This window comes from Alnus glutinosa, chromosome 11 (genome assembly GCF_958979055.1).
Source record: "Alnus glutinosa chromosome 11, dhAlnGlut1.1, whole genome shotgun sequence".
NCBI lineage: Eukaryota > Viridiplantae > Streptophyta > Magnoliopsida > Fagales > Betulaceae > Alnus > Alnus glutinosa.
In genome coordinates, this window is record NC_084896.1 from 10,593,401 (window position 1) to 10,665,489 (window position 72,089).

At 36.9% G+C, this 72,089-nt stretch overlaps 5 protein-coding genes across 7 annotated transcripts; 2 read left to right on the forward strand and 3 right to left on the reverse strand.

Annotated features, from left to right (window-relative positions):
* Window positions 1-11,178: 11,178 nt before the first annotated feature.
* LOC133881099 (uncharacterized) lies at window positions 11,179-11,711 on the reverse strand. Its single transcript, XM_062320061.1, has 2 exons — window positions 11,435-11,711; window positions 11,179-11,351 (listed from the first exon to the last, which is right to left on the reverse strand). The coding sequence occupies exons 1-2, from the start codon at window positions 11,709-11,711 to the stop codon at window positions 11,179-11,181; spliced, it is 450 nt and encodes a 149-aa protein (XP_062176045.1).
* A 1,298-nt stretch (window positions 11,712-13,009) lies between these two features.
* On the reverse strand, window positions 13,010-14,369 carry LOC133881858 (probable 3-hydroxyisobutyrate dehydrogenase-like 3, mitochondrial). Its single transcript, XM_062320903.1, has one exon. It carries the CDS (start codon window positions 14,307-14,309, stop codon window positions 13,389-13,391), a length of 921 nt encoding a protein of 306 aa, XP_062176887.1. The 5' UTR covers window positions 14,310-14,369; the 3' UTR covers window positions 13,010-13,388.
* Window positions 14,370-23,916: 9,547 nt separating this feature from the next.
* LOC133881100 (protein kinase STUNTED-like) lies at window positions 23,917-28,238 on the forward strand. Its single transcript, XM_062320062.1, has 7 exons — window positions 23,917-23,921; window positions 24,723-25,149; window positions 26,006-26,113; window positions 26,727-26,797; window positions 26,889-27,024; window positions 27,245-27,394; window positions 28,161-28,238. Exons 1-7 carry the CDS (start codon window positions 23,917-23,919, stop codon window positions 28,236-28,238), a joined length of 975 nt encoding a protein of 324 aa, XP_062176046.1.
* A 1,259-nt stretch (window positions 28,239-29,497) lies between these two features.
* On the forward strand, window positions 29,498-30,868 carry LOC133881101 (3-ketoacyl-CoA synthase 7). Its single transcript, XM_062320063.1, has one exon. It carries the CDS (start codon window positions 29,498-29,500, stop codon window positions 30,866-30,868), a length of 1,371 nt encoding a protein of 456 aa, XP_062176047.1.
* Window positions 30,869-30,989: 121 nt separating this feature from the next.
* LOC133882786 (pentatricopeptide repeat-containing protein At1g10910, chloroplastic) lies at window positions 30,990-52,537 on the reverse strand. Of its 3 annotated transcripts, none has more exons than XM_062322006.1 (10): window positions 52,096-52,537; window positions 50,500-50,584; window positions 47,283-47,546; window positions 46,122-46,424; window positions 36,912-36,992; window positions 35,874-35,973; window positions 34,453-34,772; window positions 33,998-34,174; window positions 33,783-33,911; window positions 30,990-31,433 (listed from the first exon to the last, which is right to left on the reverse strand). In XM_062322006.1, the coding sequence occupies exons 1-10, from the start codon at window positions 52,407-52,409 to the stop codon at window positions 31,218-31,220; spliced, it is 1,989 nt and encodes a 662-aa protein (XP_062177990.1). In that variant the 5' UTR covers window positions 52,410-52,537; the 3' UTR covers window positions 30,990-31,217. The 3 variants fall into 3 exon arrangements, with proteins under 3 accessions (XP_062177990.1, XP_062177989.1, XP_062177991.1); XM_062322005.1 differs by having other exon boundaries at window positions 36,912-37,016; XM_062322007.1 differs by lacking the exon at window positions 33,783-33,911 and having other exon boundaries at window positions 36,912-37,016.
* Between the last annotated feature and the right edge of the window lie 19,552 nt (window positions 52,538-72,089).

Sequence of the window (72,089 nt, forward strand, 5' to 3'; positions counted from 1 at the left end):
CAGAAGACAAAGATAGTACAAAGACAATAGCATTCATATACCCGATGCAGCAATTGTATCTTACACTTAGGGGTGGGTATCGGAGGTATCCGGAACGGTAGGGGGTTTTCCGCCTACAGTCCCAAGGAAGTCGGTGAAGTCGGTAATTTCACCGACTTCCTTCAGACGAGATTTATTTCGACCGTTACCATCATCGGAAACCGGCGACGGTAATTGGTTAGAGGTTTGCTTTATTGTTACTGTTAGTTTGTTTTTACAAAAAAACAAATGAGAGAGATGAAAATAAGGGACTTTGCTGTTAGACCGACGAGAAAAATGGCTTCTACATTGTCGGTTCGTGAGGCGGCAAGACTACGATTACGGTGGTGGTGGCGACGGCAGCAATGGGCTGGCAACCATTGGTTGATCTGGTTTATGACTTATCGCTTTGAAAGAGCAAATGAGAGACGAAAATGAGAGACATCAACTCCTGAGATGTTCACAAAATAAACCTGGTTCCAAACTTATAGAGACTCCCAAGAGAGGTAGAAAATGGAACAAAAGCTCTTGGTGGGACGACCATGATCTACGGCAAAGATGGTTTATGGGTCATATAACTATTACACGGTGAGCTGTGAGCAAGAGCACGTACACCTTAATCATGTTTTTCATAACAATGTGTCAAAGACAAGTCCCATTATGCAGTAGTGTCAGCTAGTTTTATAGGCTATCATTATTCATTGTAGCAAAAGATATTGATAGAAAGGAAGTGAAAAGGCATAAATATATTTTTTTAAGAATTTTTATGAGGCTGACTGTCAAGTGTCAACTAGCTTTATAAGCTATTATTGTTTGTAGCAAAAGATGGAGGGAAAAGTCTACAAAAAAAAAAAAAAAATTGTATAAACTGCGTAGATTTTTTTTTTTTTTTTTTTAAGCATTTTTATGAGGCAAGTGGCATTAGTTGAAATTTGAAAATATGAGATTCAAATTGGTTGCCACTCTACATGATAAGAAAGAAAACAAGAGGCTACCTACAGTCCTACACTATATGGTTATTGGTTGCAGGCAGGCACAATGCTCCAAAGACGCAGGCACACTGCTCCAAGAGTCCACACAGTCATCGACTTGTGGTGCTTTACATTTGTGTCAAACAAAAAGTAATTTAAAAGCAATAAATAAATAAAATACTTTAATACTTGTATCATACTTCACTAAAATAATTAAACAAAAAACAATTTAAAAGTTCCCAAAAAAAATAAAATTTATTAAAGAAAACTAACACAAATTAAATAGTAAGTAGCATCCTTTAATACAATCTTATCAATAATCAAATTAAACAAAACAACTTGATTTTATTCCTTCCATGTGATATATGCAATAATCAAATAAATCAAAACATAAGCATAGCAAAATTTTACAAACTAAATATTATGTAAAAATAATAATAATTGCATAAAAATACCTCGAACTAACAAAGAGACATCTTTCGACAAAGTATATCCTTCAAGCCTTAATCCGCATCATATGTGATGGAATTGGATATTATTTCTACCACAATAAATTTTTTAAAGAATTAATAAAATCAATTAATAATTTGAACAATTAACAAAATATGAAATTTATTTTGTTACCATTACTTGAGTCAAGTTTGTAGCTCTCTTCATCTTCAATGTTGAAGAAGTATGACTCAATAGCACTAATGGGAGAAGATCTCAACCAATTTTGAGTACATACAAGAGCCTCAACTGTTTTTGGAGCCAAAGAACTTCGATAAGGATCTATCACGCGACCACCAATGCTAAATGCTGACTCAGAAGCAACCGTGGTAATTGGAATTGCCAATACATCTCGCGCTACCTCAACAAGAATTGGAAACTTCGTCGAATTTACCTTCCACCACATTAAAATATCAAAGTTTTCACTGGGTGTCTCAACATCCTCCAAAAAATATTGTTCTATTTCTGTCTTACATTCCGTCAAATTTCGAGACGCCCGAAATGAATGAAAATTCTATAAAAAAGTAGTTCTAGACCTAGAACTACCAACTAATGTTGTATCACTTCGCACTTCATCATTTGATAACATAGACCCATTTCCAACATTTTTAGAACCACAAGCATAGTGCTCATATAACCGACCCAATACCCACTTCAGTTGAGAGTCAATTCTTTCCGCTTTCTCAGCCCCAAAACTAAGCCGGAACCAATATTCCAAACCAGCCATCTTGTAACGTGGATCAAGCAAACTAGCCACAAACAACAACGGGTTAATCTTCTCAATATCTCCCCAATACTTATCATATTTTACTTTCATTTTGTCCGCCATGGTATTTAACAACGGATCACTACTTTCAGAATATTCTGTCAAACATGAATAAACAGAACAAAGTACATCGAAATATAAGTTAGAAGTTGAATGCAAGGAACCAGAGATTTGCATTGTGACATCATAAAACACTTGCAAGAACTTAATAAAGTGACGAATATTATACGAATCATCATCAGTCAGAGAACCCAACCCCCTTTTTTCCCGCACCATCCTCATACAGATAGTTTTAAAAAATGTCCATCTTCGTCTATCATAAGTTCAAATGCCCTTTGGTACTTTTCTACCACCTCCAACATCATATAAGTAGAGTTCCATCTAGTGGGAACATCAAGTGTCAAGGAAGCATTACACTCAACGTTTTTTCTTTCTACACAAGACTTAAAAAGATCTAATCTTTGGGGAGAAGACTTCACATATTTCACCTTATTCCGAATCTTTATGATTGAATCGTCAACATTTTTCAAACCCTCATGCACAATTAGATTAAGAATATGTGCAGAACACCTCAAATGAATAAACTCATGACGACAAACAACATCCTTATTGGCCACAATTCTTTTTTTAAACCAATCAATTGCAGTATCATTAGCACTTGCATTGTCAACTGATATTGTTAATATCTTATGAATCCCCCATTCAACCAAACACTCTTCTAATTCCCTTGCAATTGTTTGCCCCTTATGATCTGGCACTTGACAAAATGCTAATATCCTTTTGTGATATGTCCAATTAGTATCAATGAAATGTCCAGTAACACACATATAATTCATATTCTGAATTGAAGTCCATGTGTCAGTGGTCAAGCAAACCCTTTGGCCAGTTGTAAAAAACGTGTTCTTCAATATGTTTTTATCCCTCATATACAGTTTGACACAATCCTTCATCACTGTATATCGAGAAGGAACCTTAAATCGAGGCTCAAGAACCCTGAGTAGTTTCTGAAATCCTTTTCCCTCCACGGTCATAAAAGGCATTTCATCAACAATAATAATTTCGCAAATTGCCTCCCTAATAACCTTCTCAGAATACTTGGCAATCATGAGGCTGTTACCACCACCACTCTGCTCGACCCCAAAAGTGAACTTAGATTGAGACCTATCCTGTTTAGATTTTAGGCTCTTGTACTTTTGGCATGAGTTCACATGATACAACATAGATGAGGTGCCATTGATTTTTGGATGACATTTATAAGGAGTCCCACAGTAATTGCAATGTGCCACAGGATCATCATCAGGGGTACTTTTATCTCTAGTGAAATGGTCCCATGCTGCAGATTTGTTTGAAACATTTCTTTTTTTCCTAGGGAGTGGTGGTCGTCCACCACGACCAAGACCACTAGCTGGCATAGATCCAGGAGCAGATGTTTCTACGTCTTCAATCTCTATGGGAGTCACTGGAGTGTCCTCAATCTCTATTGGAGTCACTGGAGTGTGCAGAAGAGAAAATAGATTATAAGAAGCATTACCCAATGAAGGTAAGCCTAGAGGTGAATCCATCTGTAATGAATGAAAGCTAAAAATTAATATTATTCCTTATTAATTATTATGGTAAACCAACTTGATGCATTATGGTGGTTTCATGATTTGAGTCATCAAAGTGAAATTTTTTTCTAGCAAATAATCATACAACCTAATCTATATATATATAAAACAATTGTCTAATAATAATGATATGATACTCCAAATAAATTATTAGTTTAATTATAATTTTTTTTTAAATAGAATAATGATCTCTAAAAAATATGTCAGACAAAAGTTTTTAACTAATAGAGTAATAGTCTAATAAATGGTCAGTTAATTTGAATTTAAAAATAAATAAATAAACTGTTGATTTGAATCAGTGTTTGGTGTTCTATATAAATTCTATAATTTTTTTAAGAGAAACCGATCAGCTGTGAAATTATCATGAAAAAAAAAAGGAAAAAAAATTTCCAGTGAAACAGTAATTGAGATTGACAGTTTCAAATTAACCCTGCATCGAGATAAACTGTGTTCCAAATTTATAATTTTTTTAAGAGAAACTGATCACCAATAAAATTATCATGAAAGAAAAAGAGAAAAAAAAATTGCAGTGTAATAATGATTGAAATTGACACACTGTTCCAAATGATCGCACGTCTTGGACTTTGGATGATGCAGATGTAGCAAATACTAATCGTATATCGGTATATGGGAGACAGTAGCATTAGTGGAAGAAAGATGTTAATTATTTCAAACTGTGTCCTTTCAATTATTTTTAATGCGTGTCATGGATTATTTTTTTTTTAAGTTGCGTGTTATGGATTGGTGCACGTCTAAGACGTCTTTGACAAGTGAAAACTGAAAAGTGAAAACCTCACTTTTCCTACACTAGACGTACAAGCATTGTGTGGCACACTGCTTCAAAAGTTGGAGTCCAAAGTCCAACTTCTAGATAGGCTAGACTAAGACCTAAAATTTACAACAAAAAAGAAAAAGAAATAAAGCTTAAAAGTTAAAAAAAAAAAAAAAAAAGAATAAATAATGCATAAAAGAACAAGCTTGTTTACCTTTCAAAACAAATCACTGCGTCTGCACGATTCGCTCAGCAAGAAATTGAGAGAGAATGAGTATCAAAACTCAGAGTTTGACGATGGCAACGATGGCAATAGCGAGAGAGAAAAAGAGAATCAGCCTTCCAGGTTAAGTTAGGTTTTTTAGTTCTTTCATGTGATATTGTGATGAATATATAGGATGAAAGAAGTTGAACGAAGAAGGCGTCTCCGAGTCTACGTCTGTTTTGTATTTTTTTTGTAAATACGTCTGTTTTGTAGTTTTTTTGTAAAAATATATATTTTTTAATGGAAATAAAATTGTTTGTTTAAGTTGTAGTTTTTTTGTTAATATATATATATATATATATATATTTATGGAAATAAAATTGTCTGTTTAGGTTGTAGTTTTTTTGTTAATATATATATATATATATATTTTTTTATGTAAATAGAATTGTCTGTTTAAGTTGTAGTTTTTTTGTTAATATATATTTTTTTTAATGGAAATAAAATGGTCGGTTCGGGTCGGTGCGAAAACCGACCAGATGAAACTTATTTCGCCTACCGACCGTACCGATGTCGGTAGGCGAAATAAGTACCGCCTACCGGCCGCCTGTTGTCGGTGCTAGCGCGGTGACGGCCAGTGGACGGCAGGCGGCCGATTTGCACAGTGTTACTTACCCTCTCACAAGTAACCCAACGTGAACACCTCCCAACCAAGTCTCCTACTTGAAAAAGTCTTATGTGGATTCATTTACCTTAGGGCTCCTCCTTAAGATAAACTTCAATCAATAGTACAACAACAACACAACGGCAAAAGCTTGAGAGCTAGCGGATCTTCACAATTTCTCCCTAAACACCATCTCTAAGGTATAAAGAATTCAATACCGAATTCTGTAAAGAATACAGAATTTACCATTATTATGAGGTTAGTTGTGAACTCAATTCCCTATATCTTCTCCATATTATCGTACTTTTACTTTTATGTTTTTATTTAGTTTCAATTACAAAACAAAAATCAAATATCTTTTGTGAATTAAATTAGAGTAAATTTCAATAACTTAATAACAACCCACAATCCTTAAGGTTTGGCACTTTCACATAGACCCTATCCTGCAAAGGTTTGTTCTATTGCGTGTAGTTTATTTTATTATGTATACGCTCACGACCACATCAATTTTTGGACAAGTATAGTATATCTACCAAACTCCTGTTATCAACCAAGATCATATGGACATTATGGTTTGCTACTGTCAAGGTGACCACTAAAGCATTGTTGTAGGGCCAAGAAATCCCCACATAATCGTCATCCAAGAATCCTATCACGAAGGATTATTTCTTCTAGAACTTTGAAGGCCTCTCTACTGCATATACTTCTTGATTCTTAGCCTAACAGGCTATGCCTTTATGGCCGAGTTGGATTTGCCTCATCTTGCAAACCCTCCGAATATAGTTTGGATCACGGCTATAACCTCCTAATTGTCCGGCTCTCAACATCGCTGACTCCTGCTCCTTTCCCTCCTCCGGTCATCCCTTCTTCCTTCGTTGTCTCAGGGGACATTGTCCAGTCCCCTATCATCATGCCGAAGAAGCCCCACGAGCGATAATCCCAGGGTTTATATTACCTGGTTTGATAATTTTGAGGCTGGTGGTCTCGAGGTTGGTTGTGGAACGGAACCAACTTACCGTTTTTAATGAACTTTCCAATTAGTAATCTCAAAGCTATGCACCCTTTGGTATGGTGGCCTGCTGCTTCATGGAAGTCATAATACTTGTCTTTGTTATAAGGAGGGGGATTACCTGATATCTTCGGAGGTCAACGAAACTCCGAGTCCTTCTTTATTTCCATGAGGATTTTTGCTACCCTGGTTTTGAGAGGTGTGAAGTTGTAATCTTAGAACTTTTTAACCGGCTTTGGCTCCTCCTTGCCTGCCTTCTTGAACTCCTTCTTCTTCTCCGGGTCTGTTTCCTAGGGCCTCCTTGAACTAACCATTTCCTTAAGAGTTTCTTCCTGGTTGATGAACTATTCCACCTTATCCATTAGTCCTTGCAAGGTACTTGTTTCTTTTCTAGCCAACTTTTTCATTAGCAATCCCTCTGGTGGCAATCCTTGGTAAAGGGCCGCGAAAATCATGTCATCAATAGGATCTTCCACCTTAATCTTCTCGGAGTTGAACCAAGCCATGAAGTCGTTGAGATTCTCGTTGCTACTTTGCTAAAGTGTCAGTAAGTATCCCAAAGGCTTTTTGCGTGTCTGCACGGCCATAAATTGCACCAAGGACTCCTACCCAACCGGTCAAATTTATCAACGGATCCCGGGGATTGTATTCTGAACCAGCCCCAGGCATTCCCTGATAATGTCAAAGGGAAAGCCCAAAAAGCTACTTCATCCAAGGTTCAATGAAGATCAAGATGGACCCTGAAGTTTTCCAAACGTTCAATGGGATCTCCTAGACCGGTACTTTGGATTTGGAGGACTTTTAACTTTTCAAGCAAATGATAGTCAGCCACAAGCCGGCTGAAGGGTGTACTAGTGCCCATTAAGAGTCAATCCACCAAAGCAGCCTTGCCCTTATCTATTCTCTCCACCTCCCGGGCCATGCTAGTGCACTTCGTTTCTAGATCAACAACTTTTCTACCCAAAGCCCCGGCATCTCCTCCTTGATTCATCCTTCTCCCTATGCTCTTCCCGGTTAATCTCATAATGAGATTGTTCAGGGATTCTGAGCAGCAGCTCTGTGTTTTCTCATGTCAAAACTGCTATCTGGGCTTCCAACGCTGCCATCTAGTTCTGATTTCCACCGCCCAGATGAGGGAACAGTGGAGGAGGTTGCGGATTGTTTTGGCCTTCCAGAGCCGGATTTGGCTGAATGGCTAGCTTTGGTATTTGTCTTCTTGGCCGGGTTACTCAACCGTCAAAGTTGGTGGTCACTGCCATAACAGATATATTTTAATGAGAACGTAAAGACATTCTCACAAATAGTGCCAAACTATTGGTATAGTTTTCGGTATTGTGTGAACTAGCTAAAATTGTTAGTACAATTTTTGGTATGGTGTGAACTGGCGATCCTTAATATTCTTCATGTCCTTGGAATTCTAGTTTCATTGCAAAAACCAACACCTTCAAGAGAACGCATCAAGGTTGCCGGCGAATCTCACTCTGATGCCTAAGTAAGTTTCTAATAAAAAAGAATGTTAAAGCACAATAATTTTGTCTTCGGTTTATACCTGGTATAAGGGCCTATTTATAAGTTGAGAGGTGGAGGCTAAACTGCATTAGGGTTTTGTGCTCCCCTCTTGACCTAGGAGCATCATCTGCGTTTGGCCTTGGCTAGGAATCCCCCTCATCCCCAAACGGTGATTCTTTCCTTACTTATCTTACAGCAAGATTCTAGGCAGCTAATTCGAGATTCAATTTGGTCTCGAATTTCCAAGAACTCAGTGCGATCCCAGATTTTCTGGGATCGCATATTGCTGCCCATGGTTAACTGTGTTGGTCACCAGGGCAGTACTTTCTTGGTGCTCCAGGTTATCCAAATCCCATACCTGTGGACCCATGTCTCGCAGATTCGGAGTCCGCAATCATCAACGAACCAATGTTGACTCAGGGGCTCGTAATCTTCAAACAAGATTCCTCCACGAATTTCATGCTTTATTTTGATTCTTAATTTTTTTTTTTGATAAGTAAATAGAGTTTTATTGAAAGCGTAAGGCTCCCCTAAGTACACTGGAAGTATACACAAGGAAATACCTAAGAAGGCAGAGAAAAACGAACAAGAAAATCAGAATAGCTAATCGACAATGGTGACAAAAAGGCCACCGTCCAAAGATATAGCATACGAAGGAACGAGGCAACAATATCCTCCAAGGAATTCTCCATGTCTTCGAAACATCTAAGGTTTCATCCTTCCAAACACACCAAAGAATACAAATGGGCACCATCTTCCAAACCGCAACACTCCTTAGCCTTCCAGCCTTCCACCATCAGGCAAATAAGTTGATAACTCTTCTAGGCATAACCCAAGACATACCAAACTAAGAAAAAACAAGATTCCACAAAGTGGAAGCCACATCACAGTGAAGAAGAAGGTGGTCCACAGATTCCCCATCTCTCTTGCACAAGTAGCATCTATTCACAATGATGATCTTCCGCTTCCTGAGATTATCCACTGTTAGAATCTTTCCTAGGGCCACCGTCCACGCAAAAAAAGCCGCCTTCGGAGGAGCTTGAGTCCACCACACACTCTTCCAAGGAAAGCGTCTACCTACAAAGCCAACCAAGGAGCTAAAGTAGGACTTGACCTTGAACACACCTTTCTTGGAAGTGACTCAACATAGACTATATGCACAATCTCAACTCACCGAGGCTAATCGTTGCACCTGAAAGAATGAGGCAAAGAAATCCACTACCCAATCATGCGTCTTTCTAACAAAGCTCACGTCCTACTGAATAGAGCCGCCCAAAATCTCCATATTATCCACAACGGAAGCATCCTTCTCTTGAGCAATACAAAAAAGAACAAGAAAAGCTTCCTTTAACACCGTATCCCCACACCGCAGATCATGCCAAAATCTTGTCCTAGCCCCATCCCCCACTTCAAATTTAGTAAAACTAGAGAAAATCTCCCACCCTTTCCTAATATTCTTCCATAACCCCACCCCAAAGGGACCTACAGGCTCGCTGGAGCACCACCTACCCCACAAACTGCCAAACTTGGATTCCACCACAACTCTCCACCAAGCATCTCTTTCAATTCCATATCGCCACAACCATTTGCCTAACAAAGCACGGTTGAACATCAACAAATTCTGAATACCCAATCCCCCTTATGAGATTGGGTTGCAAACCTTTGACCAACTTACCAATTGAAATTTTAACTCTTCACCCATCCCACCCCAAAGAAAATCCCGTTGTAACTTCTCTATGCGAGAAGCAACACTCCCCGGGATAGGGAACAGAGACAATAAATAAGTAGGCACATTAGCAAGAGTACTATTAATAAGGGTGATTCTACCACCCTTAGAGAGGTATAACCTTTGCCAACTAGCTAGTCGATGGTCTATCTTCTCGATAACCCCGTCCCAAATATGAGTGGACTTATAGGAAGCTCCCAAAGGAAGACCAAGAGACATCAGCGGCAAAGAAGCAATCCCACACCCTAGAATGTCGGCTAGCCTTTCCACTTGATCAACGTTCCCCATAGGAATTAAATTTGACTTTGCTAAATTAACCTTCAAGCCCGAAGCAACCTCAAACAGGAGGAAGAGACTCCGTAAATGATGCAACTGAGAAGAATGAGCACTACAAAAAATCAGAGTGTCATATGCAAACAGAAGATGCAAAAAATCGGCATTACCAATTTTAAAACCTTCCAACAAACCCCCACTAACCACAGCAAAAATCATGCAACTCAAAGCTTCTATCACAAACACAAACAAAAGGGGAGACAGAGGGTCCCCTTGTCTCAAACCACAAGAGCTACTGAAGAACCCATAAGGAGATCCATTGACAAACACCGAAAACCACGCAGAAGAAATGCAATGACCAATCCAAGAACACCATTTATCCCTGAAACCACACCATTTCAGCATATACAATAGAAAGTCCCAATTTACGTGATCGTATGCTTTCTCCAAATCCATTTTACACATGACACCTGGTTCCCCCAATCTAATTCTACTATCAAGGCATTCATTTGCAATAAGGATCGGATCGAGGATCTGCCTCCCTTTAATGAATGCACTTTGATATTTGGAAATGACCTTCTCAAACACCGATTTCAATCTGTTTGCTAGAACTTTAGCAATAATTTTGTAAACACCTCCCACAAGACTTATAGGCTGAAAATCTTTGAGGGAAATTGCACTAGAAGCCTTTGGAATAAGCGAAATGAAAGAAGTATTCAGGCTTTTCTCAAACCAACCTTTCACATGAAAGTCATGAAAAACCGCCATAATGCTCGAGCTTAAAACCTTCCAGCATGCTTGGAAAAAAGCCATAGAAAACCCATCAGGACCCGGAGCCTTGTCACCATTCAAAGCTTACACTAACTTCCTAATCTCTTCCTCCTCGAAAGTTCTCTCCAACCAGCTGGCTTCAAACTCCAGAATAGAATCAAAGGATAACCCATCCACCATAGGCCTCCACCGCAACGGCTTAGAAAATAACTTTTGATAATACTGGACCACATGCTCACCTATTTCTGACTGGTTAGAAGAAAGAGAATCTCCAATCAATAAAGAGTCTATAGTGTTGTACCTTCTATTAGAGTTGGCTATGGAATGGAAGAATTTAGTACATTTATCCCCTTCCTTTAGCCACATCACCCTTGATTTCTGCCTCCAACTAACTTCCTCTAAAATTCTATCTCGTTGACAATCTCCGTCTTCTTTAGAATCTCCTCCTCAACAAGAGCCCTACTACTTTCAATAGAATCAAATGCCTGAAGTTCATCAAACAACTTCCTCTTGTTCCTCTCTACACTACCAAACACCTCTTCATCCATATCTTCAAATCCTGCTTCAAAGCCTTGAGTTTACATGCAAGGATATAACTAGGAGTATCTTCAAATGAATAAGAATCCCACCACTGTTTTACCCTCTCCACAAAACCATCCGCTTTAAGCCACATATTCTCAAATTTGAAAGGCCTTTTCCCCCTAGAGATGTTGACGCAATTGAGAAGAATCAGAAAGTGGTCTGAATAAAGGCGAGGAAGCCTCTTCTGAGAAACCATAGGGAACCAGGCTTCCCAATCTGGGGAGACTAGAAAGCGATCAATCCTATACCAAACGAGAGGATCAATCCTGAGCGACCAAGTACAAGTGCCCCCAGCAAGAGGAAGGTCGAAAAGACCCTGATCTAAGATGTAATCAGAGAAATCTCTCATAGCAGACAAACTACCATCTCCAAATCTTTCACTAGGGAACCGAGTAACATTAAAATCGCCCCCTTTACACCAAGGTTCAGGGTTTGTCGAGAAGTTTTGTGCGAAGCTTATGGGGCTGCAATCATGTGGATTGGTGCTGTTTAGATTCTTATGGGGCCTCAGGGGGCATCTTGATCATGTGGGATAAAAAGGTAGTGGAGAAGATTGATGTTTGTGTGGGGAATTTCATTCTTGCAGTTTCTTTCAGGAATGTAATGGATTGTTTTGTCTGGGCCTTGGCAGGTGTTTATGGTCCAAATTCTGATTCTGATAGGAGACTTCTTTGGGATGAGTTGGCTGAGATTCTCAGTTGGTAATTTTAGAAGTTCATTGTGAGAAATGAGAATTCTCCAAAATTGTTATATGTAAAATTTATAAACTTTGTTGTATTTTAGAGACGATCTTCCAACAACGTGATTGCAAATTCTTGTCGATAGAAGACAAATATATATTGTCTTAAATATAGCATTATGAAATGTATGCACAACATTTTTAGCTAAATTATTATTCATCATGATTTTTGGTCATTGTAACAAGAACCCTCTTGCATAATTATGCGTGTGATTTACAAATCTTTTACAAACTTGTTGAGTTCACTACTTGATGACATGTTTTCCATGTGTTTAACTCGCTAAGTGTTGAACTTATGCTTTGTCTTTTATACCTGTAAAACACTTTTGTTTTAGAGTGGACTATTCCCTAGACGATGGAAACTGGGAATTAGAGCAAGAAGAGGTTGTTGGACAATCTCTGGTTGGTTTTAGAGGAGAGTTTTTTTTTTTTTTTTTTTTTTTTTTTTTTTTTTTTTAAATAATAATTAAAAAAATTTAATCTTGGTTTTAGAGGAGTTAGACACTCTTTTAAATGACGACTTGTGGGTAGGATCATTCCCCCCCGACAAGCTTGCCTGCTTGCCTTTCATCTCCTTTGTAAGTATCTCTAGCCAACCCCTAGTGTCTGGTTAACTGTACTAACACTCGTACAATAATAATAATAAACATTTTGAAAAATATCAACAACCAGTTTTTTTAATCCAGCTTGTACATGAAAAATCAATGATGAAATTTTCATTGCCTCTTAGAGAAAATGTCGTTCCACCCTATCATCTGGCTTACTCATTTCTCAATTCACCAACATATGGAATTGCTTCCCTTGATATCTTTTTTTCTTTTAAATTGTGCATAATTTCATGGTGGAGGACATCTTCAAAGCAATTGATCTTGCATACCCTCTAATCACAAATCCCAAAAGAAAAAAGGAAAACAAACAGACATCCACTACCATGTCCACATTGAAATTTTTGAACAATCTTAATACAAAACGGGGTTCTAACAATTTCACAATGCCTCTCTCTTTCCATTTACTTGTAGATTCTCAAATCTTGGCTAAACAAAGTTTAAGAAACCCGTTGTCCAGCAGGACAAAATACACACCAAAACACATCCATTATTTTCATCAAACACCTTGGAGTCTTAGACCCATTACAAAACCACCCAATCAAAACGATCAAAACATGTTTCAAGCACTTGTACATGCTAAATTGCCAATCTCTCTGACAGACCCTTAACTCCGAAAAAGACCAGAGCCCAAAACACTGCTCCAAAGGTTAGGTTGTGTGATTGGGTTGTGCTTGTGATCTCACTTGCCATTGATCCTCTCGATAACAGTGATTAAACCCTGAGTGCCAAGCTTCCCATCCCCATTAGCCACCATCCCAGAAAACAACTGCTTACACAATGCAGCCCCGGGCAACGCCACCACCTTCTCATCCTCGCCTTCCTCCACAACGTCCACACCCATCCCCAAGTCCTTCACCAAATACTCCGCAAACCCACCCGGCCTAAAATCCCTCCCGATCATCCTCTCCCCAAACAACTCCATTACCATCGACCCTGCCGCCCCGCCCCTCACCGCCTCCATAAACTGCCTAACACCCAGACCCGCTCGCTCTGCAAACATCAACCCTTCACTCAGCCCCAACAAGTTCGCTCCCACCGTTATCTGGTTGGCTATCTTGCAACTATGGCCGCACCCCGCTTCACCCACATACGTAACCCTCCCCAAAATCTCAAACAATGGTGTCAACCACTTCACAACTCCACCATCACCACCGGCAAATATAGCTAATTTCCCATCTCTAGCGCCAATGTCACCCCCAGACACCGGCGCGTCGACAGCCCAGCAAGCTTTCTCGCGCGAAGCCGCGAAAATCTCTCGGGCGAGCGCAGGGTGACTGCTGGTGGTGTCGATCATGACGGAGCTGGGGTTTAGGCCAGAGAGAAGACCGTCTGAACCAAGGACAATTTCTCGAACATCTGATGGGTGTCCCAGCATGGTGAAGACGACGTCTGTTCGTTGAGCGAGATCACGTGGCGAAGAGGCGAGGCGGGCGCCTTGGGATTGTAGAGAGAGTGATTTGGAAGGTGTGCGGGCGTAGATGGTGAGGGAGTAGCCGGCGGAGAGGAGGCGAGAGGCCATGGCGGCCCCCATTACGCCTATGCCTATCCATCCAATACGGGTTTGGGAGGGAGCGATGGGGCTTGGATGAGGGGTTCCCATGTTGCTGGTGGATGAACCTGCTTATGGATTGTGGCCCTCTCCCTCTATAGCAAGTAAAAGAGACTCTTCTTATACCATATATACAGGCCACTTTTATTTTTATTTTTTATTTTTTATTTTTTTAAGTAGACTCTAAAGCTCTTAAAAAGTAATTTAACCTAGAGAATAATGACATTTATCTCACTATTATTTCACTTTGTTGATGCGTTCGTGCTAGCTAATCTATTTTTGTTTTTCTTTGTGTAACATGAGTTGATTTAAGGGTTCATTAGCATTGCTATATTAGCAAGGTAAGACGACGATGGTAAGATAAAAGTGTAACTTCTATTATTACTCATTTAAGGTTGTGCATATGAAAAATAATTAAACAAAATAACTATAAGTGAGATAAAAGTGAGATAAATGTATACTATATAACATTACTTAATAACTATTAAGAGAAATGTTATATATCATACTAATATTCCATTATGATGATGTGGCAGGATAGAGTAGTATTTGAATCTGCCCTTGTTTTTTTTTTTAAAAAAAAAAAAAATCAATTTTTACAGTCTACTGAACCGATCACGTCAGCATAGTAGAATATTTTTGTGGTACATAGAATTACATTCTCTTGCCTTCTTTTTTCTTTGAGTAATTCTATATACTACACCACTATTTTACTATGCTGATATAACATTGTCAGTTCACCCTTAGATCGGCTATTGCTAAAAAAAAAAAAAAAAAAAAAAAAATAGTGAAATATTGGTAATGCCATGTTAGCATAATGCCATAGTGTAGTATATATATGCAGCATTTTTATTTTTATTTTTCTTTGTACTTCCTTTGATCTATTAATCAATACTCTTGCTTGATGGGACTACGTCATCTAACCAATAAGGAAAAAAAAAAACATTGACGGGGATTAATTGATTTAGCGCTCAACGGTAAAAACTAAAAGACGAACATTGTTAGGAGAGAGGGGAACAATGCAACCCACCTTCTTGCTAGGTTTGCCACTAACCAGGAACTTAATTAACCAAGTCTGGGTGGATTCTTTTCCATCGTGTATCTCAGGATCTATTTGTCATGAACTTCATTTGTCTAATATCTAATGAAATTACAAGTTCCTTTCTAAAAAAAAAAGACGAACATTGTTAAACACGAAAATGGCGGACTCTGCTATAATTATAGACATGTGGTCGGAGAGCATTAATATATATATGTGAGATGGATGGAGCTAATTCCGGCGTAATAATATTATAGTGGCTGTCGATCCGATCCCTCACAAATTAAACTCCAGTGATCGAGACTCAGAAATGGAGAGTCCACGAGAGAGGCTGTGTTGGTAGTGATAGACGCCAACAGGATTAAAGGAAGCCAGCTGGAGGCACTCAACTGGGCTCTCAAAACCGTCGTCCGCTCAAAAGATACCGTCATTGCTTTAGGAGTTCTTGATTGTTTCAGGAAGGCTTCTTGCTTTCCGTTTCTCATGGGCCTCGGCATCTCCGGACTCTGTAAGCTTTCCGTTTCTTCGTTTATTTAATTTTATTTTATTTCGAATACGTGAGGTACGTACTCAAGCTTATCGATCACTACGCTAACTAGATAATTTGTTTAAACTTGACTCATTTATTTTTCGAGCGAATTTAAACTTAATCACGAGCTGTTAAGTTAAGTTATTCATTCATTAATTATATAAATTAGTATATATCATGATTATTATTATTTTTTTCGTAAATTCATACTAATTAATAGTTAATTAGTTATTGTTAATATTTTATCATTTGAGTTAATTAAACAAATTAACATGAATCTTAAATAATCTAATCTTGAGTTTGTACATATGTTTTATAGTATATAACTATGTATATAAATTCATTATGCTCACACACATCTATTTATACAACTCATAATAACAATAATTCAAGCGACTGCATCAACTGAGTCTCTGAGAGGCTGAAAATCATGGCTTATATCGGGCCCCTGTGGCGCCTATGGCAACGTCACTTTTTTTTCTTTTTTTCTTTTTTTTTTTAAAAAAAATCTAATAATAATAATAATACTAATACTAAAAGAAGAGTTGACGCTACATTTAAAATAAAAAAAAATAATAATAAAAAAAAAAAAGCATTTTTGGTTCATGTAGTTTGGAGTTTTGACAAATAACTCATTGAGTTTTAAAAAGTAATTAATCACTCTATGGGATAAGGGGAAAAAATAAAAAACCAAAAAATAAAAAAATTAGGCATTAAATTTCCTTTAATGTGTCTGTATGATGTAATCCTAATCTATAAGGATTCCATCTAAATATGGGTAGTAAGAGAATTAGAGTCTTCTATTAGGGAGAAGACAAGTAATAGTTACATTAAATAAAACTCTCTTTCGAGAGGAGTAGAAGTCCTATACTCATGTGTAGAAGTAGAGAATTCTATCTAGATAGAATTACACTTCTACGTTAGTTTTTTCTAAGCTTAATTGTTTATTTAAGGAAGCAAGCACATAAATAAAACCAGGTTGAATATTATTAAGTAAAATACAGTCTTCTGCGTTTATGAGAGTTTTTTGGCTCACTTGAAACAATCAATTTATCTTTTCCTGTGTTTTGTGTCAGTTGGTTCGCATCAATTGGTATCAGAGCCAAGCTTTTCTCTTGATTAGCAAGTAAATTGTTAACCCAAGAGGCCCGATTTCCCTCAAAAGAAACTAGAAAATCTAGAACATAGGAAAATCTAAGAGCAAGAGTTGGGTGAATCGAGATTTTCCACTACAAACCCGACCAACAACACACTCGGTGACACAAGAAAGACAACAAGGAGCAATGGACCAACGAATGGGACATGTGGAGCAGCTAGTGAAGCCTTTAACTGATGGGCAACAGGAAATTCGTGATAATCAACGGGAGATGCGTGAGCGCATGACAGAGATCTATGATCTTCTGTCCAAACAATAAAAAAGGGAAAATTCACAACAAGAGAAAGGCGAGAATTTAAGTGGAAAATATCATGAGACCGAAGGGGAAAATTCCATCCATGGGGGCGTCCACCAACAATCACGATAAGGCATGTGAAGCTAAAATTTCCACGGTTTAACAGGGAGGAAGACCCAGTATTAGAAGTAGAAGTAGTATTACCTAAATCAGGATCAGATGTTTGGCATGTAACATCATAAATGGTCTTATTTTTCTAGCGTGCAGAGTAAACTCTCAACTCTTTCACGGGCAGTGCAAATGGCTTATCAATAGGTTCAATAGGAGGCTCATTAGTAAGTTGTTGTTGCACTTGCCCTGGCATAGGAATAGGGACATGTAACGGAGTCAAAAAAATCATCTTCAATCTTACTCTTCCCTTGAAAAGGAGTTTGGGATGAAGAAAAGTATGAATGTATTTCAAATAAAGTGACATCCATGGAGACAAAGTATTTTCTCGATTGTGGGTAATAACATTTGTACCCCTTATGAGTAGGAGAATAGCCCACAAAGACACATTTGACGGCTCGAGGGTCTAACTTACCCCGAGCAGGACCATGAATATGGACAAAGCAAATACAACAAAAAAACTTTTGAAGAGACACATTTTGAAGTAGAAAGAGGTGGAGACAACACCTCAAAATGTATTTTGAAATCTAATACTTGAGAAAAGGCATCCTACTAATGAGATAGATAGTAGTGAGTAAGGTGTCCTCCCAGTAAGATTTGGGAACATGCGTGTCAAGCATTAGGGAACGAGTTACCTCTAGAAGATGCCGATTTTTCTATTCAGCAATACCATTCTGCTGGGGAGTATCGACACAAGTGGTTTGGTGCAGAACGCCTTGCTCTCGAAAAAACATCTCAAGATCACTAGACATATATTCACCTCCATTGTCAGAACGAACAACTTTGATCTTGGTATTAAACTGAGTCTGAACCATCTTATGAAACATATGAAACACAAAAAGCACATCACTTTTTTCCTTTAACAAGTAGACCCATGTGGTATGAGAAAAATTATCAATAAAAGAGAAAAACCACCGATAACTAGATAAAAAGACCACTCGACTGTGGAAGTACGATTGGCTCGAGGCATGGTTCCTTTACTTGTGCGACCCCTACCACCTCAAGTAGGATTGCTCTTAAGTCTCCAGCAAGTCTCCCGAGTATGACGTGACCTATTACAATGGTCACAGAATAATTTATCTTTGTCATCTGAGGTCATATCTGCAACTTTGCCATCATCTTGAACTCCGAAGGGCATTGAGATGCACCCACTAAAGCAGATTGGGTCTGTGAACTGGGATGAAGAATGATGCTACGACGACTCTCATATTTTTGGATGTATGAAAAGACCTCTTATAGGGATGGAAGAGGTTCCTTCCCAAAATTCTAAACCCGCACAGGATCATACTTTGAATTCAATCCACCCAAGAACTCATAAATGCATTCATCTTCAATCATCTTCTTAATTTTAATCGCATCAGCTGCACACTCAGGCTGCAACTTCTGATAATGATCTAACTCCTGCCACAAATTACAGAGCTTATGAAAATAAGTGGCTACTAACCAATCACCTTCGGTTAGTCTATGGATCAGTTGCTTGAAGTCATATTTCAGTGCACCATTCTCCACTTTGGAATATGTCTGAATAGCTGCATCCCAAATTACTTTTGTCGTACAAAGAAACAAGTACCCTTTGATTGATTTCCAATTGCAATGAATGCAACAACCATGACATGACGGTAGAATTTTCTGCTTCCCATTTATCATAAGTAGGATCATTGGGCTTTGGCTCTTGAATTTTGCCATTTAAGTATCCCATCTTCCCTCGGCTTTTAATACACAAAAAAGAGAGAGCATATTGTGACCAAGAAAGATAATTAAGCCCATCCAATTTTATAGTTGTGATTTGGAGAGTTGGATTTTCACCATGGGAGGTCACCTGACTCTCTACCCATTTCTTCTGATTTATCTCTGACATTTTTAAATTAGACATCCAACCAAATAAATTGCTCCAAACAAACCAGTGGCTAGCCTTAAGGGTACCGAACTTTCACATTTTTTTAGAGAAGTTACCTGAACTTCAAAACGTCTTAATTTATGGTATCCATTTTTCGAAAAGTCTTAATAACAGGTCATCCGTTAGAATTTTCCGTTAAATCCTGCCAAATTTTTTAAAATACCCTGTGTTTATTTTTTTAAATTTTTTTATAAAATATTTTAAAGATTCAGGTATGGATATTTTTGCAAATTCCGTTAAATTCTGATCAACACCAAAGTCCTAGCAATTTTTTTTTCTTTTTTTCCTAAAAAAAATGAGGGGTATTTTGGGAATTTTGGCAGGATTTAACAGAAAATCATAACGGATGACCTGTTATTTAGACTTTTTGAAAAATGAATACTCTAAATTGAGACGTTTTGAAGTTCAAATACCTCTAAAAAAAAAAAAAAAAAAAACCTACAAATCAACCATAATAGCAACTCATCAACATGATTAATCTGGAAGCAGTTTTTTTTTTTTTGGCTAAACTGCAGGTCGTTTAAGGCTTACCTATCGTTTGGTAGAGTGCTAAACGACATATCGTTTTGCCTAGGGCTGAATGACACGATGCTATAGAATGACATGTCGTTCTTCAACAAATACAAAATGACATGTCATTTTGCGTTCAAAGAAGAAAGTCATCTTGCCGTCACCGAAGGTCCACGCGCCGCCGTCCAAGTGCTCATGTAGGCCACCAAAAACTCCAAACCCAGTTGTTAGACCACAAAGGGTGCAAACCCAAGTGTAGGTTTTCGTAAGTAATAAATTCTCGGTAAGTACGAGGTCGATCCAGAGGAAATGGTAGATACTAAGTAAAATTTCTATTATTGTGCAAAAAAGTAAATTGAATGGATTTTTCCACTAAAAAGTAGAGCAATTGATAGATGATAAACTAAAATAAAATTAACTAAACTAAATTAATAAAAAGAAAAATTAAAAGAAAACACTAAGGCTTCAAGGATCCACCTAGTACTTTATTACATATTCTTGAGACATATATTTTTAACTCAACTAGGTAGAGAATCAACTCTCCTAATCGAAAAATAAAACAATTAAGCGCAAAGTAAATATAAAATATATTAAACATAGGTTGATTGAGAATTTGATTTTATAAACATGACACAATAAATTAAACATTCAATATATTTTCGAATCATATCAAATCAAACAAAGTAAGCATTTGATATAAACAAAAATCATAATGAATCAAAATAAAGTTGTTTCATTAAATTACTCTCAAATAAAAATCATCCCCAAATTTAATCATTAATCTATGAAGAACGAACAACATAGTCTCAAGAATACATAATAAAAATATTAGGCTTCACCCCTAGCCTTAGCTAGAGATTTAACCACTTATGTTTATGAAAATAAAAAATAACAAACAATAAAACCGGTTAAAAGCCTCCATAACTGCCCCCTTCTCTGTTTCTCCTCTTCTCCTCTCCTCTGGCTTCTCCTCTCGCTCTCTCCTTTTTAGCACAAGCAAAGCATTATATATATAAACTAATTTGCTAGGTCTTTCGATGCCACACACATGCTTTCTTGATTCTTTCATTGTTTAAGAATTATTGCAAGTTTGGCTCTTCATGGAAAACAAATCACGTATCTCAACAATTAATGCAGCGCATGACTTTTCCATGTCTCCATACATGTGTTGGTGAGTTATGCATGGAAAGAGCTGATTAGGTGCTGATCCTTTCATGGTAGGAAATATGTGTGAGTTAGGTCCCCATAAATCTGCTAGGTAAGGAAAGAAAATCAATTGTCTTGTTATGGAAATAGATGTTTTTCTTATTTTCCATGTTTTGTTTTCTTCTACGTGGACCCCACGAATTTATTCTTTATTTCCTTGGTCCTCCATGCGTCTTTCTCCTTTTAGTCTTCTACAAAATAACAATTCATTGCATTAATACCAATTTAAGCTCAACTTTAATAATTAAACAATATTCCCCAATTAAATATAAATTGCAAGAATTATGATAAAACGTAGTATGATAATGCTTATTTTAATAGAGAAAATATGCACTTTTAAGCTATTATCACCAGTCAAAAACTGTAGAGAAATCAGAAGAAACAGGTTGTGATCATGATCAAAGCATCGATAACAGATTGTCCCGTGTTTGTGATGGATTGGGTTATCACCTATTCACCACCATGCATTAGAGGGATGACCTAGAGGACGCCGGTAGTGCCTTCTGTGGGTGGTACGATCTAGATGATGGAGGATAACATCTAGTCACACAACCAACAATTCTTGGGAATGCATGAACACGACGGAGGAGCAAAGAACACGAACCAAAGAAGAAAACATACCAGGAACCAAATCCGGCTGTGATACCAAGTAGAAAAAAGGATTTGAGAAAAGACTAGAATAATTCTTATTGCTCACTTGTTTCATACGGTTACACATTGGTTTAATAGAGAAACCTAGAACATAATATAGAAAGTATTACAACGTAATCAAATAAACATAAATAAGCAATAATCACGGTGGATCAAATATTTAGTAAATCTTTAACATATATAATAATAATAATAATTCCATACAAAATGACATCGTTTTGGTGCGTTTGATATAGGGTTTTCATTTTGAGTTTAATGAAATTGATCTTTATTTGTAAAAAAAAAAAAAAAAATTTAAAAATAATAATAATAATAATATTGAGCTTTCTTACATTTTGAAGCCTTCTAATTCTTTAAAAAATAACTAAAAACATCTAAAATAAGCTTTAAAAAGAGGCTCAAGAAAGATCCAAAATACTAAAATATGTCCAAAAGGCCCATTTCTAAAAAGCGGTTATGCGGCATTGTAATGAGTTTCAATTACCACTAATTGCATAAGGCGGAGCGATTGCGGTTATGAAAATTTGATAATCACCTAAGGCGGTTGCAGTTGGCGGTTAGAGTCAATAATTGTTAACCACAACCGCTTATACACTCTAGTTACAAACAAGTACCTTCATATTGAATGATTAATAATAATAATAATAAGTATCTTCATCTTTGTGCATACACGAGGGACTGGAATAGATTTGGTTAGGCTTCTAGATGATCGACACTTTGTACGATGGCTACTTGCCCATTATCATAGATTTGGTTCGATTTACCCCACCGTCATTATAAGAGCATTCTTAATAGCCTCATCAAATTTTACTCACCAAAGTAGTTAAAAACCACTTTTCTCTATTATGGTGAGCCACTTTTTCAAAATTCTCCCAGCAGCCTCACTATTTTAACTGTTCACTATCACTATTCCATTTTAATAATATTTTTTTAGATTTATTTATTCTTCCTCTATTTAATCTTTTTATACAATAAGCTACCAAACATCTTCATCTTGAGATTAGATCATTGCTAAGAAATTCACAGAAGTTTTCATTTGCTTTTCAACCAAATTCAAGAAAGAAAGAAAGAAAGAAAAGATAAATGAAAGAACCACAAAGTTTATATCAGAGACAAAAAAACCTTCATGTCCATGAAATAAAGACATTATCGTGTGAGAGAGATGTGAAATGAGAGAAGAAAATGGGAGAAGAATGGAAAAAGTGTGCTGTGATCATGTGAGAGAGAAGTGAGAAATAAAATTGGTGAGAGAGTTGGTGAGTGAATATTACTCATCAAAATTGGTGAGTATTTTCACTCACCAAAACTTTTTGGTTAAAGTGGTGAGGCTGCTATGAGTATTTGTTAGTGTTTTCATCAAATTAGCTCACCAAAATAGGTAAAAAGCTATTTTGGTGAGGTTACTAGGAATGCTCTAAAGTATAAATCAATAGTTGTTTGAATTTAAAGAATTTTTTATAACCTTTCTTTGCTTTTTCTTTATTACTATTATTATTTATATTTTTTTTTGCTGTTCTTTTCTAAGATGTTTTCACAATAGAAATTTGAAATTAAATTATAATGTAGTCATTGAAAAGAAGTGTGAAAATTAAAAAATGAATAGTTAAGCTAGAAGCTAAAAGAACTTTCTTAAGCCCAAATATTTCAATAAAAATACAAACATCAGCACTAGAGACAAAAAAAAAAAAAAATTAAATAATGCATTAAAATAATAATATTACCTTTCAAATAAACAAAATGTAACATTTTGAATGGTTTTAGATCGGTTAAAATTGTTAAATAGGTCAAAACTTTCCAAGTTTCATATACATTCAATAGCTATACAAAAGTTTTACTAACCATGGTTAATAAAAAGTAGGTTGAAAAAAGACCAAAATTTAATGTATAAAATGATTTTAGGGTGGCTAAATTTGTTACAAGTAGTATATATATATCATAGAATCGTTAGCCAAGATTGTTTTTAAAAATTTCACAAGCGGAAGCTTAAATTTGAACAGCCATTAATATTTATGGTATCTCTCTCTCACACAAACACACACACATAAATATATATATAACAAAAAGCAATCATGATTTTCGATTGATGGTTAGAATGGTAAGAAGAGTAAATGAAAATTTATATATATATAATCTTTTTGAAGGGGAAAGATTAGAGTTTCCAGGACAAGGTGAAGTGAACCCTGAAGAGCTTGATGAGTTAGAAATAGAGAAAAAAAGGGAACAATACCAAAGTAACCTCCAACCATTCTGCCAACGGCGCATAAAGAATGAGGTTGGCTCTTTCCTGTGTCAATTACAGGAATAGATTGTTATACGACTATTATACAAGTGAGATGACGTGACAATAAAAAAAGAAAAAGAAAAATCAAAGGCTGATTTTTACTGTCACGTCATCCAGTTATATGACAGTCATATAACAATCTACTAAGTAGCATTTCTCATACAAATAATATAGGAGAATATGTGTAACACTTTCTAGCGTGCTGGTGAACTTGGAAGTCAAACTTGCTGCAGGAATTTGTCTCACTAAACTAACTATTGAGGAAGCAAAAAACTCTAATACCCGCTGGGTCGTTTTAGACAGGTGATGATCATGCTCATTATCTTGTTAAGAGAGTTTTTCAAAATTAGTATATATATATATATATATTAATGGTTTGGAAGTATTTTGAAATGAAAGGTTTTTAATTTAAAAGAATAGAGTCTCACATATGAAAAAGAGAAATTAAAATATGCATTTATAAGGCAACTTACAACAAGCTAGCGAGCAATATTTAGGGTATATGCACTGTAAGGCGTTAATGACGCCTTAATGGAGCACAAAACCTCCTGGTTTTGATTTCGTTTTGGGAAAACGCCACAAAACTATAAAAGTTTTTCTGGGCTCTATTGTATTCTATGTTGTAATCCAGTGCATACAAATTCATCAGAATTGGCGGGAACAAATAACTTATTATTAAAGAGAGCAACTCAATAACATTTAATTTACAGAAGCCAAGGAGGTGTTCAACCACCAAAAGGAAATTACAACTATTTGTTTCATTTATTTACTTATTTATGTGGGTTTTTTCAGTCACCTCAAGAAATACAAGGATCATATAAAGGGAAAAATATGGTGCAATCTTGTAGTAGTGAAAGGAAAAGATGCTGCAGCCGTATTGACATCAAAAGCTCCACAGTTTGAAAATTCTGATGGAGCTTCATCCACCATTAATGGTGATGGGAACGTTCTTCCGGAAGAGGGATCATCTTCTGCACCCCTGCCACCTCCTGAAAGTCCTTGTTGGTATCCACTGTCTTGGAGAAGTGGTTTTCCTCGAGCCTTTGATCAGAGTGAGCTTGAAACAATAACAAATGGCTTTGCTGATGAGAACATTGTGATGGAGGCTGATGGCATGAAAATCTATCAAGGGATATTGCAAGATCTGTTTGTTTTAGTCAAGTGTTTCTCAGAAAGTGATCATGACCGATTCTGGTCGCTGCTCAAGATCCTTTCAAGCGTACGCCACCGAAATATCATGAACATATATTGTTGGCTACTGCTGCACTGGCGCTTCTAAGTACTTGCTCTGTGATTATCAAACCATGGGTACTGTCGAATTGAATTTGCAATGTAAGAATAACTTCTCTTATCCTAATTCTGATATATAATTAACTACCCCAAGAAGAATATACATTGCTCCACAAATTATGTCTATAACAATCTTAAGGTGCCGTTGGCATTGCGATTTTATAGTAACAAGGGCGATTATAAAACAAATCATTAAAATCGTAAACCTAAACGGACCCTTAGTACGTAGTTATACTATTGATGAATCCATAACATTCTGCATGTTGTATGACACTAACTGCATGCTGGTTAGATATTGCCAGGTGTTAATCACCATTTATTCCTAAAATAATAATCTTATAGGAAGAGATGAATCTAATTATTTAATTTATTTTTTATCATTATTCGCGTGGGCTTAAACTCCCCTTAATTAGTGAGGCCCAACACGTTGAACATTTAACTGAAATGGGTGAATTGTGGAATCAGGGGTTCAAATTCATGATTTTTGACTCTGATACCATGTTAAATCTTCATGTATTCTAAAAGTTTAAACTGATAAGAAATAATAAATTTAATCATTTACTTAATATTCTTCCCCACAGCATCACACTACTATGCACTCTTCCAAGTAACCCCAACGCTCATTCCTTTAATTTTTCTTTCTGGACTACATGCACTTCCTGGAATTTACTCTTGGAAAAAAAGTTTTAAAAAAATAAAATAAATAATCTAAGCTCTAGAAGTATGTAGGTGATGATTTGGCTATGGATTTTGGGTGGAAGGCAAGGTGGTGTGTTGCTCTATAGATAGGTGGAAGCCTGCGGTACCTTCATGAGGAGTGTGCTGATGGACCCATTGTTCACCTCTCGGTCTCCTCTGCCCATGTCTACTTCAGTCATGGTTACTCCACCATGGTAAGTAAAAAATTTATTCTTCAAATGCAATTTGTAAATTGAAATTCTGGTTCTAATGTTATTTTGTAGACAATTATATATATAATTGTCATACAACTTAATGATGCGACAATGAATATCAGTCATTACATCAGCATTTTTTTTTTTAAAAATAAAACGAATTGCTACGTCATCCTAGTTTTATGACAGTCGTATAACAGTCATTTATCAGAAGCTACTAAAGTGGAAGTTCCATAATTATTTTTGCTACCACCATTCTACTTCATTTAACAAAATTTTGGATCAGGATCGTCTAAAATTATAAGCTTGAATTTGAGAGAATTCGGACAGGTGATTGTGAGAGACCACTTATGGGACCCACCTGGCCGGATAAGTAATTGGGCAGCCCAATTTTTATTAGGTTAGGTAAGTCTCATAAGTGGTCTTTCACAATTATATACCCAAGTTCACTCAAATTCGGACAAATAATTATAGACGAACCTAATCCCAAATATGGTTTTCAAAACTTGTTCCAAGTAGCAGAATTTCCTGGTTTCCCTTATATTTGGTACTGACAGTTTCTTGCATAAAAACTGAACAATTTGGCTTTGGCTTTGGCTTTGGCTTTCATAAGCTTGGCAACTTAGCAACTGCTAAGTGGCTTACAGATGCTGTCTCCTGGAAAGAAGATTCACCAGCTGATCAGTAAGAAACCCTTCATAGTTTTGTCTCCAATCTTCATGAGCAATATAGTAACAATAATAATAATAATAATACTAATATTTATCATTTGAAGATGCAAAGCTCTAGAGAAAGATGAAGGGCCTTCTGTAGATGTATATGATTATGGGAGTTTCCTCCTGGAGCTCATAACTGGAAAGAGTGCCCCTTGTTTCCAAGCCCATGGCAACGGTCAGTCGTTGGTCGATTGGGTACGTGTTAGAATATATGATAAGGATAACATATTAGGTTTACATTCCTTATAGGATATTTACATTTTATAGAAAGCATGAATAAGGGAGTTAAATCACTTTGGAGTTTTCTAAAGAAGTATTTAAACTTCTTTAGAAATTGTTAATTTGTCTGAATTCATGCATATTATGGACTTACACCATTGAGTTGGGGGTTTATTTTTTTTCTCTTGAAAAACAGGCAATTCCACTTTTAGACAATGGTTCATTTACCCAACTTATGGATCCAAGAATAACAGATACAAGTGATACAAAGGTGGTTCATCACATGGCCAATGCTGCATTCTGCTGCCTGAAAAAAAATAAGGGTCACAGACTTTCTATGAGTGAGGTAAGATTGTATATGGTTGATCAACAGTTGGTGTGAACGAAATTAATACCCATTTCCCATGGTCAGCTATGGTTTAGAATGACCTTTTATATTGAACAGCTTATTTCTAAAAGAAATTAGAAGAAGTTTTTTTGACAGATTGCAAGAAAGAAAGAAGAAAGAAAAATAACTTAATACTTGTTCAATTAATGCTATTGTTTGCTCAGGTCGACCCAAAATCCTGTCTACACCACCTAAAACTCATTTGACTCCTTGATCCTTCCAGAAACCATAGTATAAGTTGGGCATGCATGTGCTCCAATTTCCTTATGAAACTTCACTTACCCCCGAAGTGTCATGGTATTTGCAATGTTAACTTTGAATGATCGAAATTTGCACCCCTCCGTTAGGATTTTCTGTTAAATACTAAGCATTCCCTGGTGCTCACGCCCAAGCTATTATTTTATAAATTTTACAAGGGTATAAGGGACATTTCACTTATTTACCGTTTGATTCAACCCTAAACCCTAACGGTAGGGGTGAAATTAAAAGGGGCTAAAACATGGCAAATTTTGTTCATTCGAGATTAACATTACAAAACTCGTGACACTTCGGAAGGGGGGTAAATGAAGTTTCCCTAAAATTTTATTGATCATCCATGAGTCTGGTGGGGATTAATTTGATTTCACATTGAGGAGTTGGCTTTCTCCTCCCTCATAGCTTGGCTTTCTGTGAGTTTTGGCTTTGTAGTGTAATGCTTATTAATATATAATGATAACTTTTGCAGGTCCTAGCTGTGGTTCGTGGTGATGAGCTTGCCATTTCCAAGTACGGAATTTTTGGAACACAGTCTGTGGACATGTAATTCTAAAGTGAATTGTTGTAAATTCAATTTTAAGTAATTAAAGATGGCTTGCTTTTAACTCCTTTCATCAACTTGGTAGAAATATTATAGTCTGTGGCAGTGGACTTGTGATCATGGAATTCAACCATGTTCAGTGCTTATGGCTATTTCTTTTTATTGGAGGCACTGCTAATTAAGCAAAGATGAATCAACTGATCACCCCTAACTTTTCTGTTCTTTTCTTTTCATTTCTTTCTTTCCATTCGTGTCCTACACTTTTTTTTTTTTTTGTGTGTGTGTGTGTGTGTGTGTGTTTTATAGGGGATTGTATTTCTCTTATTCTAGAATGACTTTTGGGTAGACACATGCTAGTGGTATCACCCAATGCCTAGCACGCGGCGTCGCATTGACACACACTTGCATGAGCCACAAGCTTATTACTTTTCATGTGCATTTTATGACGTGTAGACGTGTACAACTACTATTCTAACAGACAAATTTTTTGTTTGATTTTTACAAAATAACCGTTTTTCAAAAGTCATATTTTAACAATAATAAAATTTTGTTTTTACAGTAATAAACAATTGTTTCAACAGTCAAATTTTAATAGTCATAAACTGCTCTCATACCTCTATAAAAGGCTCATTTTAGAAATTCATTTTACACACTCTTTCCTCTCTTCTTCTTTGCTACTACACATTTTGAATTTCCTTATTTACAGTAGTGTTTAGAATTTGCGATTTGCATACTACATTAAAATTGATGATTGCAAACCTTATCGTATAAGTGAGAAGTAATATTTGTTTAAGAGATGAAGTCGTTTCATATTCTGCTTTCTTGTAATTCTGAATTCCCACATATTTTATTTCTAACAAAATTAAAAAAGCTTACTCATTGATTAAAAATGAATGGCCAATGAAGTACGTAATGTAGCCAACACACACACACACACACACCCCTTCTTCTTCTTCTCCTTCTTTTTGGCTGCCAATTTCAGAGAGGTGCTTATTTTTGTGACACCAAATACCAAATTGCCAAGTGCTAAGCTTAATTTGGGGCATAACAATATGGTTTATTCATGCAAACTGTGTGATCAAACAAATTAGGTTGCCTTTTCCCGTGGAATATTGCAATCATCAAGAAGAGTCAAGAGAGACGAAAAACATGCAAAAATGAGAGAGCGTTGCATTTCGAAACTTCTTTCTTTCTTTCTTGCTTGCTTGTTTGTATATATAACCAAAAGCACCAAAAGAATTAAGCTCTTATCGAGAGAGGTGAGAATGGCGGCCGTACTATTGAGATATTCTTCTCTTACAAACCTATATGACATTATAAGAGAAGAATCTCCCATCTCCCTCACCCATTTCTTAGCTGCAACTGCTCTAACCATTCTAGTTATCTGTTTCACTTTGAGATCCAATTCTGTTTACCTTGTTGACTTCTCATGTTATCTGCCTCCTGATTACCTGCGAGCTCCACATTCCCATTTCCATGAACACTTTGACGCATCTGGTGCCTTTGACACAGATAGTCTGGACTTTCAGATGAAAGTAATGGAGAGATCAGGCATTGGAGTTGAGGCTGGCGAACCTCTTTCGCTGCATCAGATCCCGGCTGATTCTTCCATCATCGGTACTCAAGAGGAAACTACAACGGTTCTGTTCACTGTCGTCGAAGACCTCCTTTCCAAGCACAACATAAATCCTAAAAGCATCGACATCCTCGTATCCAACTGCAGCCTCTTCTGCCCTACCCCGTCTATCACGTCGATGATTGTAAACAAGTTCGGATTCAGGAGCAACATCAAGACTGTCAGCCTGGGCGGAATGGGTTGCAGTGCTGGGATGTTATCAGTAAGTCTGGTTAAAGATCTTCTGAAAGTTCACAAAAATTCAGTAGCTTTAGTTCTCAGCATGGAAGCTGTAACTCCCAATGGTTATCGAGGTAAGGTGAAGTCCATGCTTATTGCCAACGTTTTATTTCGAATGGGAGGAGCGGCTGTTTTGCTGTCTAACAGGAAGCAAGACAAGAAGAAGGCCAAGTACGAACTCCAGAACCTTGTCCGAACCCACCTAGGATCCAATGACAAAGCATACCACTCTGTTTTCCAACAAGTTGATGATGCTGGGCATGCTGGGGTGTCTCTGTCACGGGCACTTCTACACGTGGCAGCCAACGCTTTAAGGACAAATATATCGGAGCTAGGGCCTCGTGTATTGCCATACTCGGAGCAGCTCCGGTATGGCTGGTCGATGATTAGACAGAAAATATGGGGGCAGAAGGAAATTTACGTGCCGAATTTCAAAAGTGCTTTTGAGCATTTTTGTATACATGCTGGTGGGAAGGCAGTAATTGATGGCATAGAGGATAATCTGAGGTTGGGAAAGGAAGATGGAGAAGCATCAAGAATGACATTGTATAGGTTTGGGAATACTTCATCTTCTTCACTTTGGTATGAGCTCGGCTATCTGGAGGCGAAAGGAAGGGTGAAGAAGGGAGATCGGGTTTGGCAAATCGCATTCGGAAGCGGCTTCAAGTGCAACAGTGCAGTTTGGAAATGCATTTCGGATCTTGATCCTACACCCAGAAATTCATGGTCGGACAGAATCCATTTGTATCCAGTTCAGATTCCAGAAGTGTTTGACCATTGATTATCCATTGCAGATGCTGCAAACATCTCTTTGTGGATTTTTCTTTTCATATGCCCTATAGTTGGAATTTTCAAATAATAACTAATAAGAGCTTCAGTGGCTATAACACATTTTGCTGCCATTAAACAAACAACTTCTCTTAATATATAACCAATAATCAAAACTGTAATTTTCAAATCTGGTCATAATCAATATCATTCAATCTTGGCGGTGTCTTTACATTCGTGGTCAACTCACTCCTAGACATAGACATGCTATGATTAGCAGTGTCATGCTTGGGAGGCAATGGTGATCAAATTGGCAACCATCTTGCAAAGGGTTGAGCTGCATTTAAGCGTTTATCTTTCATCTAACTGGGTCTTGATGCTTTTGATACCTTATGCTGCTTGGACAATATTTCAGCAATTAGCTGGCGACCAAATAAGTGTGAGTTCTTGAGAATATCGTTTCTGGTAGACGAATCGACAACATAACCTTGGCTTGGCATCCATTGCAACAATTGGAGAAGCAATTCCTTCTTTTCAGGTAGTGCAATATAACGTGATATGGCCATCTGAAACAATCCCTGAGGGAGAAATTGCAGCAAGGTGATTAAGTCTGAAATTCAAAAGCTAAACATAGAAGAGGTAACATGTGCTTTGTTTTCATTGAATGAAATCCATTGTAAGGTGATTTCCACTGCATATGACTCTTCCATGCCAAAAAAAAAGAAAAAAGAAAAAAGAAAAGAACACAGATTAAAAGGAAACAACAGATCTAATGTCAATCCCTTTTATCCATCATCACTCCAGGAGGGAGATTTTAGGGAAGTTTTTATTGTGCTTTGGATACCTTAAAAGAATTTCATGATTGCCTGAACGTATATATGATAATCAAGGTAATGCAAGTTTTTTTTTTTTTTTTTTTTTTTTTCGAGATAGGTAAGTAGAGAAATTTATAAAAAGTGTAAAGGCACTCTAAGCATACAGGAAGAATACAAAAAAGACACAAAAACAGGAAAAAGTAAGAAAAAGAGAAAAAAACACCTGCAAAACCCAAAAAAGAAAGAAACCCAAACACCCCAACAAGAACTAGCCCACAAAACCTAGAGACCATTACATCAGAGTAAGGACACTTTTGCCTTTGCCCCGGCTAGAACCAAAACCCCTAATAGCATAATGAATCGAGCACCCTAAGTTTTTCACCTCTACTCCTTTTAAATTTAGGAGTGAAGACTGAAATTTCTTGACGCTGCTCCTCATCAACTTGAGCCAAGAATTCCAAAAAGCCCTTCACATTCCCCTCATGGGAAACCCCCAGAGTATGGAAAAAGAACCTAACATCTATCGCGGTTCCGGGAGAACCACCAAACCCTTCAAAAATATCTCCATCAAAGATTCACCCACCTCTAAGGAAGACGACAACAAAGGAGGGCACTCAACCACTGGAGAGGCCACAAGCCTCAGCGGGGCACCAACACCCATCATCTTCACACCAACAAACTAGGCTGTAGAGAGAGGAGACCCACCCACTCCAGTCAAAGGAAGGGCCACACTGCTTAAAGAAGGAAGCCACGCTGAAGAAGGCTAGCCGAAGGTGACTTACTGACCGTTCCCCCACCAGGCTCACTAATGCAGGTTGTGACAATGACTAGTCATCTCAAACCAATGGAGCATGATGCAATGAAACCAGGATGTTTTCCGCCATCAATTATTTAATGTCGTGGAGAATTGACACTTCGACTGGAGGGCAAGTGCTTTCCTTTTATCCATTTGGTGCATTTCATAAGACGGCAGGCAGAGTATTGAAATTTTTTGTCATTTGGCACATCTTCAAGATCCAACTTTCCAGGGTCAGTCTGTGAGTGTGTGCATTCGTGAGTGTCGTTGGCACACATGCCCACATGGGAGTGTGAGCGTAAGCAACATGCCCAAAACTGAGAGTTAATAAGAAATTCTGTAATCCCTGAAAATCAATCCAAAATTTGCAGCTGCTGAAAGCAATACACACAAGAGTAAAGTAATACTTGAGACAGTGTGCAGGGACAGGTTTATGGATGATCTTTCCAGAACTCCACTAACAATTTCAAAAAAAAAAAAAAAAATAGAATTAGAAAAGAACTTCTTCGCGTGGGCAGCAGACGTACAAGGCTGTTCAGACCCGTCCCTCTTGAATTAGCCTCTTATACTAACAAATGAACCCCAAAACTTTTAAAGTACATTATAGGATCCCATCAATGATAAAGATTTTTCAATTTGGCCCCCTATTGCTGACTGTGCTTGTGTGTCTGTGCATGTGTGTGCATGTGCACATGTATACAAGTGTGAGTTTGACGGACATGCCCGGACCTTAAAACTATGGTTAGGAAGCCAATCTGTAGTAGTTGAATGTCAATCAACAACTGTGGCTCCAGAAATCAATGAAAAATAAGGTAAAATCTAATATAATTTGTCCGGAAATTCTAGCGGGGAGATGCATGCTTCAGCACACAAAGGTCCATCACTGAAGCATGTTTTCTGGTGCTTCTGGAGTGAGTTTCTGAACTAAGATAGAGGAAAATGATAAGAAATAGTTAAAGTTAGTATTAAGACCTCCACCTGACTCTCTTTACAAGGCCAGCTCAATGGACCCAATCATAGAAGGGACCCACCTAACATATCAACAAGGTTAGCAGTCAGGATAATTTTGATAAATTTCTCATGTCTGACATTGTGGTAAAAGTTTGAAATACATGCCCATTGATCACCATATTATGATGCCTTTGATGTTCATAATCTTTCAAGCGCACCCTACTTATGGTGGGGTAGACGCTACAGATATATGTCCCATGTCTCATCTTGGTATTAAAGACGAATGCTTACCCTTTGGAACTTGATTCAAAAAAAATATTATTTATGCTTTCTAGATCAAATAATTTACACCTACAGGTCTGTACCTGATCAATCTCGTAGCCACAACCATGGATGGCCTTTATAACATCATTTATCAAGTTGATGTTTCCTGACTTCAAAAATGCAATACAGAACTTCTTTATTGCAGCCTTAGAAATAAACCGTGCATTGTCCTGAGCAAGGAATGTTTTACCAAAGCAATCACTCGAATGATAGGCATAAGAATAAATTTAAGAAACGTAAAAACAACATAGCATACCTTCACTACTACATAGGCATCTTTGAGTAGACTTCCTGCTATTAGAACGTGCAGAATCTTCTCATGAAGGGCCTTGCACATTGTTCTTTTTCCATATCTCAACATATTGTAAACAGAAAATGCCTCTGAGTGTGCTTTTATTTTGCCAAGATGAAACATTAAAGCGGAACAAAGTTCCTGCAAAATATCAAGCGGGAAAATATTTTTCGAGTTAAATGTATTCACTGTTTAGAAGTACAAAAGATTGCAAGTTGTTGAGCCTTGTATTTACCTCAGACCAAGATGATATGCAAAGGCAGGGAATAACAATTTGTAGGAATTCTCCATGTTGCAAAATTATTTTTTTACATTGACAAATTAGGCCACACAAATGGTTTTGACAGAGAGAGGCACCAAATTAAAATAACACGCTTAAGACTTCTTATTTAGAAGTGACGAATTCAATAATATCATACCTCCTCTGGTTGGTGACCTTTACTGTGCATGTCCTTCATCGTCTGGTAAGCAAGCAGATATAACTTCTCCTTACAAAAATATTTGATTAGGATATGAAAGGTATTATAATCAGGACTGATTGCTAATCCATCCATTTTCTTTAGCATTTCCATTACCCTTCCCATTTCACCTGCTCTGCAGTAAGCACAGAGCATTGTGTTCAACATAACCAAGTCATATCTGTCATAGGTGGCTTCAAAATCCCTCGCCAAATGCTTTGCCTCTTCCAAAAGCCCACCCCGGGAAAATGCCGAAATCATGATACTGTGGGAATATCCATCTGCAGGTGGAAATAAATTTTTTTAGACAGATCAAGCAAAAAAGACAGAATTGATAAATCCCAAAATCTGATTCAATGAACCTTAGCAAGTTTCCATGTAGTGCTCACATCAGGTCACTTCTATCAGATTTAAGAATAATTGTTCATGCACAACTTGTTAATTATACAGGCTAATTCTATAAGAAATATTACAAAAAATAAAAAATAAAAAAATTCAGCAGGGAATTTCCTAGTATCCATATCTTAGCAATTGTGAGCTTCCCATGAATAGCCATACAGATGAAAATGTTTTAGAAACTACATTTCAGATTAGTTAGCTAAATTTAATACAGAAGGAAAAGATTTTTCCTGCAAGCATCACTCAGGCAATGCCATGAAATGCCCTTCAGGATTAACAGTGGATCTGTAACAGTCTTCAAACTATTAGAGGTTTCTTTCTTTCTTTCTTTTTTTTTTCTTTTTTTTTTTCTTTTTTTTTTTTTTTTTTTTTTTTTTTTTTTTTTATATATAAGTAACTGTTACAGAAATTCTAGGGTTTTGAATTATGGAATTTGTAATGAAATTGGAATTAAAATGGAATAAAGTGATGAATTGATGAAGAATCGGATGAAATGTAAAATCAGTAATGGAAATCTGTATAGAATTGGATAGAAATGGCCACATTCGAGAGTGCTAGTCTCCTTAGCAACATTCGAGAGAGCTAATCTCCTCTTGTTCCAAGAACAATACAATGATCTAAGATACCTCTACAATTAGACTATTGGGCTTTATATAGACAGCCCTAAGCTAGCTCTAACAATTGGAATGGGCCATTCAGCCCATTATTAACAACCCAGCCCATTCCTACTAATGGGACTGTTACAGGATCACAAACCAGGACTCCAGAGATAAATCTAGAGGCTCATCAGAACCATCTTTCAAAGTCAATTACACTTTCTTTTAGTGAAAGTCAATATATATATAAACTAAGAAAAAATGAATGATCTTTTCATCTTGGTAGGAAAATTTTACGATTGTTCAGTTGAATCACTGATTATAAAATACATAATTTGATGGCTATGAGACGCTCAAATAATGTTCAATCTCTAACAGAAAACATACCAGATCTGACAGATTTTTCCTTCATTTCGTCAAAGAGTGACTTGGCTTCATCTATACGCCCAGCCTTAGCAAGGCCATCCATCAATAAACAGTAAGGCATCTACAAATAAATTCACATCCTGAGCTATCGAAGTTAAATATAAAAGAAAACAAGAAAGGCAACTAACGACAGCAGTACTTAATGAAGCACGGATAAACTTATATCAGTTAGTGAGAGAACGGAAAACTTAAGGAGATGAAATACAAGAGGTTTCAACTAGAAACAAGTGAAATCAATATAATCAAATCTCTAGAAGGCGAAAGTCATTCGGGAGGACACTAACAAATAAAGTCAAACTTTATGAAGTAGAGATGTAAAGTTACATTATATATGTATATAACATATGTATACGTATATGCATATGTATATATGTGTCATTGTCTAGTGCAATGGTGAAAGTATAGGACTGACAAGCATAAGTGCACAGTTCCAAGTCTTGAGAACAGCCTCTGTACGAAAAAATACTGAAGGGTTGGATCATATCCAAGCCACTCCTCCCAGGCTCCCAGGTATATCTGTGTGGGTGCATGTGTGAGTGGGTGTGGTGTGTGAAAAAAAAAAGAAGCAATTTAGGACATTGGGAGTTAATGTGGCACATACTTCAGTTTATGATAAAGCAAAAAAATTAAACCAAATTTACAATTATGAAAAAGGAATTTTATGAGCAATGGTAATAAATGACCGATCATACATTAGGCATCAAGGGAAAAAGATCGATACAATTTCATGAAGAAAATATATTAAGATTGTGTGAAGAACTAAAATAATCCTTTGCAGATAATATTTACAAGAATGTGAAAGTTAAGAAGATGCAAAAACTCAGCAAATTTTTATATTTAGTTTCATGATTGTGGATTCTAATTAGATGCTCTATTATGTATTCCATTTGAGAATTTACAAGCAACATCTAGCTATGAAGCATATTTTCCAAAGAAAATAGTATCTCAAGGTAAACAATCAATTATTATTATTATACATAACCATAAAAAATAGTGTACCTCTTCATCAGCATAGCCCATAGTTTCCAGCTCAGATAATAGATCTCTTGACTTTTCAAACAAGCCTCCTCTTACATATACCTTTAATAAAGTTGTCAAAATTACCTGGAAGCATTTTGAGTATGAACAGGAGGGAATACCATAACCAAACCACAACTACTTAACATAAAAGCCAAAAAACTAAAGAAAAAAGAGAAAATTATATGACAAGACATAGATTAAGAGACAGAAACAGGAATCAGATTTCAATAAGGCCATATATCAATTATATAAGTAAATAAAATAGTAATAGCAGGAATGCAATAAGCATATCAATGCTAAGCAAAAAAATCTTGATACTTGTTTTAGCAATATTCTCAACACATTGATTGTTTCCTCTATATTGATCTCCTGACCTAAGCATCAACCAAAGGGAAGAAAAAAAAAGTTGAGCAAAAAACTAACCCAAGTGACCAAGAATATCCTCTAGCCACAATGTCAATGACTTCAATCAGAGCATATTATCTGAAAACATTACTCTAAAACTTCTGCGGGAACATATACAGGAACAAGGTGTTTGTCCAAGCCTCTTCCAAAATTATTAGCCAGAGGTGTCTTACATAATAATGAGACAGGGAAAGAGAATCGATGCTAGGGAACGTCAATGCCTCATGCCTATCTAACAAATTCCATATAAGGTACAGAGTTGAAACATAAGCCTCTGCCCAGTTCCTACTTAACATTACAAGTAAGGTCTATCTTGAAAGGTTCTCGTGTTCCTTTCTCTCCAGATGGAATAGGCTGTTGCTACAAGCATTCGTTTACAAATCATGCTCAACAAGGACTTGCCTTTGAAACTTTGAAACTGTCCAACCTATGATCTCAACCCCCCGTGTCATTGGGAAACAAGGATTGGAAATTCACAATTTTTCCCTGTTAAAAGTCATGCCTTCATCATGACCAAGAAAATTTACACATGTTCCGACTAATTTTATCAGCCTCTACCTCCAATTCATGCAAACTTACTTACCTTACCTGCACCATCATTGTCTTTTATAGATGTGACCAACCCATCTCAAATCTTCAGTTTCAGATTTTCCTATGTGACCTTGAATGCACTATCTTTAAGCTTATACTTCCCACTTCTTTCATATTTTTAATCCAATTATCATCTTAACTTTTCATTCTCGAGTCAATATGGAAATGAGTCATTGTGAAGAAGCATATAAGTCAAGTACTTACAGAATTCCTCAAGGCACAACTCAACACTAGATTTTCTCATGGTCTTAAGTATTGGACAGTACCAACATTTATAACCTGGTATGTTTCTGTATCAGTGCCGAGCATAAATCTGAAAATAAGATGAGATTAGACCAGGAAACATAATTGTGTTAGTTTATTTTCACTGTAACAGCATCACCATTCCTAACGAGATTGCAAACAGTAAAAGGATCCATAAGCCCATTTTCAGTCTTTGCTCTGGTATTTCTTCCTCCAATACATCCCTAAATAAATTTTCTACACTTTAATTAAGTTAGGAGAGTTTTAAGGGAACTTTGAAAGCCCAGGAGTAGCTATGCAGGTGCGGACTTGAGGTCTTTGACTTTTTAGGAGAAAGAACAACAATAATAAGCACTACTTTGGCCCTCAAACAATAAGACGTCTTTCTTTTTTCCTCTTCAGTCCCAAGCTATAGACACTTTGGACCTTAAAGACACATCTTTGTGAAGTATAGCTCTAACAGCCAGAGCATGTGGAGTATTTAACTGAAACACACATACACACCCACATATATATGAGGACTTCTGATGGTAGTTAGGACTCTCCTTTATTTCAATACAGGATGGAGTTGCTTTTCACTAACCTTCTGTTTTCAGAGCTTATAGATGAACCCTCTATTTGATATCATTACAGAAAAGAGATTGTTAGTTATGACTTCCTTCTTCCTTGCCACATGTTGGTACATGCTTCATGTCCCGCACCCCCGAAGTAACTCAAGCTGAAAATCAATGGTGGTTTTCCGGTGACTATGGTCTAACTGCTATTTGTTCCAATCTTGGGCTGAGAAAATATCTAAAGCAACTCTGATCATTAGTCTTAGTAGCACTTCCCACTTCAATAGGCTTTCTCTCCTACACTTTAGCAGGACCAGCATATCTATATACTCAATCAGTTTTTCCTTTTCTTTTTCCCAATTGAATCCACTATTCTTAGTCTCTTGTATCGATTTTTTTTGTTAAGTTAGTCTCATGTTTCAAACTAAGGAGATCTCCTCCTTCTCCCCTGGGCCTTGACTATTTTCTAATTGTAAAATTATTTTCCTTTCATGACATGGATTAGTTGATCTTGTTAGATCAATTTATTTTGCTCTAGGACTTCTCCCTTCCCTAGCCTTCTCCACTACTAACCCTATCTATTTCTATCACTTACACAAACTATTATATTCCGTGTAAGCAGTCAGTGATTCTGGCAATGCCAGTATGTTGTGATCACAAATTTTAGTAGTAATAGGATTGGTTTCTAATTAGTTTTATTTACTGCATGAAGAATAGGCGTTTGTGAGCTATGGAGAGGTGGTGTTGCGTGGAGGCAAAGATGTTTGTGTTCACGGTGGTAGAAGGAGCCTCGGTGGTGAGATTGGAAGAAAGGAGGAGGAATTTTTCAGGGCTAGTGCTGCTTGGTGCTCAAAGTGTTGGGTGGTTAGTTTCGACAATGGAGAGTTTGTTGTGGTTTCCGGGGGAGGACTTTGTAAGGTCTTTCAGGGAGGGGTCAAAGGTTCTCATCGTTAGGCGAGGTGGTAATGTAGCTGGAAGATTCCTTGAAGTGGCAGTCTACGCTTTGGGTGGCCGGAGAGGGATTATTTACATTCCTGAAGGTTGTGATGGGCGGGGATGGAGTAGATTTGTCCTTGAGTCAGGTAAGATCAGAGATTTTCTCAAAATCCGGATTGGGCATGGAATGGTTCGTTTAGCATTAGTTCCAGAGAAGCTTCAGGGAGTTGGTGATGATGCTATTGAAGGATCTGTCTCCTTTCTACTGGTTCTCTCGGCAAAAACAGAGTGCCATCCTTTGTGGAAGTCCTGAGTAGAGGTGCCAGACGCCCGGAGGTGGAGAAGAAGTTGTCTCAACCAGTGGTTCCATTGGCTGAGAACCATCGTGACCGCTTGGAGGAGGAGAAGCTGCTGCTCCGATCAGAGAAGCCATTGGGCAAGGACCTTTGTGACCATTGGGCAAGGACCTTTGTGACCGTTGTGCAGAGAACGTGAAGGGTGGGATGGGTGTCAGTCGGTTGCCTCAATCATCTGCTGCTCGAGGCAAGGCTGGTTATTTCTTTGGTGATTCTTCTGCAGATTTTCAGCTGACAGGAGAGGAGCACACGTAGCCCTCTCTTTTGTTGTGGAAAGCCAACTGGAGAAGTTGAAGGCTAACGTGGACCAAGCACTAAGCAGGGTTTGTGAAGGGCTTCTATCGATTGGGCCTGGCTCTAAGTCCAAACTTTATGGGCAGAAGAATAAGAATAAGAAGAAGAGGAAGAGGAGGCTTCGTTGGGTTCCGAAAGTCCCGAAACCCAACTCTAGTGTTCTGTTAGCTGAACCGATAGTGCATCCTGAGGTGGGTTCGTCGCCCGCGTTGGATTTCAGCGGTTCAGAGAAATCTCCGGCAGTTTCTGAGCTTTCCAGTGGGTAGTGCTCTCTGTCTCTAACTTCCGAATTCCCTGCTCCGGAGAACCAGTTTTCCAGACCCGTGCGGGGTCCTCAACTTGAAAATGTCGAAGTGGCTATGGAGGAAGGAGTGGGTCCGACTGAGATGATGGGTATTATTCCAGCAATTCCAGAGGTATCTGGTGGGTCCTCTTCCTCCACTGATGTCCCTGCACCAGCAAGCTTGGTCTCACAACCGGAACCAAGTTCTGGGGTAGTGTCTTCCATCCTTGGTCTGGAGGCCAAACTCACAGATTTAGTCGCTTTGGTCGAAACTCTGATGAACACAGAAGGTGCGTTGGTTGTCTGGGCTGGTTCGAGTCCATCGGACACTTTGGTTGCGTCGGATTCTTCTCCCTCTGTTTCTTCATTGGTATCCGGCCCTTTTACCCATAATTTTTTTTTTTTTTTTTTTTTCTAATTTGGGGTTTAGGAATGGGCTAGATTTTGTTTCGACCCCTAAGGAAGAGCCTTCTCCTCTGTCCTGCTGCCCCAGTGAAAAGGTCAAGGGATTTTCTGGTAAGGAGTCTTTGGAGTTACTGCTGAAGATGGCCCTAGAGTATAGCACTCCGATGGGGATTACATGTGTTGGCTCTGAAGGTCAGCTCCCACCCTTGTTTATGGATCTCATTGCCAGTCATGATAAGAAGGAAGAGGGTACGGGTTCAAAATCGGGCACCAAAGGCAGGAGGGAGCTAAACAGACTTTTCTGTTCTGTTAATTATGATGCTCATAGCGGTAACTCTTCCAGTGGTAGGCGTAAAGGGAGGGTGCACGGTAGTATGTTATGAAGCCTAAAATCCTTTCTTGGAATGTTAGAGGGTTAAATGAGGGTGAGAAACGGTTAAGAGTTAGAAATTTATTGAGGCAATGGAAAGCAAATATTATTTGTTTGCAAGAAACTAAACTGGAGTTTATTTCTGACACTTTAGTGAGAAATCTTTGGAGCTGTCCCTTTGCGGACTGGTGTTACCTAGCCTCTTGTGGTGCCTCTGGTGGTATGTTGATTGTGTGGGACAAAAGGATTGTAGAGAAGATTGATGTGTTCGTGGGTGAGTTTGTTCTTGCTTGCTCTTTTAGAAGTGTTGAAGATGACTTTTCTTGGGCTTTTGCTGGAGTACGGTCCTAACATGGATGCTCTCAGAAGTTCTCTCTGGGTGGGTGTTGCTTTGGTGTATTGGGGGAGACTTTAACGTCATTCGTTTTTCTGCATAAAGATCGAGTGATGTTGGCCTAAACACCGCCATGATGGAGTTTTCAGACTTTATTTTTGAGAAAGGTCTTACGGATCTTCCTCTTACTGGAGGGTCGTTTACGTGGTCTAATAATGAGAATCCCACTTGGTCTCGCCTTGATAGATTTCTTGTGTCCCCTGATTAGAAAGTCAAGTTTTCAGGTTCTTTACAAAAAAGGCTTCCTAGATTGTGTTCTGATCATTTCCCGACTCTTCTTGATTGTGGAGGCATTCATTGGGGTCCTAGACCGTTCAAGTTTGAGAAAATGTGGTTGAAGGCCAAAGGGTTTGTGGACAGGGTGCGACTTTGGTGGATGTCTTACCATTTCCAAGGTTCTCCTAGCTTCATCTTCTCTCAAAAGCTTAAGGCTTTAAAGAATGATATTAACAGATGGAACGAATAGGAGTTTGGCAATTTGGAGTTTCGCAAAAAAGGGCTTTTGGAAGAATTGTGTGCTCTTGATATGTTGGAGGAACAACGTGGTTTAGCTCCCGAAGAAAAGTTCAAGAAAAGTGAGGTCATCAGAGATATGAAGAACGCTACTCTATAGGAGGAGATTAGTTGGAGACAGAAGTCTAGGGTTCTTTGGCTTAAAGAGGGTGATAAATGCACTAAATTTTTTCATCGAATAGCTAACTTGAACAGGAGATCCAATGCCATAGAGTCTCTCTCAGTTAATGGCTCTATTTCTTCCGATCAGCAGGCTATTAGGGATCATGTTGCTCATTTTTATGAGTCCCTCTTTACAGAACCTTATCCTTGGAGGCTTAGGTTGGATAACCTTGCTTTTGACTCTTTGGATGCGACTGAGGCTTCTTCCTTGGAATTTCCTTTTGAGGAAAGGAGGTCTTAGAGGTGGTTAAGAGCATGAACCGTGATAAGGCTCCAGGTCCTAATGGGTTCTCTATAGCGTTCTTCCAAGATTGTTGAGATGTGATTAAGACAGATCTCATGGGGGTTTTTCAGGACTTTTACACTCATAGCAAGTTTGTCAAAAGCATTAATGCCACGTTTCTCGCTCTAATTCCAAAGAAGTCTGGGGCTATGGATCTTAAAGATTTTCGACCTATTTGTCTTGTAAGTGGGGTTTACAAGATCATTGCGACAGTTCTTGCTAATAGACTTAGAAAGGTTGTGGATAAGATAATCTCGAAGCCCCAAAATGCTTTTGTGAAAGGTAGGCAAATTCTTGATTCAGTTATTATTGCTAATGAGTGTTTGGATAGTCGAATTAAATCAGGTGAACCGGGGTTGATCTGCAAGCTGGATATTGAGAAGGCTTACGATCATGTCAACTGGAACTTTTTACTGTATTTGTTGAGAAGATGTGGTTTGGGGGAGAGATGGTGTTCCTGGATAGCGCATTGTATTTCTTCGGTTCGCTTCTCTGTCTTGGTGAATGGTACCCCTTCAGGTTTTTTTAGCAGCTCTAGTGGTCTAAGACAAGGTGATCCCTTGTCGCCTCTTTTGTTTGTCATTGTGATGGAGGCCCTAAGTTGTTCACAGGGGTTTTCTATCAAGTTTCTCAGTGGGTTCTGGTAGCAACATGGTGCTTAATATTTCTCCTTTATTGTTTGCAGACGATACTTTAGCCTTTTGCGGGGCTAATCTTGATCACCTCCATTTTCTTCAAGTTTTTTTTTTTGTTTTGTTTTTTGAAGCTATTTCAGGTTTAAAGATCAATTTGGCCAAGTCAGTATTGGTTCCTATGGGTGGTGATGTTAATGTGGATGATTTGGCTGGCATTTTGGGGTGCGAAGTTTCCTCTCTTCCTTTAAAGTATCTCGGTCTTTCGTTGAGAGCCCCTTTTAAGGCCAAGTCCATTTGGGATGATGTAGTGGGCAAAATTGAAAGACGGTTGGCTAGTTGGCAGATGATGTATTTGTTAAAGGGTGGTAGAGTTACCCTTATAAATAATACTTTATCTAATCTCCCCACGTATTTCCTTTCTCTCTTCCCCATTCCTTCCAGCGTTGCTAGTCATATAAAGAAGCTTCACCGAGATTTTTTGTGAGGAGGTCTAGGTGAAGATTTCAAATATCATCTGGTTAGCTGGTCCATGGTTTGTTCCCCTATTTCAAAAGGTGGTTTGGGTATCCGAAATTTGAGGACCTTTAATAAGGCTTTATTAGGGAAGTGGTTGTGGCATTATGAGCATGAGAGAGGCTTTGTGGAGAACAGTTGTGGATGCTAAGTACAGTTCTACTTGGGCTTGGTTGGTGTTCCTTAGACCCCCCTGGGTCTCAAGGAGTAGGGATTTGGAAGAACATCAAGAAGGAGTGGAATTTATTTAGTAGTCATACCAGACTAGTTTTGGGAGATAGGATCAGATTCCAGGATGATGTGTGGTGCGGAGAGATGCCCCTTAAGGAAGCTTTCCCAGGTTTGTATGACATTGTTTGCGACAAGAACTCGCTCGTTGCAGCCCATTTGATTATGGAGAACGGATCTTTTCAGTGGGATGTCAGGTTCATTCGAACGGCCCACGATTGGGAGGTGGACGTCTTGGCTTTCTTCTTCACCTTATTGTATTCTATCAGATTTGATCATGATGGGGAAGACAAGTTTTGGTGGTCTCCTTCTCGCAAAGAGAAGTTTGATGTTAGATCTTTCTATAAGATTCTTGCTTACAAGGAGACAGCTCATTTCCCCTGGAAAAGTATTTGGCGGACCAAGGTTCCTTTAAAAGTGGCATTTTTCGCTTGGGCGGCAGCTCTAGGTAAGATCCTTACTTTGGACAATCTCAGAAAAAGGCAAGTCATTGTGATTGATAGGTGTTGTGTGTGTAAAAAGAATGGAGAGTCTGTGGATCATTTACTCCTTCATTGTGAGGTCGCTTGCGTTCTTTGGAATGCCATTTTTAGTTGCTTCAGTCTGTCTTGGATTATGCCTCGGCGGGTGGTAGATCTATTCGCTTCTTGGTGGACGGGTGGCCGCTCTCGGAGTGGTGTTGTGTGAAAGATGGTCTCTTGCTGCCTTTTATGGTGCTTGTGGAGGAAACACAACGATAGACAGTTCAAGGACAAAGAAAGAACCATTAAGGAGCTCATTTCTTTTTTCTTTTATTCTTTGTACTCTTGGACGGCTGCGTTCCTTGCCCCTATAGTGATTAGTTATTATGATTTTCTTGTAGTGTTTTCCTCTTCTTCTTAGTTGTCGTTCTTGTATACTCTCTGTGTAATTGATCGCACTATGCGCTTTTAATGAAATTTATCTTACTCATAAAAAAATAAAATAATAAAAAAAAATTATATTGCTCTAATCTGTATAACTCTTAGAAACTTCAAAAAAAAAAAAATGGATGCATTTATTTTTCTTTAAATTGTACTTATAAAAAAAAATTAAAAATAAAAAAAATAAAAAAATTATTTTTCTTTTTCTGTGCAACAGAAGTTTGTAAATGCTAGTTCCTCATTAATTTAAAAGATAGAAGTTAAATCAAATCATAGTGAGGTAAGTATATCATATGCTGAAGAACCCCTGCTATCACTGACATTTCCCAAATGTCTCATGTACATGTTCAAATGGATGATAATGGTAAAAACATTAAGCAAACCTCTCCAAAATAGCATCACACACCTGCCAATAAAAGAAGATGGTGAATGTGATAATGCTGAAAGGACTTACACGGAGGTTGAGGGTGAAGAAGGGATTAGAGTGAGGAAGAGGAAGAGAATGAGAGCTGTTAGAGAATAATATGCTATTATAGGAGTGTGATGTCTCCCTAATCTAGAAACATGGTGAGGTGTCCCTAGTGGGGTGTCCGAGTATGAGCTCTGTGTGTGAGCTGTCTATCATCTAGAACATTGCTCCTATGTATGTGGAATGAATGAAGAATGATATTTACCCACATTTTCTCTTACATTTGCCTATTCCCATCACAACTAACAAGGGAAATAATAACGTCGTGGAAGAAGTTTTAGACTTGTCGATTCTTACTTTCTATTACCGATATAGAATCCTAAGTTTCTGCACCACTAAACAGTGTTCTTGAACAACTTGGCATTACCTGTGGGTTAATATATAATAGCTTGTTTTCTTATATATGTAATCCAAATAACCATTCCCTTTTCATTCGACTTAAATTATAGTTTTAGTGAATTGCTGAAAACTGAGCACTTCCAAGTCATCTACTTCTAACACCAAGCCATCTCAAAGCATGCTAATACAAAGACCTAGTACAACCTCAACATTTAGGAGAAAGAAAGGAAAAAAAGAAAAGAAAAAAAGAAGCACAACTATACTAGTTTCAGAAAATTCTAATCTTTATTGGCAAAGTAAACATTAAAACAAACCTTATTTGGTACTAACCCTACAGATTTCATATCTTGAACCAACTCATCGGCCTTTTTGTAGTTTCCACTTGAAGAGTAAGCATTGAGCAAAGAACTGTAGTGAAATAGATTTGGAGAATGACCTTCATCTTTCATCTGGTTAAAATAGCTTTCTGCTTCTTCCCATTTGTTATTTGAAGCACAAACAGCTAGAAGTGTCCCATAAATTACACTGTCCATGTGCAGCCCATTATGTTGAAGCTCCTGAACCAGCTCTAATGCCTTAGAATAACCATGTTTCACTTTGATACAACCTGCAAGCAGCTAAGGATGACAACAGACAAAGTGACAATAAAAATCAACGATATTGCCTATTGAAATTATAACTATTAAAGAATAGCTAGCATAACACATCTTTGATTTTCCAAAGATTATGGTGCCGTATAGACATCATAATAACTAAAAGTTCTATTATGCTGCCATCACATTTGAGATGAGTATATTTTGCTCAGTGATGCAATTAACTGAGCATAATCATGAATGACTAATATCAAACTCCAAAGAAAATAAAGTAATGTACAAATTCAAACTTCTATTTGCCATGGAGAATTGATTATCAAACTCCAAAGAAAATAAAGTAATGTACAAATTCAAACTTCTATTTGCCATGGAGAATTGATTGGTAGGAAAGGTTGAGTGTAGTTTCACAATAGAATACCCATATATACTTCTTATGGACATGTCAGTTTATCTATATGGCATACAGAACAATTTCATTTGACTATTTTCTTAATTAATACAATTTCATTTGACTATTTTCATAATTAAAATCTCATTTCTGAGATATCATTTTTTAAGCACACCGCATTTAAACCTTAATGAGATGACCAATATAAACTCAAAAATTGGACATGGTGGGCATAGCCAAATATAGGTCATGAGATTACTATCTATGCATATATAGCTATCTATATTAACATTAATGTAACTATCTTAGTGGAGATATCACTAACTTCTACAATTGGTTCTGTAGCAGAAATGAACTAATTCGCTTGATTTTCTGCAAATTTTTCGATTAGCAAAGGTGTCCAAACAAGTGATAACATGCAAAATTGAACGTCTGAAATACTCCTTGATAGTGATAAGTGTCCTATATAGTAGCATATTATCATCATAGCCTACCGTGCTATACGTAACAACATCTGGCATTAGACCATCCATCTTCATCTGATGAAACAATTTTATGCTTCTCTCAAACTTGCCATTCCTGACCAGACAACTAAGAACAGAATTACATATGAAGACATTGTTTTTGGCCGATTCATCATGAATGCCATTGTATATCTCTATTGCCTTCACAGGATTTAGGCTCTTCCCCATGAACTTCATATAACTGCTATAAGATGAAGCATTGATCTTGCCATTTTGTTGCATCCATTCAAAGAGCTGCAATAATTGATGACGTGAGATAACAATTATAGAAGCAAAATTAAAGAACATGATTGATTAGCTTATCATTCAGAGGATGGGAAAAGGAAAAAAGAAAACACCATATAAGGGGAGAAAGAGAGAGTGCACAACCACTAAACACAGTTGGAAGATAACAAAATTTCTTCACCCCTAATACCATATCATTCCATAATCAGAAGTGAAAATGATAAGATCCATTGAACTGTGGAGTGGAAAGGTATGGAGTTAGTTTATGCACTCATAATCAAGCGGAAACCTAAGGTTTCCTGTCCGCCGCCAACCTCGCCGGAGACGACAACGGAGATGTCCTCTGGGTTGGTTCTGAATCGGATTCTTCCTGGGGGTTTGGAGGTGTCAGCGTTGGGAGATAATGTGGGCGTGAGTCCAGCTTCTTCGGCTGATGTCGGGATCTATCCTAGGACGGAGTCCTCGTCGGCGACAGTTACAGGGACAGATACAGGAACGGAGTCTTTTTCCGGGGGTGAGTCGAGCAGGTCCCAGGTGCTTTCGGCGGTTTCTTGCTCGAGTGTGAATCCAGCCTTTAATAGGTTCGGTTTCCCCCCTTTTCCGGCACCGGATCTGGGTTTTCCGGGGGGTTCAGCTTCTACTTCTTTCAAGTTTACTCCTTTGGGGAAGCTTCAGTTTCCTAATCCCCTCTCTGCCGCTCCGTCGCTCGCTGGTGCAGCTCTCTTAGGAGAGAAGCTGCGCTCTCCCCTCCCTGTGGTGGCTTCTAAGCCCTTCCAGTGTTACTACAGAAGGGCAAAAAAATTGAGGGAAAGGCATTCTGTGAAGTGGAATGATGGGCTACTTTCTGACTCTTTGCAAGCTGTGAAGATGTCAGTTGGTTTCGTTGTTAAGAGGGTTTCAGGTGGAGTGCCGCCAGCTGAGAAGGCGGCAAAACCTCCTGCAATAAAGAAGGCAATGACGCCAGTGAATCAGGGCCTTTTTAGGAAGGGGTTTCTCAATATTCCCCCGATTTCAGTCTCTACCGTGGCGCTTCAGGAGGTCAACAATGACGGGGTTGTAGGTCCTTCTTCCCCTGCGAGTGGTTGCTTGAATGGTTTCTCCCAAACTCGGAATTGGCCAGTTGGCTTTGATCATAACGGGGAGATTGTGGTGTGGGAGGAGGATGAAGATGATTATTGGGATGGTTTGCCATTAGATTGGGCGATGGATGGGGATTTTGGGGAGGAGGCTTTGGCTATTCGGGATGCCATGGAGGAGGAGTTCCAGTTTTTTGCGCGTCAAAACTCTAAAGGGAAAAGGGAGCTTCTAAATTTGCATAGTTCCATTAACTATGGTGACGCGAATTACCCCTCTAGGCGTAGGAAAGGCAAGGCACATATGTTGTAGGTCTGTTGTGCTTTGACGGGTAGTGGGTTTTATTGTTCTTAGTTGGGTTCTTTTGTATTTTGTTTGGTTCTTTTGTGTTCTGGGGCATTGGTGTTATGGGTTTTTTTGGGTTAGCTTTGGTTGTTCCTGTGTATACTTCCTGTGTACCTAGGGGCGCCTTACGCTTTTTTTATAAAAGTTCTTCTTACTTATCAAAAAAAAAAAAAATCACTTGTCAGCAATTTCCAATTTTTAAGTCTTCAAATTTCTACTCCTTGGCGTGTGGGAATTCCAAATCGAAAAAAAATCCCCGCTTGTATCAGATTTTTTTTTTTTTTAATGAGAATTTATGTAATCACTGACAACCCTCTAGGACTCGATACTTCTAAATTTTTATGCTAAGTCCATGATGCACAAATTAGACAAAGTAGAAAGGGAAACACACAATCAGATATCACAATGATGGATAATTGTATATTTAAAGAAGTCAATAATATGAAAGCTCAGAATTCACCTAAGACTTGTGAAAGAGGAAAGCTTGACCTATTTTCTTTCCCATCCAGATCAACCCGTGTGTTTCCTTTCCCACCTTTTTCCATGGACAACCAAACACAGAGAGAGAAAGATATTTTACCTCTCCTTTCCATCCCTTCCCTTTCTACCTACCTTTTCCTTCCTCAGATATTCCATCTCTACCAAAAAAAAGGCTTATGTAACACCCTAGATCCATCCTATGGTAATTTTGTGTTGTTTGCTGTCTTTCTTTCTTTTTTCTTTTTCTTTTTTAATTTTGTTGTGTGGTAGTTGTATACTTAATTGTTTCTTTTAAATTTCGTAGGTTTGCTAGAGGAATATGTTAGAGAGCTGAAAGACTTGGTTACAAAATTTAGAATGTAACCAAAAACCTCAAAATATAGTTCTTTCAAACCCAAAGACTGGTATCAGATGATAAACTGCAGTGCTAGGGCTTGTATCACCTTGAATCTAAAGTTTCAAAATTAACACACACACACACACAAAAGGATAGTTACATGTTGAGACTGAATTGTAAATGTCCTCCATTGAACTGAACAGGGTAGTTAAGCAGAATGTATTTTCTGTTACAGAGTGAGGAACCAATTTCATTTCGTAAGATATTCGAACACCAAAATGAAACGAATGCCTTAGTGAAGCAGCCATATGTAAATTCAAAGATCACTGGCAGCTTAATATTGACTACTTATGAATGAGGTATCTGGATGTAATTTTCCTTCGGATAATGTTATACAAAAAATTTGGGCACGATTTTATTTTAGGATCATATCATGAAATGCATTGTGTTTTAAAACATCAAAAGTATCCATTACAAGTAGCTTGGAGTCAGCCAAAAAAAGGGGTAAACTTTGGATTTACATATGAAAAACACTTTTAAAGGAAACACCACACACACGTGCACATGCCAGAAAATAAGGCATAACTGAAGAATACACATCAAAGAGACATCCATGCAATAGGTTGTGAATATATAGCCAACTCTAAATATGAAACGGGTAGGCTTAACAATTTCAAACTATCAACAATTATCTTCCAAAAACATGCACAACAGGTTTTGAGTTACCTGAGAAAGATCCTGACACCTGTTTAGCTTTCCCAAATGTCGCAAAATGGCATTCAAGTCTTGCACCTTCAACACGTCTCCTAATCTGCAGTGATATATACTGTGTGAGTTATATAAAATTTACCAGACAGATGTTCCTTCCAGTAAAAGATTATTCCGAGATTTGAGTAATTAAAGTTAACACAACACCAGCACAGTGGCCACATGATTTTGTTTTTTTTGGGCAGCGTGAAGATAGGAGAATTAGTCAAAAAAATCAATTAGTCTGAAAAGAAGGCTCTTATTTACATGAAACAACGAAGCAAAAATTTCTATGTTTATGCTTCAGATAAGCTTAAGTACTTTACTGAAGCATTTACTTGAAATGTGAAGGAACAAACCACCCTATTAGCAATGCTATCTACAAAGAGAATATTTAAAACAAAGGAACCAACCTAAATTCACTTCCAAGAATTCTAAATTTCAATAGAACAATGTGTTGATGTCGGCCTTGGAGTGCTCCTGAAGAATATAAAGAATAGACATGTTCCATATAAAGATGCAGTCTACCATTTAAGTGTGACGATAATGTGCCACTCAAAAGCATCTGATGAAACAATAAACAGATACTCAACATTTGGATAAGACCTAATCTAAAGTTTGCAGATGAGAAACAACTCATAATCCAAGGGTCAAGTGGGTCATCTTATTGCAAATCTCGGAAGAATCAAGTAAACCATGAGAAATTTTCAATGTACATTTACGACAAATAACCAGATTCTGCCACTTACAATAGAAGCCAATTCAGATTTTAATCCAAATGTGCCAATTCAAAAGGATTTGAAGAAAAAGTAAACGAATACTTTACATTTGGACAATAATATAAAGTTTGCAGTCGAGAAATAATTCATAATCCAAGGGTCAAGAAGTATCTTATTGCAAATGTCTGCAGAATCAAGTAAAGCAGCAAGAAATTTTCAATGTACATTTTACAGCAAATAGCCAGATTTTGCCACTTACGATAGAAGCCAGTTCACATTTTAATCCAAACGTCATATATCACATAACCAACCTGGTGAATTTTTTCCACAAGATCAAATAGCAACATAGGCAATTCTAGATGTCAAATAATTAAGTTGCAGTCCAAATTCAGGCTGACAATTTCATGCTTCCACTAATCACAAAGCCCAAAAGAAGGATTCATTTCAAACTTCAGAGGCATTTACCAAATTTGATGAAAATGTTTGAAAATATAATGATGATTAACCACCAAAAAGAAAACTAGTGATGACTTAAGACATTTTGATATATATAACACGTGAAATGCAATACATAGCAACCAAACAACCCAATTTGGCCACTAATTATAAAACCCAGTTAAGATTTCAATCAAAAAGTTACAGTTCACGAAAAAAAAAAATCAACAAAAATGTCATAACACATAAACAACCTAATGCATATCCATGACTTGCATACAAAAACCATTTTATTTTTTCAATTAATTACAAAACCCAGATGATATTCGCTTCATAACTCAACAAAAATTTGCCTAAGCTAAGTAACAACGTAACCAATTTGACATAACAAGCACACACGCATAAAAGAAAGATACAGTACCTTGCAACAGCTGAGTCCACATCAGAGGCCTGCTCAACTTCAAGAATGGCAGATTGCCTTTCTAAGTAGGACCTGGAATGGCGCCTCGTACGAACCACAGTAACTGTGCCATTGCCATTATTCTTGTTAACATTATTGGATGGTTCTTCACCAAGAGTTCTTATTGTCGATGTTGTTGTTGCGAGTTGTGAGTTCCTCGTGGCTGAACTTGCTGTGGTGGTGGAAGGGGATACAGAAGGAACAATCGGAGAAGGCAGAGGTAAGGGCCGGAAGAGGGTACGCGGAAACCCAGAGCAGAGCACAGACATGTCCATCAGTTTTGGGCATGGAAAATAGTTGGGAGGGCTTAGAGATTCAGGCAAGAGTGGGATTGAATTGCACTGAGCTTCGAGGAATGAGGATGTTGCCCTGCTTTCTTCTTTTCTTGGCTTTATTTTCCAAGTTTTGGTTAAGTTGTAGAAGATATATATTTCCTAGATATTATTTTAGAGAAATATTTAAAGTCACACGTCCATCTCACTGCCATGGCCTATTATGGCAATGCCATTTAGATTATTTTTTTATTATTATTTTTGTTGATGCTAATTTTTTACCGGGTGACGTGGCGTGATCAGAGGTGGGGAGGAAAATCCCTTAACAATTTTAATGAGAGCTAGTCTAAAGGGCACAGAGATATTGTCACGTCAATTCACTCAAATAAAGTGAGATAGGGTGGGGGTCCATAAGCGAGCTGTTATTAACCGTATAATAACCACATAACCGCTTTTGTAGGTAATTGAAAAAAACTGTTGACCACTTAAGGTAAGGCAATTAGCTATTTTAGGGGTAGGCGAAAGTGGTTAATAACCGCTAACTGCCTACCCTTATATATATATATATAATAACATTGTTTTGATGCGATTAATATAAAGTTTTCATTTTGAGTTTTATTGAATTGATAATAATAATAATAATAATAATAATAATAATAATAATAATAATAATAATAATAATAATAATAATAATAAGATTTGTTATATTTTGAAGCCTTATATATAGATATCCAAAATCATTTAAGATAAGCTGTAAAAAGAGGCTTAAGGAATGCCCAAAACACCAAAATAGGTCTATTTCAAAAGCGATTAGGCAATGCGGTTATAAGTTTCAATAACTACTAACCAGCGATTATTTTAAAACCGCTTAAGCGGAGTGATTGCGGTTGCGGTTATGGTTACGAAAATTTGATAACCGCTTAAAGCGGTTGGCGGTTAGAGGTAATAACCGCTAACCGTAATCGCTTGTACACCCCTAAGATATTGTGTGATTTTAGCATGAGTAATGCTAAAAACTACATTTTTATTTTACAAATATTCCACATTGTTGATGTATCAATCACAACTAATCTTTGGACCAATTCCTGTTAAAAAAATAAAAAATAAAGATTGGTTAAAACTATCATGCTAATATTATGGGATAATTATAAAATAAAATTACGGTATAACATTTTAATCTTTTCGCATTTCTCATTATTTTATTGTCCTTAACTTTCTTCAAAACAAACATACCCTAAAACTCACTCACTAAAACTCTCATCAAATTTCATTACAACACACAACTAGACTTGTATCCACTTATATTATGTCTAAGTCTAAAATATGTTTAAGTTAAGTAGTAAATAACTTATCAAAAAATCTTTAATAAAAAATGAGAGATGCTTTGAGTACTAGTCGAGTGTTTGGCCACATCCAGTTCAAATGAATTGGAGAGGATCCTTGTCCTACTTACTATACATTGCACTTGAGATACCACAAATGTAACGACCAAGAAAATAAAAAAAAAAATTAAGCATTAATAAATTATATTTAGTAATATTTATTAACTAAGATGAGACTATTAATTAGATTCCAAGCGATAATATTTATATTATCGAAATAAAAAAAGTTTAAGATAAAATAATGGAATTAGAATAATAAAATACTACTAATGGGTCTTTAGGATATAAATAATAATAATAATGAGTCCTAGTAGAATAAATGATTAGTTGTGTGATGTCCCGAGTATTATCAACCCTTTTTTTTTAAATAAAATGTGATGAATAAATGACTAAAATTAATTAGACGATTGGAAAATACAACAGGACGCACAGAGAATATTTTATAGTCCAATGAAATAAGTTATATAAGTGAAAAATGTGAGAAAATGAATTAGAAAGGAGATGGAGAATTGTAAATAAAGCAAATAAGTAAAATTAATTTGGCGTGTCCGGACGGCACAAGAGACTCATCCGGACGGTACCTTATCAGCATGAGGCGGATGCCTCATTTCACCCGCGTCCGGATGCCTAACTTAATGCTTCCGGACAACTTGCAACGGGTGGCGCATGCCCACTTAACGGCACGCATCTGGACGGTGGTTAATGCCCGTCTGGACGGCCTTCTTAAATGGCGCGCGTTCGGACAGTTTATGATGCCTGTCTGGACAGAGTCTGTTTTAAGAGGGCAGAACGCCCTTTTTCTTCTCAGCAGCTCCAAAATTCTCTCCTATTTCTATATGGTTTTTCACCTAAAAACCGTGATATCTTGAAATCCAGCCGTCTAATCTTAAATCCGACTTCGATAACGTAATTCTCGAAGCCCGATCTACTTTTTGACTGAACGTTTTGAGGTAAATTGCTGAACTCGCAATTTTTGGAGATTTTTAATAAATCTTTTAGAAATGAGTTTAATTTGGTACTTTTTTTAGATTTTGTATGGTTTGGAGTAGCTATGAGCTTCTCGAGCATTTGGTCTTGGCGTGGCAAAATTTTTGGTAAGTTTTCATAGACCATAGTTTTTGGGTATTTTGTTAAAGTGCTATTGTATTTTGATTAACCCTAAGTAATGCTTATGGGTTAGCAATATTGTGGTTATTAAAGTGATTAGAAATTATGGATAAATATTTAGGAATTTTAGGGTTTTATGGGTAAATTAGCAATCTGGCTTTTGAGCGATTCAAAATACTTCCTAGTTTGTTTATTGATTAGAATGATAATTAATGCAATGTATTGTATTTTTAGCGGCACTTTACGGTTAAGCTTAGAGTCGTTTGGAAATTGGGAATACAAACAGTATGAGGTGTGTATTCTACTCACTGAGAAAAATATATATTTTTATATGTAATAAATTGATAAAAATATATATATATTGTTTATGAAACCGAACCAGCCATATGATGAAATATATGTTTTAGATAATTTGATTAGTTTCGATTATGTTCAAATTATATGAATAATGTTTAAGAATTGGTGCATGAGAACATGTCATGTTGAAACTGTTTATGTTTTATGAAGAAACTATGATTTTAATGATTTCAAAGTGTATGATGAAATGTTGGATTTGTTTAGTTTTAAGAGAACATGATTTAGGAACAGCATGATTTTATAACATGATACAGTAGTGAAACATATACTGGTCAAGCACAGAGCATAGAGCATAGAGCATGTAGTATAGAGCATACATACAACAACAGTAACAGAACGCAGTAAACACAATTATACAGCAATTATCAGCATCGTGGGGGACCTAAGCCCTAGTAGACCTAGTTTCATGCATATCATGTATGGCATTGTTTTATGAGTGATGTTTTTATGTTATGAGTAGTTTTTACTAAACATATTGATATACATAAGTGTCTTAAATGAAAAGAGCTTATGTATATTTCTATCAGATAGTCGCATGTGTTAAAGAAACATTAAACTTGAAAGTACATGGATTCATGACTGCCCAGGTGCGAGTAATGGCATGTCTATGAGTAAGAAGGTTGACTGTTTTTGTTTTTCAGGAAAGACGTGTTAGCATAATTGAGTTTAACTCTAGTGCTCACATGATCTACTAATGTTCAAGGCATGAAACTAAAATACGATTAGAGATGGTGTTGCGGGTATTATGTTGAAGGATGATATCATGATGTATGATGGTATCATGATGTATTCCGCTGTAGATGTAACTCTGTATTTCAGGTGCATGTTATGGGGCATGTGCCATATGTTGGCTGAGTGACATTCAGTCGTGCCATTGCGATGACTCGTTTTATGTTTGCATTAAAAAAAAAAAAAAAAAAAAAAAGTCGTCACAAGTTGTATGGGTAAAATATAGTTATATTAAATGTTAGGGTTATAGGGTTAGATGTTAATTATTAAATGATAGAAATAATATAAGTTGGGGAACTGTAGTAATTTGTGGAAAGTGCAAGCTTTAAAATAAAAATGAAATCCCCTTGCCACGTGTCAGCTCGTAGTTGGCTGGGAGAATATAAGGTTATATTCTCCTCAACCACTCACACACACGTGGCACTCTCCCCCCCCCCCCCTTCATCTTTCTTTTATTTTCTTCTTTCCTTTATTTTCCCCTTCCGGTCGCACATTCGTCTTCCTTCTCCTTTTCCTTTCTTTTCTTTCTCCCTTCTCCTTCTCCCGCACAACAGCTCTCCCTCTCCCTTTATTTCCTTTTCCTTTTCTTTTTCTCTCCCTCTTCTCTCACGCATCAGCCCTTCTCCCCCTCTCTTCCTTCTTCCTCTCATCTTCCCTTTCCTTGTTGTTTGTCACGCACACAGAGAGAGATCAAGACTGAGAGTGAAATGCAGAGATAGAGAGTGAGAACTTGAGTTATGCAAAGTTTGAGAGAGAGAAATCTAGCTGTGTTGCAGCCCAAAGTGAAGAAGATGAAGGCAGCTTTTGATTGTGGCTTTAATCTGCATGTAATGTGAGATTGGAGACTTCAACTATTCTTCAATATAGAGTTCAAAGTAACTAGAACATGGGAGAGTACTTGAGATGTGAGTCCTATACGGTCCACCAACGGTGAGTATTTTATTCATTGAGAAACCTTATGATATTTTATACAATAAATGTTATGATTTGTTGAACCTCGAGCCAATGCTATTTTAATGATTATGTGTTTGTGGATAATTTCAATGTTTTGAAAATATTGAGAAATGCTTTGGGATTGAATTGTGAATTTGAGACATGATTACAAAATAATGTTTGAGAAATGCTTGAAATTGAATTGTGAATTTGAGATAGGGTTGGCAATTTTTGATACGACTCGTGAACCCGACACGAAAATATAGGGTTTGGGTTTGGGGTAATCGGGTTCGGGTTCGGGTCATAATCGGGTCAACCCGATTATGACACGATTATAATCGTGTCTGGCGGGTTGACCCGATTAAACACGTTTAATTTTTTTTTTTCAAGTCAAAAAAAGGCAAATCGGCAATTTAGGGCCTCAGGCTTCAGCAAAATTGCAAAAGCAAAAGTCAGAAAACCCTAGCCGCACGGTCCGCACTGCATCACTTTTCATTCATCTTCTTCACTTCACCTTCTGGCTTCTTCACGCCGCACCGGCACCACTCCTTCACTTCACGATTTATCTTGCGCCGGGGATCTGAGAGCCGAGGTCCGCTTCTCCCCAATCGAACCGGCCTTTTCGTCTTACCCATTTTGAGAAATAGCCCGTTGATGACCTCGGCGCCGCTCACTTTGGCCCGGTCCCGAAGGTACGCGTCCAGGATCTCGCGCCGCACCATGCTGATGTACTCATGGGGCTTCAGGGTCTAACCGATGTCCACAGCCCCATTCGACTGCGATATCATCTTCATCCTCGTGACCTGACGATCTATGATGTCCAGTGGCCAGTGGGAGGTCGATCAGGTAGGTCTCGACCCCACCCTTCGCGAGGGTCTCGGCGGTAGCCTATGGAGTGAGGCAATGCTGGTGAGAAGTGCAGTGACCCAGTGAGCATGCGTTAACCAAACGTGTCTGTGGGTTCGTGTCGTGTAACCCGGTTCAATATTGGGCCGTGTTCGTGTTCAATTTTCTGACCCGATTAATAATCGGGTTGGGTTCGTGTCGAACCCGATTGTGTTGTTGGGTCAGTCAGGTTGACATGAACCCAACCCACCGACCCGAATTGCCAACTCTAATTTGAGATATGATTACAAAATGATGTTTGAGAAATGCTTTGAGATTGAATTGTGAAGTTGAGATATGATAATGAAGTAATGTTTAAGATATGTTTTGAAAAACATTGTATTAAGTTGAGTTTTCATGATATGTTGAAAAGAATGTGGAAAGAACATGATGCTATTTGAACATGATATAATCTGCATGTTTGATAACATGGACACTGAGCACAAGTTGTGTTGATGCATTAGCATGACGAAATCATGAACGATGGAATGAACCCGATGGATTGATGTCCTATGGGTGGAACAAGAGTAAGACCAGAGTTGATGCTCATGACTTCAGAAACAGTATAACCATTGTAACGCCCCAGATTTTTAAGTCATAAAATTTGACGTCTTAAATTAGAATTTAAGACTAAATAAAATGATTAGTCTATAGTGATGCTCGATCCAAAACGGCGATCGATCCACTAATTCTGGCGCTCGATCGTAGTTGCGCTCGATCCACAAGATATGGCGCTCAAGCGACTTAATACTGTAGGAAACATTATTCACGTCCAGTAACTGATAAAATTATGTGCCTTCTGACACAATATTTGTAACGCCCCCAAACCGCTAAGGGTTAGGTTCGTCCATTTTTATACACCAAACTGCAAAGATTCGTAAGGTCTGCCAACAACCTAGCTAATATGCTGAATTACATAAATTAATTAAAGAGAATAATAATAATTTTAAAACTCAGAGCTTTAATAAATGCGAAAACGTTTATTTCGAAAAGAATAATACTGTTTGATACCATAAATGAAAATGCAAAGGAAAACTGGATTTATTGTGCGAGTGCACTTATTAAGGTAACAGAAAAATAATATTCTACTGTTAGCCTAGATCCCATCCCGGCCGCCTAGGTCTCTCTGTTCATAACCTGAAAACAAAACAAAAATAAGGGGTGAGCGAGAAATGCTCAGTAAGACAACCCTCAACCATAAAACGGTTGAGTTAACTTCATTTTCTTTAAAACAATTATTAAAATACACTTGAAATCTAAATTTCTAGAACACAATTCAAAATTCGACATTTTACTTAACATATAAAATACCCGTTAACGATTAAGACTTCTCATATATAGGGCCCATGTACACTATTACACCCTGTGTACTAGGGTTGCGCGGTCTACTGCGACCTCAGGCAGTTAAACTGTGGCCACATGCCTGCCCCGTCAGCTAATTAATTGAAGTGCACTTAGCATGACATAGGGATGGATTACCGCATTCTCTAAGTCCTTTAGCGGTTGCACTTCCATCCAAGCAACGGTACCGAACTTAAACTCTGCAAATCTCTGTGAATATATCTGGGGCCAAAATAATAGTCTCCTCCACACACGTGCCTCATTTATAAAAATCTCATTCTCATAAATTATTCTTATTCCTTTGATCACTCTTGAGGCAACGTGTGGGAGGGTTTTTACTCTCATTTTCTCATTAATTTCAAAAAGTTGTAACTTCCCGTCTCGAGAACCAACTAAACAATTTACTAATAATTAGAAAATCCTTTATAACCAAAGCTTCTTTTAAAACAGTGATTTCAAGATTAACATTTATACCGACAATTTTCATCTCAAAACTACTTTTAAAACAGTCCTTCATGCATCAATATAATTTAAAAAGGGGTAGAGGATCCCTTACCTCTCTGATTGCAATAAGTCACTGGACTATCTCAACCGCTAACTAATCACCTGGTACAGGTTTAAATAAATTAATGCCTTGCACTAGTCATTAAACTACATACTAACACCACTAAGATTCATCTTGCTAACCTATCGAGAATGGATTCCCTAGATATGTTTAAAGACATTAATAAAGGTAATTGTCATAAGAAATATTCTCCTTCAATATAATAAAGTTTAATAAACTCTGATATCACGAACTATACTCTTAATAAAAATGGTTTATAAAAATGATCCATGATTTTTAAGTAATTTACGAGAAGGTTTGAAACAGTTGAACTAAAATAGTTTTGCTTCTCTGTGAAAAAGATTTAAAAGAAAAATAAAATAAAAATAAAAAGATAAACAGTAAGGCTAGTCTACTATGTTTACAGCTAGAAGAGAAATATATATATATATATATATATATAATATGAATCACTCGGGCATGGAAACCCTGTTGTCCAAAAAGAAGGAAATAATAAAAATAATAAAGGCCATGCCTCCTGTGATTTTGTTGCTAAGAAAGAAAAGAAAAGAAAAGAACAAATAAATTAAGGAACCGAGAAAAGTACTCGGCGTGAAGCTTCTTGAAGGAGTAAGAGTAATGATAAAAGGAATTGTAAGTTTGGCATGTGGTATATAGGAGGATGACGTTGGTGCTAGAAAAGGAACATGCAAATAAGCCAAGAGCCTTGGCTGTATGCCAAGCAGAAAGTAAAATATCAAAGCCAAAAAGAAAAGTCAACAGCAAAGCTAAAGAAAAAAAAAAAATCTAACTAGTCCTAGAGACTTGAGATGGTTGCAGTAGACTGAGAAGGACATGCCACCACACGTTAAGGCTGCTACGGTAGTCAGTAAGGAAAAGAAAGAAGAGAGGGGAAAAAAAACAAAAGAACAAGAAAGACGTACATCACGTCGGTACAACAACAAAAAAAAGAAAATAGCATAAACATGAAAAATATACTTGCAGGTAGAAGAAGCTAAAAATCCTTGTGCGCAGTGCGAGGGAAAAGAGAGGGCTCGAAACTTTTGTTGCTAAGAAAGAAAAGAAAAGAAAAGAATAAATAAATTAAGGAACCGAGAAAAGTACTCGGCGTGAAGCTTCTTGAAGGAGTAAGAGTAATGATAAAAGGAATTGTAAGTTTGGCATGTGGTACATAGGAGGATGACGTTGGTGCTAGAAAAGGAACATGCAAATAAGCCAAGAGCCTTGGCTGTATGCCAAGCAGAAAGTAAAATATCAAAGCCAAAAAGAAAAGTCAACAGCAAAGCTAAAGAAAAAAAAAAAATCTAACTAGTCCTAGAGACTTGAGATGGTTGCAGTAGACTGAGAAGGACATGCCACCACACGTTAAGGCTGCTACGGTAGTCAGTAAGGAAAAGAAAGAAGAGAGGGGAAAAAAAAACAAAAGAACAAGAAAGACGTACATCACGTCGGTACAACAACAAAAAAAAGAAAATAGCATAAACATGAAAATATACCTGCAGGTAGAAGAAGCTAAAAATCCTTGCCGCGCAGTGCGAGGGAAAAGAGAGGGCTCGAAACTTTTCGGTGATGAGAGGAGAGAGTGACGGCTAAGAGATTTATTTATAGGAGTATGGTTTTATTCTTTGACTGCTAGGGTTTTATATAATAAAATAGGTATTTCAATAAGAATAAAATTGCATAAAAATATAAAATCTGGTCCTCATATTTTTTATAAATATAAAATATAAAAGTGGAACTTAAATTGATATAAATTTATTAAATTTAAAAGTAGGTGTTTTAATAAAATATAGGAGTGGTTATTTAATATCAAGAAATATGAATTAATAACAAGAAATAAAAATTCATATGTAAAATCAAGTGTTTATTAATCCCGTCTAGTTATCCATTCTCATAGGTGGTAAAGACTATTCTACCCTCGAAAGGGGGTTGGGGTTATTACAATATTAATCCACGAGAAATTAATGAGATTACATGAATATTTATTTTCATAAATATTCGTTAATCTTAGTATTTTATAAACTCTGATTTTATAAATAAAGAAATCATTATCAGACTTTAATAATATTATTAAGAAAATAATATTAATTATGAAACGAACTAGACTTAAAACGAGTTTAAAATTATACCCTAACGAGTCAGATTAAATGGTAGGAGTGAGACTTCCCTTTTTCCCGAAGGCAATAGAAAATCTTCGCTGCATGTGGGCATAAAGACCCGATGTGAAAAATATATACAGATTAACTCAGGTTAAATTAACTAAGATAAAACTTAACCATAAGTTAATCAAAATATCTGCTGATATTTTACTTTTAACTCAAATTAATCTAACTAAGATTAGAACTAACCGTGGTTTACAAAAAATATCTCGTCTCTTATCTTCTATAAAACGCACCCTCCTCTCCCTCTGTAAACTCGTACCTCTCAGTGAAATTCATTGAGCTTCTTCTTTCTTCTACCTTTATTCATCTTTCTTACTTTTTCCTTTCCCTTTTTCCATCCGAGTCTCAGAGACGATCGTGGGAGAAGGGGGAATGGAGAGAGAGACGAAAGTTGAGAGAGATGGAGAAGGAGAAATCGAGTTAAGGGAGAGGGTGAACCAGAAAGACCAAAATCGGGAGATCGAGAGATTTTGGGAGGGTGAGACCCAAGAGTTCGACTGGGAGAAGAGAACTCGAGAGATTTGAGAGAACCCAGAAAAACCTGTGAGCTAGAAGACCGATCAAAGACCCGATCCTCCATGGGTTTTGGTGGGTGATGCTGGTGACACCGATGAAGCAAGGTGGCTCGATTTTTTGCGGTTTTGAGGCATTTTTTGGCGATCTCTGTGGAGAATCGTTACCTAGCCAATTCTACCATTTTTCCAATGGATTTTCTAAGAAAATCCTCAAGGTAATTCTTACGATTCTTGTGATTTCGTTTTGGGATTATTACTAATTTATATGAGTATTTAAAAATGATGATTTTTGGTTAGTTATTCATGGCCGTGTTCCCTGTTTGTGGGTTCGGCCGGTTGCCGTGATGTCTTGATGTTAGGTGTTTTGGGTTCTTGATCGGACGGCTGGGTTTGTGGGTGTTCCTGCCGAGCTCTGTTTCAGGTTGCAATTATGGGATGATTTTTTGGGTTAATGGTTCTTGACTAATCCGGGTAGTTTTGAAGCTCAAAACTCCGTTTTTGGGTTATAGGTGTGAAATAGGTCGGTCTTCTGTGTTGGGTTGTGCGTTTTGGACTGGTTGTGAGTATGTCGGCAGTGGCCATGGCCTTGGTTGATGATTTTCTATTTTAGTTGAAGGGCTGGCCGATTGTGTGAAAGTTGGTTGATTTGGTGTTATGTTCTATTATTGATGGTTTTGTAGTATGTGAACCCTTGTTGTTGACCGATTAATTATGTGTGTGCCATAGCTGATTTTAGTGTGTTGAGACCTAAATACCCTGTTTTGAGATGTTCTATGTTTTGTGAAGTTTCGGTTGACTATGTCTATATGTATATTAACTGATTTGAGGTTGTTTTCAAAGTTAATTAAACATGGTTTTATAGGATAGGCCGAATTGGTTGATTGTTCTATTTTAGATGGTTTTAATTAATACAGTTTTAAATGGGACTTTGCTTGCTGGTTTGATAATTAGGATTTTTATTGGTACTCTCAAAATAACCATTTTTAAGAGAAAAAGAGACTTGAGTGGAGTTATGATTAGATTAGAAACATGATAAATATATTGAGTCACTTTTAATTGAAATCACGTATATGGATTCTCTTTTACTGAAAATAGATGTAAGAATGACATGTCTCACGATTAGAAGAGAAACTGATAAATATACCATCTTTGGTATATATGTATTTATTACAGATGATGAACCGAGAACTGTACCAAAATACTGTAAGTATTTCTAAAATACTTACTGAGTTTCCATAATATTATGGATACATATTTATTTAATTGTTTGCACATGTGAAATTTGCATATTTTACTATTTTAACTAATTTGATTAATAACAAGCTGGCGGATCTAGATTCACAGTGGGTACATGAGGCTTCACTGGTGTTCCTATGTTCACAGTGAATGAGGAAATACCCAAAAAGAACATAATAAATACAAATCTGACGAGTCTAGACTCACAGGCGAGGCCTAGGCCTTCGAAGCTATTAAATGTTATATGTGAGGAAGCCTAAGCTTCAAGTAACACGTTAACCGGGCCTAGGCCGAAACTAGAGGAGTGAAAGCAAAAAATAACTAATATTTGCATAAAACTGTCATTACATTATGTTCTTTTTAATAAATAAGAATGCATCATATTATTGAAAACAATTGACTCACTTGATCACAATATGTGATTGTGGAAGAATCCACAATCACATACTTGTTGGTGTAGGTTCTAAAGATGAAGTAATGGATTATGCTAGCTTAAGGATTTTAAAGCTAATGTTTTTATGGCTAGTTATATTTCCTTACAAGTACTTGTGTCTGTACTTCTTGTGGTATGTATATTTATGTGTCATTAGTGACACTTGTTGTATGTTTTGGTGTAGAGATAAATGACTTTTAATAAACGTCTAGAGGTATTTCAGTCAGCTTTGATGTGTTATATTTCTAAGTTTTTAAGAAAAAAAAATATATTCCGTTGCCAAATCTTAAATGATGTCGTAATGTCACGAGAGAATTCAAAATTTTCACTTAAGCCTTTTTAAAAGGCGGAGCGTTACAACTATAGTCTATAGAGTTGATGCTCTTGGTTAGGGAGTGAACCCTGTGGGTCGATGCCTTACGGGTAGAGTTTGAGTATAATCATAGAGTTGATGCTCTTGGTTAGGAAGTGAACCCTGCGGGTCGATGCCTTACAGGTAGAGTTTGAGTATAACCATAGAGTTAATGCTCTTGGTGTGTGAAACGAACCCTGCGGGTTGATGCCTTATGGGTGGAACATGTGTAAGACTAGAGTTGATACTCTAGCTACAGAAACAATAAGTCTAGAGTTGATGCTCTTGTATTCCATGTGTAAGACTAGAGTTGATGCTCTAGTTACAGAAACAGTCATTCCAAAGTTGATGCTCCTAGGTGAGTTGCTGCTCCTGGATTCTGAAACAAGAAATAGAACATGAGCATGCATTGCATAATGATGTGTGTTATGATTTGAAAATGATGTGTAGATGTCATTGATTTGCATGCTTAGATATGCATGTATGCTTGAGCTATCCCGAGATGTGGAATACTTGTATACATGTATAGCTGAGTCATATATATATATATATATATATATATATATATATATATATATAGAGAGAGAGAGAGAGAGAGATTGTAGTGAGATTATTCTTGTTGTGAAATACGTGTGTTTACTCTATCAGCTACGAAACGCTTTCAAAATAAAGGCATCATGTTATTGGTAGTTGTTACTGTAAACGTGCGGTAGAACTAAAGATTGGCTCATTGCGAAAATTAGTGTGTGATATACTCCTGAGGTGGTGAATTCATACTTTCACCTATACAGGTATGACTAACACCACGACCATGTAGATGTTGTTTATGTTGCAGGTTTAGGTGTCACGTGCAGTGGATCGTGTACGAGCTTAGAAGTTAACGAAGGGGATTCCTTCGTAGTACTTTTGGATGACATTGACTTTGCCTAAGTCAGTCTCTCCTCATTATGTAATAATTTGTATATTATGTTGGTGATTTGAGATGTAATGATTCTGTATAAGGGTATAGATGCTCTGATTAGTTTATTTGATGTGTATGTGAGGTCAATTCAAAGACAAAAATTATTCAAATTTTCCGCTGCGATAACTATTTAAGGATTTAGAAGTAGTGTTTTGTGGATAATTAATTTTAATTTTCCACTCCGCCCTTGAATTTAGGGTGGGACGTTACAGCTTGGTATCAGAGCAGTTTGCTCTGTGGACCATAGGAATTGATCTTATCAGAGTATAGTTTTGCTAGAAATTAAGTTGTGAATTTGATTATGTACCAAAGCATAGGTTATGATGGGTCTAAAAGAGAGAAAGATCTTCTTGTGTAATGTTCAGTAGGTCTAAGTGTTGAGTCGCTTAGTCTTTTAAAAGGGTCTAGCAAGATTGTCTTAAGTGGTGAACAATGTAAGAGATAGAATTTTCATGAGGGTAGACTAACGATCGTCCTTTTCGAGAAGGTGACGACGTATTCTCGAGACGTATCGAAGAATGCTCGAATCTTGAAGAGCATGTTCAATAGCAAAAAGGGGACCACAAACTTTGCGGATGTTGCACCTACTTCAGAGGAGATAACAGATCATCTAGAAGAAACGACATCCAATACCTCAAAGGAGGAGATCTGGAGCAACGACGAAAGACGCCTCTAGGAGGAAATTGATCAATAGGTGTGAGTTGAGATATTAATGCGAAATAGACTAAACGAGTAAGTAACTAAGATAATAGTAGTGAAAGAACATTTAAAAAAAAAAAAAAAAAGATATCTCATTCTAATAAACAACTACAAAATATAAGAGTTAATCTAAAAAATCGATTCCTATACAAAGCATTAGAGAAACATGAATTAAAGAATGATTTAAAAACATAGAGTTAATTCAAGTATGATCTTTCAATAAAAATGTATGGGCTAAGCCATAATGTTTTAAATAATATAATAAAAAAAATATTTTAAGATGATGTGGCGAAAAGGCTGACGTGGCACTAACAAAAATTGCGAAAATGGACGGAAAAATCACGGAAGGACCAATTTAAAATCCATGAAAAAATTAAGTAGCAAAAATTGATTTTTAAAAAGTGAGGGAGTGATTTCAAATCGCACTCTTGCCTAGGGATTTATCATAAATTTTCTCAAAAAATTATAGAGGTTAATGTAGGGGTGGAGGCAGGGGGTCGAGATGGGTCAAATGCCCCTCCTCACCTCCCAAAAATTTCCCCTACTCTAGGAATTTTTTTCTCAAAAGTTTTAGTTGCCCACCCTAAAAAAACTCCTCAAGGGACAAATATTTTTCAAGAGGATTGAGGTTCATAAGGCACACCACATTCTTCCATTTTTTCACTGATTTTTTAACCTAAAACCAGTCCAGGCAGCCACAGTTTAAAGAAGGTGAGGTTGAAGACAACATATTTTTTCTTTTAAGAAAATCACACTGTTTTGTTTGTTCGTTTAAACCTTCAATCAAAGAAAAAATAATAATAAAAAAGAAGAATGGGGGGACACGTCCCATGACTTGTCAGATTTGAAAAAAAGGACAAGTCTAAAGTAACAATTTCCTACTACTTGTCTTTTAATAAATTTGGAAAAAGGACAAGTCTAAAGTAACAATTTTATCTACATATCCCTGACAGACCTCATACGTCGCTATCAACACTTCAAAACTTCTTAACCCCAAACACTAATGACACCATCCCTATTCCTCTTCTCCACGACTTAATTGGTCACTTAACCTTTATTTAAAAAAAAAAAATTAAAATTAAAAAAATGCTAGGCCTTTAGCTTAGCCGACTTCTTCATTATGATAGGTTTAGATGAGAGTTATGATACTTGTCTATGTTTGAGAAGTTAATTTTTTAAAAAATAAAAAATTAAGACATAGTTTAAATGGCTTTTCTTATGCAATATATATTACATTTAAAATACCTTTTAACATTATTTGTAGCCGTCAGTGTCATATTTACGATTCTTCAAATTTTAACAATTCTACAAATTTGGGATTTGTGATTGTCTGGTTATGTATATTGAGAATGATATATTTAAAACTATCAGTAATGAAGAAATCATGCAGCGATTTCAAGGAATGAAAACTCGTAGAGAGCAACTGAATAAATGAACACTAAGTGTGACAAAATCAATTGTAAGTTACATTTATATATTTTAAGAGATAATTAAATTTTGTTGAATTATTTATTGATGCGTTAATTATATTTTTATTTATTTTTTGATTAACTTCATAATTTTTTTATTTACTTATCAAATTGAAAGAAAAAAAAAAATATTGACCCCCATCAACCAATATCCTGGCTCTGCCACTGGGTCAATGGGAACGTACTCATAATTCTTACAAAAGAAATGCTCAATACCACCAGAAGTGGAACCACACCGAGGCGAAACAAAATGAAAACAAAGGTTTACAGAATAAACCTACAAAGAACTATGAAGATAAATGTTACAGGTTGTGTACCTGTCGTACGCCTAAACAACTGGTAGACCTATATCAAGCCTCCATAAAAGAGAAAGAAATATGGATTGAAATGAATTTTGCTAATCACGGTAATCCTATAAATTCTCCAGCTTTTCTTAATACTTTAAATGGAGAGGGTAACACTCATCATGATGTTTCTGATTTCTTTGAAGATTTTTACGGAAAAACTGATCTTTTGATTGGTGATGAATATGTCTCCAACAATTAATATGTTTTCATTATGTTTTTATCATATTATGTTTACGTTGTCAATTTTAATTGTATTTTGTTATTTTCTTTTGATTAATAAAATTTAATATGTATTTTATTTATATATGGAGGCATGGGTCATACTGATGGAATAATTAATTCCAAGATGATTGGTGGAGATTTGTGTCTAGCAGAACTGTACAATGCACATAATTCTTAGAGATAAGAAATATTTTAAATACTTAATATTAAACAAAGCTAGTGTTAATACAATATCAGGTTCATCAAACCTAATTGAAGGCTCTAGAAGAGCGAATATCATATTGCCAAAAAGAACAAAATTTTGTATTGATGATGCTTTGTATTCTTCTAAATCTAGAAGAAATTTAATCAATTTTAAGGATATTCGTCTTAATGGTTATCATGTTGAAACCATTAACGAAGGCAGTGACGAAGATCTTTATATTACTTCAATAATTTCGGGCCAGAAGCTCATATTGGAAAAAATGTATGCTTTCTCTTATTGGTTGTATTATACAACAATAAGAACAATTGAATCGCATGTTGTGATGCACCAGAAATGCTCTAATCCAAAGATGTTTATGCTTTGGCATGATCGTCTTGGACATCTGGGAACAATTATGATGCGTCGAATAATTGAGAACTCTCATGGACATCCTTTAAAAAACCAGAAGATTCTTTTACCAAGTGATTATCCTTGTGCTGCATGTTCTCAAGGTAAACTTGTTATCAAACCATCCCCTTTTAAGGTAATTGTTGAATCTCCATCATTTTTACAAAGAATGGGATATATGTTGGCAGATTCACCCTCCATGTGGGCCATTTAGATCTTTTATGGTTTTAATAGATGCATCAACTAGATGGTCACATGTTTGCCTGATTTCTACTCGTAATGTTGCATTTGCTAGACTTCTTGCCCAAATAATTAGATTATGGGCACAATTTCCTGAGTATCCAATTCAATCTATTCTGATGGATAATGCGGGTGAATTTTCATCTCCAACATTTTATGACTATTGCAAGTAGATCATATTAATGTTGAACATCATGTGCTCATACCCACACTCAAAATGGTTTAGCTAAATCATTTATTTAACGACTTCAGTTAATTGCTTGACCCTTGCTTATGAAATCAAAACTACCTGTTTATGCTTAGGGACATGCAATATTACATGCTGCATCATTCGTTCGGATCAAATCAACATCTTACCAAAAATATTCTCCTTTGCAACTTGCATTTGGTCAACCACCAAATATTTTTCATTTTCGCATTTTTGGTTGTGCAGTATATGTTCCAATTGCTTCACTTCAGCGCACTAAGATGGGACCTCAACGTAGACTTGGGATTTATATTGGTTTTGATTCTCCTTCTATTATTTGATACTTTGAGCCTTTAATTGATGATATTTTTTTAAAGCAAGTTTTGAAGATTGTCATTTTGATGAAAACATATTCCCATCACTAGGGGAGAAAAGTCGTTGCCAGAAGCACGACAAGAAATCACTTGGAGACGTTATCTCATTTTGATCCGCGTACAAATCAATGTGAACTAGAAGTTCAGAGGATCATTCATTTGCAAAGTATTGCAAATCAATTGCCAGATGCATTTACTGACAACAAGAAAATAGTTAAGTCTCACATTCTAGCTGCTAATGCTCCAGCGAAGATAGAAGACCCTGTAGGACAATCAATTAATACAGTAGGCCAGTAGCAAATGAGTGCATACCTGAAGCGTGGAAGACCCATTGGTGCAAATGATAAGATTCTTCGGAAGAGAAAAGCACAAGGAAATGAAATCGGCACTCCTGAAAAGGCCTTACACACAAAGCAGGCAAAGAAAATTGATTCATCCAGACTTTCTGTACAAAATTTTCCTAGAAAGGAATCCCTCGAAAAAGAACCTCCTAAAGATGAATTTCCTGAAGAGTTACCTCCTGAAGAGGAAAGATAGCATTTTTTTTCTCTCTAATTTTATCTGTTAACCAAAAAAAAAAAAAAAAAACAACATTTGATGTGGTTACTCTCAAGTCCGACGGACCTAGGAGGCTTTTAAAAGTGTAATGCTACTCTTCATTCAGTAACATCAGAAATTGCTTTAAAAATTTAGTGTAAAAAGGTAGTACTATTGTTTTTTTATAAGTACATAAAAAAAGGAACAACAAATAAAGGAGCAATCCAATAATAAGCCTCCAAACAACAAAACTAGGGTAGATAAACAGAAATTAAAAGAAAATGCATCAAATAAATAATATACTTTTATAAATTTTTACGTACACAAAAAAAAAAAAAAAAGTTACCAGTTAATGCAGTTAGACAAAACCTATAACCAAAAGGCACGAGAAAAATCTCAAAAAGTTTCTCAATCCTTTCTTAACTATAACAAAGAAACAAGAGAAAAAGAACCACAACATTAAAGAGGGTGTGAGGTTGAATCAAAGCCACTTACGTGAGACACTAGCATGAGTACACAAAATGCCGCAAAACAATATGCAACCAAATTTGGAGAGAGCTATGGATGGTGGCCTGGCCTGAACTACAACCTACAGTTGGGGTGTACAAGCGGGATAATTATTAACTGAAAATAACTGGTAACTGTTAATAATCGCTAACCGGGGAAACCGAGAAATCAAAAAAAATACAACCGGATAACCGGGTACTCGGTTGCGGTTACCGACTATAACATTTTAAAAATTCGGTGAATAACTGGGTAACTGGTTTATATATATATATATAAATATATATTACAAAAAAAAAATGAAAATAATATTAAACCGAATTCATTCTGACCTTCACAGCACGCCGTTGCCTATTCTTCTCCACTTCTCTTCTCTTCTTCTTTTTTCTTCTTTTCTTCTTTCCTTCTTTCCTTCTTCTTCTCTTCTGAATCTCTGATCCACGCCCACTCGCCTAGTGCCACGCTGACGACGCCTAGCGCCCACGTGGTTGATGACCAAGACAGCATGCGCCCCTCCCTCAGCATCTTGTTCAAAGAGGTAATCATTTTTTTTTTCTTATTTTCCCTACTTAATTACGTAAGTTAGAACTAAATTAAATGATTTAAATTTTGATATATTACTATTTGTTATCGTGTGTGTATATATATATATTTTAAATATTTTGATTGAACACATCAAAATGCAAATTGAAGTGTTTCGATTTTTGCGTTTGATCGTCTACAATCCTATCTGCTTTGTGTTTCTCTAATCTATGGGTATTTTGTTTTTAAGAAACTCAAATCGTTGTTGTATGGGAACTTAGTAGTTTACATAGTTTTATCTGCTCAATTATTTCATTGAATTTCATCTTTCTGGTTCCGTTTGATTGCCTAGAAATTGACAAAAAATGAAAAAAGTTTCAAAATTGTTTTTTCCTTGTGCTTTTATTTTTGAAGGCTTTTCCAAAAATCGAAGTACTCGATGGGCCACTATATGTTTTTCTGTGATCCCAAACATAATTTAATTAATTTTTAAAAGATTCCAACTATATATATATATATATATATATATATAGAATATATGTATATAGGCCACTTTTTCTTGGTTGGCGTGTAGAGGAGGTCCTGTGATTGTAAAATGTGAATAATGACCAGTCATGGTGTTCTAACTTGATTTGACTGATTAATAAATACTGGAGATCCTAATAAGTGCTGAGGATCTCGGTCATACCCTACATGTGCACAACCCGAGGGTACAACCCGGACGCATGTTTTGAGGGCGCACAATCTGGGCCCACCTGGCCTAGGGAATAATAATTTCCCAACAGTTACCCCCCAATTCTCTTATCTTATATTTGAGATGAAGAGAATTAAGCAAGGGAATTACGTAAGGTGAAGTTCCGAAATTTTGGAGCTTCAAATTCTCACATCTCTTGAATTTCTTGTGACAAAGTAACTTTTCCCGAGCTTTGGCTGGGTTCCCAAGTTTTCGCAACTCTTGAGTTTCCTGTAATAGAAATTGTTATCTGACAGAATATTTGCCTCCTTTTTCGTGTGTTGTGATGTGTCATCGAA

Coding starts and splice junctions, on each gene's coding strand:
- LOC133881099 (XM_062320061.1), bottom strand. CDS start 11,711: ATGAGAGATTTCTCTGATTACATCTTAGATCAGGGTCTTTTCGACCTT. Junction 11,352..11,434: donor TATGTGGCTTAAAGCGGATG/GTTTTGTGGAGA, acceptor TGTAAACTCAAG/GCTTTGAAGCAGGATTTGAA.
- LOC133881858 (XM_062320903.1), bottom strand. CDS start 14,309: ATGGGAACCCCTCATCCAAGCCCCATCGCTCCCTCCCAAACCCGTATT.
- LOC133881100 (XM_062320062.1), top strand. Junction 25,150..26,005: donor TGCTCAAGATCCTTTCAAGC/GTACGCCACCGA, acceptor GTTGCTCTATAG/ATAGGTGGAAGCCTGCGGTA. Junction 27,025..27,244: donor GTCAGTCGTTGGTCGATTGG/GTACGTGTTAGA, acceptor CTTGAAAAACAG/GCAATTCCACTTTTAGACAA.
- LOC133881101 (XM_062320063.1), top strand. CDS start 29,498: ATGGCGGCCGTACTATTGAGATATTCTTCTCTTACAAACCTATATGAC.
- LOC133882786 (XM_062322005.1), bottom strand. CDS start 52,409: ATGGACATGTCTGTGCTCTGCTCTGGGTTTCCGCGTACCCTCTTCCGG. Junction 47,547..50,499: donor GGTGTCAGGATCTTTCTCAG/GTAACTCAAAAC, acceptor CAATTATTGCAG/CTCTTTGAATGGATGCAACA. Junction 33,912..33,997: donor ATGCCTATGTAGTAGTGAAG/GTATGCTATGTT, acceptor TTCCTTGCTCAG/GACAATGCACGGTTTATTTC.